This window comes from Eriocheir sinensis, chromosome 48 (genome assembly GCF_024679095.1).
Source record: "Eriocheir sinensis breed Jianghai 21 chromosome 48, ASM2467909v1, whole genome shotgun sequence".
In the NCBI taxonomy this organism is placed as follows: domain Eukaryota; kingdom Metazoa; phylum Arthropoda; class Malacostraca; order Decapoda; family Varunidae; genus Eriocheir; species Eriocheir sinensis.
In genome coordinates, this window is record NC_066556.1 from 222,720 (window position 1) to 294,808 (window position 72,089).

At 44.1% G+C, this 72,089-nt stretch overlaps 1 protein-coding gene across 1 annotated transcript; it reads left to right on the forward strand.

The window, feature by feature from the left end:
• Positions 1 to 17,333: 17,333 nt before the first annotated feature.
• Positions 17,334 to 55,472, forward strand: LOC126981422 (microtubule-associated protein futsch-like). The gene is given in 13 exon segments (XM_050832430.1): positions 17,334 to 17,489; positions 18,544 to 18,716; positions 18,946 to 19,100; positions 19,517 to 27,752; positions 28,155 to 28,319; positions 28,362 to 28,718; positions 28,758 to 29,670; positions 29,707 to 30,215; positions 30,276 to 31,069; positions 31,071 to 37,623; positions 37,660 to 40,123; positions 40,126 to 49,773; positions 50,062 to 55,472. Coding segments are annotated over 12 exon segments (29,973 nt in total). The 5' UTR covers positions 17,334 to 17,489; positions 18,544 to 18,707; the 3' UTR covers positions 50,232 to 55,472.
• The last annotated feature ends 16,617 nt before the right edge of the window (positions 55,473 to 72,089 follow it).

Consider the following 72,089-nt stretch of genomic DNA (forward strand, 5'->3'; position numbering starts at 1 on the left):
AGAGAGAGAGAGAGAGAGAGAGAGAGAGAGAGAGAGAGAGAGAGAGAGAGAGAGAGAGAGAGAGAGAGAGAGAGAGAGAGAGAGAGAGAGAGAGAAACTATTCCCAGCCGCGGCGTCGCTTTTCAGCCGTCAGGGAAACATGCAAATGACTAACAAAAAAAAAAAAATGTGCGGAATATTCTGTTCGTGTGTGACCACCTATGACGTGTGTGTGTGTGTGTGTGTGTGTGTGTGTGTGTGTGTGTGTGTGTGTGTGTGTGTGTGTGTGTGTGTGTGTGTGTGTGTGTGTGTTTCTTTGAACGGAGGGAAGTGATCGCGACAGCCCTTTCGGTTTTATATTTTTTTCGACCCCTCCCCCGCTTTTCTCTCTCTCTCTCTCTCTCTCTCTCTCTCTCTCTCTAAGTAATTCCCTACCTACATCTTTTTCTTTGTACGAATTTATTACTATTTTGAACATGCTTATATGCAGGATAAACAAACAAACCGCTACATGAGACAAGCTTTCAACTCAACAAACTATACTTGCCAATTCCATTCATATTGCTAAAACATTTATAGAGACAAAGCAAACAGTTAATATTCATCATCCCTTCCTACTATTTGTACTTCATCCTCAAGGGAAGAAACGGGAGGGAGCAAGTGAATGGCAAAGGGCAGAAGATGAGCTATAGTGGACTACAAAATAATGATGGTATGAATAGAAGGAAGCATTCATGTTGAGGGTTAGCACAAAAAATATATATAAGTAAGAAAACCGTAGAAAAAACGAAAGTGGTAAAAAGGAGTTTGAAAGCGTCGGAACCATACCAGCTAAAAAGGAAAAATAAGGGATGAACAAACATAAAAAAAAAAATAACATACATAAAATGATTGAAGAGGGGAGAAAATCATAGCGCGAGGAAGCCAAAAATATCCTTGTCAGAGAAGATAAAGGAGAAAGGGGATGAGAGAGAGAGAGAGAGAGAGAGAGAGAGAGAGAGAGAGAGAGAGAGAGAGAGAGAGAGAGAGAGAGAGAGAGAGAGAGAGAGAGAGAGAGAGAGAGAGAGAGAGAGAGAAGGGGAGGAAGCAGAGGGAAAAACAATAAAAAGACGACGGTAAGTAAAGCGAGGAAAACTTGAAGCGAGAGATCAAAAATACATTTGGTTTCCACTTGAACCATAAATTCGTCCCTTCCCGCCACACATATGCAATTAAGAGAGAGAGAGAGAGAGAGAGAGAGAGAGAGAGAGAGAGAGAGAGAGAGAGAGAGAGAGAGAGAGAGAGAGAGAGAGAGAGAGAGAGAGAGAGAGAGATGAGAGAAAAACATACGGCAAAGAAGAAAAAAAAAACGTGTATGGCGTGTTGTGGATTGGAAGAAATGTGTGGTGTCAAAAGTCATTCCGGGAGGTTATGGCGAGGGTAATGGTGTGTGTGTGTGTGTGTGTGTGTGTGTGTGTGTGTGTGTGTGTGTGTGTGTGTGTGTGTGTGAGGAAAGAAGTGATAGAGGTCAGGTCAAACGGTCTCTCTCTCTCTCTCTCTCTCTTCGTAATATCCAGCCACCAACGAAGACCCAAAGGCGTTTGGGACTCATATCAAGACAAATTTGGGCATTAATATCCTGCTTCTCTCTCTCTCTCTCTCTCTCTCTCTCTCTCTCTCTCTGTGTGTGTGTGTGTGTGTGTTTGTGTGTTTGTGTGTGTGTGTGTGTGTGTGTGTGTGTGTGTGTGTGTGTGTGTGTGTGTGTGTGTCAGATTCCAGATAACAGAAAACGGGGTGAAACAAGTATGTAAATCACGTCCACACAGATTATCCATTTCCACCCACAAAACACACACACACACACACACACACACACACACACACACACACGCATATGCAGTTTATCATCATGGCAGCCTCAGGTTAGCTACTCCGAAACCAAAAAAATATTCCGATAAAAAGAGTGGCTATAGTCTCCCCTCGTATAATGTTGATGAAGGGTTTGGTGTGTGACGTCCCAGCTGTGCCCATAGAGTGACTAACGAGCTCCAAATCTTTCCCCCGGAGGATACATAGTTCTGGCTATCACGAGCCTATCATATATTTTCAGTCAAGGGTATAGTAAGCAGAGGGAGTGGGTTAGTGGTGAAGGTGCAGGGGAGAAGGAACAAGAAGAGGAAGTGGGTTAGTGGTGAAGGTACAGGTTGGGGTAGAAAAAAAGACAGAAGGAGTGTATAGATTGTACGGTGTAGGATCGCTAATTATTCATACGTAGTTTTTGTTTATCCGACACATTTTTGTATATCCCCGGCATTCATTTGATCAGATTTCCCCCCCCCCTCCCCCATTTCCTATTTCCCCTCGCCCCCCTCCACACACAGGCACACTTTTTAGATGCACACACGAATAAAAAGAGAATGTATGAAAAAGGACGATTAAAAAATGAGAAGGTTCTTAATGAATCAATTATCGCCATCCTCATTAGAGCTCGTTAGGCGGGGGTATTTAGCATCTAAGGTCTCTCTCTCTCTCGTAGAAATAATGCAATAGACTGCCCCCAAAATAGCATCAGTGAAATCACACACAGTTCGTTATATAATTTTTTGCCGAGGGTGTTAAGAATGGGGAAGTTTTTGAGAAAGGGAGAAAGCGATGAGTGTGTGAAAAAGCGGAGATGGGAGAGGGGAGAACAGTAAAAAAGGCCGATAAGAGGAAGGGTCGAGGTAGGTGCCGATGCCGGAGGGGAAGGGAAGGAAGGAAGCATTAAAAATTTACCTTCAGACCACCATCAATTCCCTACCTGGTTTTAATGTTGAGGATACTCTCTCTCTCTCTCTCTCTCTCTCTCTCTCTCTCTCTCTCTCTCTCTCTCTTTCTCTCTCAGCAATAATAGTAGTAGTAGTAGTAGTAGTAGTAGAAGTGGAAGCAGTTTCAGTAGCAGGAGCATCATCATTATAAGTAGCAGTAATAATGATAATAGTAATGGTAACAGTAGTAGTAATAGTAGCCGTGATATCAAAACTCAAGCACCAGTGTGAATAACCCCAGTATCAATAGTATCAGTGCTAGGAACTGTAATAAAAATATAAGTGGTCATAACCGTAATGGTCTCCGTGATAGCAGGAGAAATAGCAGTAAAAGAAGTAATAACAGCGCCAGTAGCAGGGAGGAAGACATAAACATACAGGGAATAAAAGAAGCAAGGAACTACCCGCCAGGAAGGCCGAGGTTTTAAGAAAAGATCGGTATTAATGCTTCCCAGAGCGCTCCATCTTGTGGCGGTCACGAAAAGGAGGCCAGAATAGTGCCGGGCTGGGTCACGCGAGTCTTGGTGAGGTCAGGTCAGGAAAATATCCCTTAAACGCCTTCTTTTACCCTCCCAAATTCTTCATTATCTCACTTAAAGATTATAAGTTTTAATCACAGTCTCAGGCAGGCGTTATTATTAAAGACTTCATAAACTTCAAAGTATATTAATAAACATGTCTTGAAGCTTATCTTGAGAGCATAGTCGTCGAGAGTGACATGCGGCGGCGGCGGAGACGAAGCCGAGTCCGGAGTCAGGGCGAGGGAATCGGGGGAATTCTTGATCGATGCGAGCCCCGCCCAGTTACTCCGCAAGACGTAGGGCTCCTGATACCAGCCTCATTATTCCTCATCCCCTTTTACGACCCCATACACTCACTGCCACTGCCCCATCAAACTCCCTTAACCTAAACCATACAGCTGCCCCCCAAACGTACTGACATTATGATCAGTAGAAAAGGAAATGGGTGAAAACTTGAGGGAGTAGACGCTATTAACTACAAATTTTCTGTGATTTAGACCATTATTAAATTACTTCATGCCTTGGGTAGGAGTTACTCTTTCGGCTAACAGCACACACTAACTCAACACCAAGTAATGTCCAGTCAGAAACGTCCATCCATCACTCCCTATGGCAGTTCATTCCTCCCACGTCTACAAACAAGCACTCATTCGTTATCTAAAGAAATAGGTATTCAGTCAGATTTGATACTAAACCCCAAACTAAAATTTCCGCCACTTCTTTCACCAACCATGACATGCTTTTCCCCCATGCAATATACACTGCATAACATTGTCGAATGAAATAATATACTGCCAGTAACCTTTCATCCCTAAGCCATTCCACCTCAGTCCCCATCCCTCATGTCAACTAGATGCTCCAAATCCCACAGACAATCCCTCACGGAATGTCTGATAAATCTGTCTATGCCCAGCCAGACGAGCGCAATACTACAACAATACTACAGAAAAACAAACGATTCAACCTCATCTTCTATGTATGTGACAGTTCAGTCCTCCGCGCCTCAGACAATGCATCAAACAATTTGCAATGAATAAACTCACGCAGGGTCCCAGTTCGCTAACCCATGAATTCTTAATATTCAACAAGCATAAATTTCTCTTTAATAGACCAAGATAAAAATAGACCGCATATGGTAATACATACTGTGTGGATTCCTCTCCTATTATACAACTCTCCTAATGGGAATTCCGCTTTAATTCATTCCCTCAAAAAAATCTGGGTAAGTTTTCCATTGCTCTTCCTGCACTAATCCAGCCGCCGCCCCACAACTTTGTTTTCATCAGCGCGGTTCTCTTTTGTTCTTAATTATGTGAATATTTTTAATTATATTTATCTATTGATCTTGTCCGCATTATATCATACCATTATTTTCATTTTTATGCTGTCACCATGGACTTTTCTACTCCCTGTCTGTCTGTCTGTCTGTCTGTCTGTCTGTCTCTCTCTCTCTCTCTCTCTCTCTCTCTCTCGTTCATTCTAGTCGCCAAATCTCCCCTAAGACCCTCTCTCCTGTTCCATCATCATCACCAAAACCAGCAAATCCAGCTTCTCCGTCACACCACATCTCTTCCACTCCCTCTTCCCTCGCCGCCCATTACACCAACACCAAGATAGCCCACACGCTTTCCTCCCTTCCCTACCATCCTCCCCCTTCCAGCTTCTCCATCACACTATATCCCTTCCACTCCCTTCTCCCTCGCCTCCTATTCCCCTAACATCAAAATAACCCCACACGCCACCCTCCCTAACCAACCTCCCCCTAACGTTCCTTTCCCTTCCCCACAACTGGCATGGAAAGAAATGAACTGTCTTGACCCATAAAGGAATCAACATGAAAGGAATCCACGCGGGGACACCAAGTATCAGATCCTATTCTCTCTTAGGAAAAAAAATAAGAGGAGGAGGACTCTCAGATTCCTTGCAACTCTCGCCTCAGAGGAAAAGAGACGAGGGAAATGAAGTCTTCGACAGATGAAAGACTGGATGCGGAACGAGGATAAAACTCAAACATTTTTTTGACGGAAGAAAACCATGAGAGAGAGAGAGAGAGAGAGAGAGAGAGAGAGAGAGAGAGAGAGAGAGAGAGAGAGAGAGAGAGAGAGAGAGAGAGAGAGAGAGAGAGATATCGGAAGACAAAATGCACACACACAAAAAATATAAACAGTATACTTGTCGTGATATATTTCTCTCTCTCTCTCTCTCTCTCTCTCTCTCTCTTCTTGCACAGGTAAAAAATCCTTAATGAGTTAGACTGTGAGAATATTGCGCTCGTTCTTTCCACCTCCTCCTCCGTCCCAGGTGGAGGAGAAAGAAGAGAGGAGAGGAGAGCCAAGATGAAGTGCATGGAGGGTTACGAGGGAAAAAAGTGACAATGAGAAGGTGTGTGTTTGTGTGTGTGTGTGTGTGTGTGTGTGTGTGTGTGTGTGTGTGTGTGTGTGTGTGTGTGTGTGTGTGTGTGTGTTATATTGATATACATAACATATCTACCTCAACACTCATGCAGATAAACACCAACACATGCCCTACACACACACACACACACACAAACACATACCCTCCCTCCCCCCCCCCTACACACCGTCCCTTAATTTCTCTTCCATTTACATGTAATTAACTTATTTGCATATCAACAGGATGTTCCGCCGTGTCCAAGGCAATGTAATGACTCTTTCTTGTTTACAGGTGCGTGTGTGTGCATAATGCTGCGTGTGTCCGCGGGGGGTGAGTGTGGCCTGCAGAACGTAAGTGTGCACATCGACTTTATGCATGTGGTCCCGGGGCACAGGACGAAATATACCAAAACGACGGTTTATATAAGTGTATCGGTTTTATCGGTATACATCAGTGAACAGTAAGACGCCATTTTTAATTCATTCTTTACATAACAATAGAAAATATGTAAGAACTAAATTATACAAAAACTTGCCCTATTTGAAGAAGTTAGAACGAAATCCAGTTAGCACACAAAGGGAATAAAGGAGATGGCATGTTACGTACCCGACCGGTACTCCGGAATGGATCAGAAAAGTAAAGATGAGAGGGAATTTTTAAACAAAGGGACAACGAGGCGTGTCTCGCTCGTCGACACGGCTGGGCAGGTGCTCCCTTTAGGGGCCTTCTGGCTGCGGGCAAAGTGCACTGTGAAAGGAGTCAGAGCCATTACTCGGCCTTAGGGAGGCTGCATCTTTCATTATAAACTTAAAAGACAAATATTCAAAGATGAGCCTTTTGAAGGGCCCTTATATCAAACAGCCTCAAAAGACTAATGAATTCACGACGTTACTTTTCTACCTGAAGCTTTAGAGGTAAACAGTGGACTGACGGCTTTACTATTCCAGTTGCACAAGTTTTAAACAAGCTTGAGTGTGGCGTAAACTAACAAAGTGACTAAGAAGCACACGTTAGCCATGAGCCTCCCAGAACGGACTAGAGACTGTTCAGAGCAGCAACATAGAAGGAACTGATGTTTCCAGGACAGGTCTTTGAGACATCAAAAGACACCAACGCTACGCTACGGCATGAGGACAGAAAGCCACATTCGTTCACTGAACACCAGTCCGCCGCCTCATAAATGATCTTCATTTCATTATACCACGTAACTAATTATTCTCAAGGTTAATGACCATTCCATTATCAACATACGCCTCTACTCTACGGCCCCTAGTCCCAAGTACCAATGGAGTCACTGGCCATGGCGGCGGCCAGACCTACCTGTGTGTGTGTGTGTGTGTGTGTGTGTGTGTGTGTGTGTGTGTGTGTGTGTGTGCCAGTGAAGTTTGGACGGGTGAGGGACTCTAAGTAATGACTGGTGGACATATCTTTTTTACTACAATTGTCATGTAAGTAGGGAATAGCGTGAAGTTTGTTTGTCAATGGCAATGTCACGAATAGTATATCTGGCACGGAAAATTCTACACTTAACTGTACAGTGATCAGGATGGGAGGGGGATGGCGGAGAGGAGAATGATTCGCTTAGCTTAAAAGTCCTCTTTGTTAACGTTGATGAAGTAAAGAAAAGTTAGATAAGGATGATGGAAGGGTGGGGAGCAGATGGTCTAAATATAGACACATCAAAGATTCATGATAAGGAATATTTCATACCACCAAGACATTATTGTTGAGTGGTAGCAAGCTGGGGAAGACAGGAAGAGACAGGCAAATAGATAGGCAAACAGACCGACAGATACAGACAAACAGACAGACAGGCAGACAAACAGGCAGACAGACAAAAATATAAATACACACAGACATAAACACACACAAAAAAACGAGACATACACAGACAGACAAACCGACAAAGCCACACACGGACAGCTCAGCAAACACATATTAGTCAGACCAAGACCTGACAAGAGCAAATGAAAAATATAAAATATAGAACCGCGGTGGTCAGACTGCAGAACGTATAGATGAAATAAACCTTGATGAAAAAAGAATGACGGAGAGATAAGGGATAAAAGGGAGAGGGAGTGTACGGGAACCCGAGATTAAAGGGGATGAAAACAGCGAAGGAAGGAAGACGGAATAACCAGGAGCTGAAGTATAGTAAAAGAAGCGGGGAAGTTGAGAGGATTTAGTAGAGGAGGGATGTGGGCGAGGAAGAAAGATGAGAGAGAAAAAAAGGATATAAAAGAGACGAAGGGAGAGAGAGGAGACATAAAGCAGAGAGAGAGAGAGAGAGAGAGAGAGAGAGAGAGAGAGAGAGAGAGAGAGAGAGAGAGAGAGAGAGAGAGAGAGAGAGAGAGAGAGAGAGAGAGAGAGAGAGAGAGAGAGAGAGAGAGAGAGAGAGAGAGAGAGAGAAAACCGAAACCCTTTTGGGAAAGAGGCGAGGAGTAGGTAGGGGAGTAGGAGGAAGAGGAAGAAGAGGAAGAAGAGGAGGAGAGAGCAAATCGATACGAGCGTCGGGTCTCCAGGTCATACGGTCGGGGGTGTTTGTTTGTATGTTTGTTCACCTCACATGATTGCTCGCTTTTTCCCGTCCCCGGTTATTTTTACGCGGCGTACAATTGTGTCCTCTGGCGTCACGTTACAGCAAATATACCAACCTTTTTTGTCGAGTTGTCAATTGCCATGTTTGTGTCCCTATTTTTATACCTTCCAACTGTTCTGTTTGCTCTTGTTGATGTTTCTGATGATTTTGGTGTCTCTGTAAAGTGTATGTGTGTGTATAACGGAACTTGCCCATCAGTTTTCTTTAAGTGTTTGCGTTTAAATATTGTAAACGGAGCAACCACTTCTAATTTACGTGGGATCTTGTTTCCGATGCTCTTGGTGTCTCTGTAAAGTGTATGTATGTGTATAACGTAACTTGCCCATCAGGTTTCTTTAAGTGTTTACGTTTAAATATCGTAGAGGAGGCAAAACCGTTTCTACTTTACGTAGGTTCTAGTTTTTAATGCTCTTGGTGTCTGTAAAGTGTACGTATATGTGTATAACGTAACTTAACTTTATTTTTTCCATAAGTGTTAACGTTTAAATATTGTAGGGAGGGGCATCCGCTGTTAGTTCACGTGTGCTAGGGGAAGGAAGAGGAGGAGAAGGAGGAGGAGGAGAAGGAGGAGGAGGAGGAGGAGGAGGTGCGCGTGAGATCGATAGGTTACGTAAATTTAAAATGAATGATGAAAGGCTTGAATGTCCCCCCCCTCCCCGTTCTCCTTGTACTCCTTCACCCCTATACCTTCGCGTTCCCAATAGCTAAATGGAAATTCCTCTCTCTCTCTCTCTCTCTCTCTCTCTCTCTCTCTCTCTCTCTCTCTCTCTCTCTCTCTCTCTCTCTCTCTCTCTCTCTCTCTCTCTCTCTCTCTGAAGTTCAATATCTCTCCCTTGAAATGCAAATATATCACCTGTTTGTTTTCCACGAGACTAAGTCCTTTGTCCCTCCCAGCCTGTCGGTCGGGGCCTCAAAGTTGTGTTGCGGGTGTTGACTCGTCTGCCCTTATCCCCGACTTTGTTTGTGTTGCGAGATAGTGCGTGACTGTTGCTCTGTGTGTGTGTGTGTGGGGGGGGGGGGTTATGTGTATGTGTGTGTGTGTGTGGGGGGAGATATGTGTGTGTGTGTGCGTGTGTGTGTGTTTGTTGTGAAGGTTGGATTTTATTTCCTTCGTCTATCTCTCCCCTTTTTTTCTCTTACATCTCTCTCTGTGCGGTATTTCCAGGCATTTTGCGAGGAAAGGTTAATGGTGTGTGTGTGTGTGTGTGTGTGTGTGTGTGTGTGTGTGTGTGTGTGTGTGTGTGTGTGTGTGTGTGTGTGTGTGTGTGTGTTTCATATATTTATCTTGGGCTTTAGACTTCAAAACCTGCAATAAAAGTTCTAACTATTTCATACCTTTTTTTCACAAGGTTTGAACTAGAGAACCGTCGAGTTTTATACGGGGAAAAAGTAGGTTAAATATTCGTGCATTTTGTATTGTATTTTATCTGTATAATAATTAACATATAGAGAAACATTTTTGAATAAGAAGTATTGTAAAGAAAGGCAGAATAAAAGCCAGTAGATGGTAAGGAATGGAACCAATAACAATGTCAATGAGTTAATTTTGCTTGGGAGTTTTCTGTTACTCCTCTCTCTGATTTCATTAATACACCGTTCCCCTTCCTTTCTCTCTCCCTCCTCCAGGAACACTCTTTTTATTCTTTGACTAGTTCACTTTTGTAAACATTAGGTCGCTTACTCGTCTGCCATCCAATCTTTTGCCTTAATTTTCGATGTTCTTCGCTTACACCCGCCAAAATTTGGTCATCAGTGCCTCACTTATTCCATTATTTCATATTAAAGAACAACGGAAAAACATACTGAAGTAGAGCTTTACGAAACACTATAAAGGGAGTGATAGATTAAATAATTGACATTCTCCTGAAGATTAGATTTCTACACATTTCTCAGACTCTCTTCTAGTCTTTGCGCTTTCCTTCCACCAGCCAGTGACTCACATAATTCTTTAAAATCCTCACATTACTGTCGTTTTTCTCACTTATACTGCAACAACTTGACAGTCCTGCAGATCCGCTTCATTACCGTTCTCATATTCAGCTTTGCACAAAGAATACTGATCAGACCAACTATCTCTTTTTCTTGTTCCGGAGCACACTTTTCGCACTCTTTTGCATTCTTTTAAGTGGACGGTTGATTATGATGAACATGTGTGTGTGTGTGTGTGTGTGTGTGTGTGTGTGTGTGTGTGTGTGTGTGTGTGTGTGTGTGTGTGTAGTACATGTGTTCATGAGCCCCGTGACTGAGGGCTTGCATACTTGATAATAATAATAATAATAATAATAATAATAATAATAATAATAATAATAACGGTGATAAGGGCAAGAAAAAATGAAAGAAAATAACAAAATTTACATTCGCGGTGTGGCTGGAATAACTCGGCGGACACACTTCCGTTGACAATACTTAGTCGTCCGTCTGTAGGAAAGACGCTCGTGGCGTAGAGAGCTACATGAATGTGTTCGTGTCCTCCCACTTGTCATCTTCATGTAAAAAAAATCTCCTACCTCATAAGTTGTAAACTGCCTTAAGCATGTCATAACCTGACGGAAAATCTACTTTTTATTTGTTTGTCAACCTTATACTCGGTTACGATGAAGCAAAACTTTAAAAACACAACCCGAGTCAACACACACACACACACACACCCAGCGGAAGGGAGGTACCGTTAGTTTCCGTATTACAAACGTGGTTTTCAGATGCACCGATAACGCCTGACTGAAGTTATTCATGACTCGGCCGCTCGTGGCAGGCAAGCAGGCAAGTCTCGGCCTACGTGCCAGCCTCACTAGGGCCTAATTTCTCTCTCCGCTCATCACACACAGAAGTCAGTTAATTACGACAAGCATGTTTATCTCTCAAGGCCAGCAATTAAGCCTGTTGTGTGTGCGTGCGTTCGTGTGTGTGTGTGTGTGTGTGTGTGTGTGTGTGTGTGTGTGTGTGTGTGTGTGTGTGTGTGTACAAAAACACACACAATGGATGTTGCTTGCCGGGAAAGCACACAAAGCACATATCCACATAAAAGCCGCTGGAGAGGAAACACTTGACCGCGAGAATCAACAGCCTTGCGTAAGAAGAAACCTAATTTTGGCATCCTTCGCCGCGGCTGGGGAGAGGCGGAATCCCCGTGGGTGATGCTCGAGGGCCTTGGCAGTCTCTTTCTCCTCAGTAACGACCACCCAAGGACTCTCGCGTCCATAAAGAACACAATTCCAGCTCATCGAAGGTGCTGGACGGCGGCCAGGGCGGAGGCCGGCCAAGGGAGGGAGGGGCCGCCGCGAGAATTTGTGGTGACGCTGTCCGCTTGTAAATCAAATGGAGGTGTTTCAAGATCACATTCGTATTTTTTCAAGCGAAACGACAAGACTTATTTACGTTATATCGACTTGTTGCCTTTACGTATTGAATTTATGCTTTGGTCTTTCCCTTCCGCTTCCTTGCTTCCTAATCCTCCTTGTTTCCTCCTCCCTCTCCTCCTCCTCCTCCTCCAACTCCTTTTCCTCCTGTCCCCCTCCTCTTCCTCCTGTCCTTCTCCTTTTCCTCTTGCCCTCCTCCTCTTCCTCCTGTCCTCCTATTTTTCCTCCTCCTCCTCCTCCTCCTCCTCCTCCTCCTCCTCCTCCTCCTACTACTACTACTACTACTACTACTACTACTACTACCACCGCCACTACTACCACTATTACTACTACTCGGTATCCTCTTCTTCAACTTTAAATCCTCATTCATTTACTCTTCCTCGTATTCCACTTGTCCTAATCTACCTCCGCTCCTTCATCAGCGTCCTTTACCCCCTCATTCTCTTTGTCGGGCGTCACGCCAGTTTTGTACACTGTAGAGCAGCAGCCGGGTCTTAAGAGGCTCTGTGTTGCAGCCTGCAGCCTCCGTGTTGCGCTGTTCCTCTTTAACCACAGCGACCGACCTCTCTCACGACCTCTTACTCCTCTTTTTTCCCTCTTTGCTGTTTGTATTTTCCTCTTCTTTGACCTTTTCCTCCTCCTTCTCTAACTACTACTACTACTACTACTACTACTACTACTATTATTATATACTTACTTCCATGCATCCTTAAGGCAGCGCTGATAAAATCAATCTTTTCTCTCTCTCTCTCTCATTCCCCCCACCCCTCCCCCACTACACACACACACACACACACACACACACACACACACACACACACCTCCCCGCCCCCCTCCACACATCCACACACACATACTCACACACGGGGGTAATGAATGAAGAGGAGCCGGGTAAAAGTGCGGAAAACAAAGAGAGGAGGGAATGGTGACCTTGGGGGTTGCGGGACCATTTTCCTCACACGGGCAGACATTAGTGGGCGGCGAGATGGTGAGTCACGGTTATGGCAGGCGTCAGGGGGGCTCTGGGTGCGTGGCGAGGGATACTCCTGCTCTGCTTTAAGGGCGCAGGGATGGGAATGGATTTTGTCACAATGAAGGAGGATAAAAACTACCTTCTCCTCGTCGTTCTCAGCTTCTCCTCTTTCTCTCTCTCGGCGTCTTCTTCTCCATTTGTGTTTTTTCTTCGTCTCGTCTTTACTCCAACCGCCAGATCCTCCTCCTAAAACCATTACCTTTTTTTATTTTTAGTTTTCCTCCTCCTCCTCCTTCAACTTCTCCTCTTCTGATCCTCCTCCTCCTCCTCCTCCTCCTTCTCTTCCTCCTCCTCCTGCTCTTCAGCGTGCACCCCCTTCACCTCCTTCCTTTATAATCCCCCTCGTCTTCCTCCTTCTTCGTCCTCCTCCTCCTCTTCCTTCTTCGTCCTCCTCCTCCTCCTTCTCATTTACTTCTTCTTCCTCGTCCACCTCCTCCTCCCCCTCCTACTTCTCCTCCTTCTTCTCCTCCTCCTCCTCCTCCTCGTCCACCTCCTCCTCCTCCTCCTCCTCCTCCACGTCCCCATCCTCCTGCCTCCCTCCCTCCTTGAGCTGGTGCCCGCCCTCGATGACAATACAGGGATGAGGTCAAAAGGGTGTTTCGTCCCGAGGAACAAAACATTTCACTCTTCAAGAGTTTTCTTTTTCTCTTTTCTTTTCTCTCGATAAGTAAGGACATACGAGGCGAAGTTATTGTTAGTAGTATCCTGTAACCCTTCTGGTGACGTAACTATGAATTTTTTTCTAGTGGCCTATAGAGTAGACGTGTATTTTTTCGTTCAGGTGTTTTTGTGTCTGCATGAGTGTCACTCATTCACCAGCGTCTGATTAGGCTCTGGACTCGCGATCGTCATGTGTTCACCTCTTGGTCTGCTGCGGGACTCTCTCGAGACATCCAGCCGTTCCCCTACGGAAGAGCACAGAGCTCGTAGTACCGATCTTTTGGGTAGGGCTGAGACCACTCACACACAACACACCGCGACAACGAGGTCACAACTCCTTGCCTGACGTGTGTGTGTGTGTGTGTGTGTGTGTGTGTGTGTGTGTGTGTGTGTGTGTGTGTGTGTAAGGGGGGACAAGTATTTTTTTTCAATTAATGAAAAGACAAATTTTCATTGCCTAACAAAATAGAATCACATCCTGACATGACTTTCCCTAGATAAAATTAAGTTTCAGACACTGTAAGATATACAGAGTTCCTTTTTTGTTCCAAAAATAGAGTTTATTATTTTTACTTTCAGCTTAAAATATACAGGACAACAATTCCTGTGTTTGAAAAGTTGTGAAAATAACTGAAGTGGCTCCTGACTTTATCCTGTTTGTTTCTCTCTCTCTCTCACACACACGCATATATACCTATACACACACACACACACACACATATATATATATATATATATATATATATATATATATATATATATATATATATATATATATATATATATATATATATAAATATATAAAACCCCGCCAGGCTGGGCAATCACTGTCGGTTTGGTGAAAAGATTCCTCTCCCTGAGAGGTTCCGTCGCTCCTCTCTCCTCCACTTCTGCCGCGCCTCCCACAATGGGTGGGCACATGAACGTCTCACCAGACTTATCAAAAAAACATTGGGCACCAGTCTCGTCGTTGCACACAGCGCACCACACGTGGGTCGAGTGGGGCTAGGCCACGGCGGGGCCACGGGAGTCACGGCGGCCGGCACTCCCGTCACGTCTTGTGGTCCCTACCGCGGCCGTGTCGTGGTGGCCGGCCGCGGCAAGGCGTCGTGTATTGATCGTGCTTGAGTGGAGAGACGAGGCGGCCGACTCTTCCTGGGATGGTTGCCTGATCCTATCTCTCTCTCTCTCTCTCTCTCTATATATATATATATATATATATATATATATATATATATATATATATATATATATATATATATATATATATATATATATACACACACACACACACACACACACACACACACCATACCCTCCCTCCTCCGTGTCTCTGAGTGCCAGAGCAGCCGCTGCCGCCTGAATATTTGAATAGCATCTCCTTGACGTTGTCCCAAATATACCTCTGCTCCCCTCTAGTAAAGTTCACATGAGTTATTTTTTCTCACTATTTACAACACGACTACAATTCGGGCTGTAAGTAGTCTTCCTTCCGCTTCTCTCTGGCTGCCTGTTTTAAGAGGCACTGTTCAGACTGTTCCTAAGTTTTGCCAACATTTGGTTCGATGTTCGATCTTTGTCCTCCAGATATACTAAAGACTAGATATCTGTCTCTGAGGTAGACTAAAACTACACTCATAATCATCTGATTCATGTCAGGTTCATGGAGTCTGGTACAGCTATATCAGGGACATACGCAATACACTAACATTCCAAACAGCCTCAGTTATATAACTATCTATAAAGTGGAAAATTAAAATACTCAAGCAATGATTTATTTTTATTATGAATAACGTTCAGTATAAAAGAGACAAAATTCAAATGTTTGGCGTATATAACTTATCAGCAATCAGTGAGTTGTTGATGTGTTATGCAACAGTGGGCAGCCTGTTCCTCTTTGTTGTATACATAATGCTATATTCTCATGCCTGTAGATGGAGTTGAGGGTTCTCCTAGACTAACTAATATACACTACTACATGTATCTTCCATAAATAATCACACAACATTTGAAATTAACTTCAGTCAAGTCATGTTACATTTATCTCCAATTATAATTCACAGTACTTCTAGAGTTTCCTTCTTTCGCCCTTGACTCCAGTGGCCCATCCCTCTCCGCCTCCACCAACCGAGACAAGCAGCGAATATACTAATGAAAAGCCACTCTCGGGTGTCTGGCAGGGTGCTTAAGCTGACTTCATTAATTCAAACTGTCATTTATTTACCTCATAAACCTGCCCGTTATGCTGAAGGTTTTAGTCATCATGCAGGCGAAAGAAGACAAAAAGAAAATAAGTACAGTAGGAAGTGGAAACAAGTAGTGGCTGCCGTAAGAGCTACAGAAGGAAAGGAATACAGCAGAAAAATGTAGGAAGCTGCGGCTGAAGCAAGGAATGGAAAAAGTGTCGGCGTCTGTGCCAAGAAAAAGAAGTGAACGTCTCTGCCTTGATGCCCCGCCTCGGAGGAGTGGCGGGCAGGCGAGGCACACGCGAGGCTCGGCAAGACGGAGCACTCACTCACAGGCAAACCGGAAAAGTCGAGAAAATCTTGTTGTTTGCTCTCCTTAGGTTTACTGACCTTGTGCTTCCGTCTGCCTGTCTTTTCGGTTAGCCTCTCCCTGCCTGTCTTTCCATAGGTCTCTCTCTCTCTCTCTCTCTCTCTCCGACAAGCATGGTGTCAACACAAGGCGCCATTGGAATAGTCGAGGCAGACACAAACAACTGGAATCCTAGCTAGCCTGTTCCTCTTTCTTTCTTCTTTAAAGCAACTCGAGGGAGAAAATATAATGGAAAAAAAAAGATTGATGTAGATGATGGGAATGAGGCAAGGCACTGCACGGGTAAAAATGAGTTGACTAAACACCGAGTGGAGTAAAAAGAAAAGAAGACCACGAAAATTAATGTGTCAGGCGAAATAGTTAACACATGACTAACGAGACTCTCCTTAATGGAGACGCTGCGCATGGAAGGTATAGGCGTCCATTGAAAAAACACGAACAACAGGAGACTCCCGTTTTCCTATATATATTCCAGAAGGACGTGTGAAGTATTTCAGAAAGCATCAATAAGTCTTACGGGCTCAAAGGATATCAAGAGAAAAGTAGGTGTCGTGGGTGTCGTGGGGGTGGTAGGAGGGGGCAAGGAAGGAATCTGGGTCGCCCGTGACCAAGAGTCTTGAGGTCCTTCGTGACGTAATCTCCTCAGGCCCGTCTCAAGACGCTACGAGGAGGTCGCAAGAAAATGGCTGTTATTGTTAGGAGCTTTCTCAAGTCTCAGCGCCACAGCTCTCCCGGGCCTCAGGTTTTCGATCTAGACGCCGGGAAAGAATGAAAGGAGAAGTGGGGGAAGGAGGAAGGAGAGGACCGGGTGCACAATGGACACAAACGGTGATAAATACCATGGACAAGAAGAACGTGTGGACTCACCACTTAATGACTCATGTAGTAAAGGAGAAAAAATAATGAAAATAAATAAGAGGAAGAGGAAAAGGAAGGAGGAGAAAGAGGAAGAAGAGGAGGAAGGGAAAGAGAAAAAGAGACAGAGACGGAGACAGAGGAGAAGGAGGTGGAGGAGCGGATCAGCTTATGATTTTTTAAGAGGTGGAAATAATTGATTTTCAATCCGTTTATCTCTTCAAGAGGATAGCTATAAATGCGGCATCGTTCGGTTAGGCGACGAGGAACAGGAAAACGTCACAGAAAAACTCACTAGTTTTATAATTCGCTGTTTTTCTTTCATGTTACAATACCTTTCATAGACGAGAGAGAGAGAGAGAGAGAGAGAGAGAGAGAGAGAGAGAGAGAGAGAGAGAGAGAGAGAGAGAGAGAGAGAGAGAGAGAGAGAGAGAGAGAGAGAGAGAGAGAGAGAGAGAGAGAGAGATTTATCAGAAGTAGTTATTTGTCTTACATTTCAAACACACACACACACACACACACACACACACACACACACACACACACAAACACACACACACACAAAAAAAAAATCACACATACAAATAAACATCAAGCAAGAAAAAAAAATATCCACTACAAACTCTTGCTAACATGTGCTGTTGTCCACAGGGTTCCTCTCCTGGGATGAGGAGAAGGCGCACGTGGACATACACAAGGAGCTCACCACCATCGCCGAGCTGAACTTGGAAGGCGAGGAACAGAAAGGAGGTGAGTTACTATGGCGGAGGTGCCGCGGACAACCAAGCATGGATGAATCGCCCCTCCCGCTCGCCCCGTCATTTACGTGCACTTGGGGCTGAAGAAGAGAGAAGGCACACAAACACAGCCGGGGACCCTCACGCATATTCCCAATCTCTCTACGGGCATGTGGTCCCCGAGTAAAGACGCCCGGCTATAGCTCTGAAACTAACCGTGTGTTGCTCCGGAAAATACTCTCATTGTGATTCCCTCTCAAAATTACCATATATAACTCTTACCAATTTTTACCTCACCTCACCTAACGTAACCTGCCCTATTCAAGAGTAGGCACCACATACCAGTAGAGAGATCGAGAGGAAGACAGAGATTTAGGTAGAGGGACGGAATTGAGAAAGATATGAGGCAGCTGGGTCTGGACGAGGTGGATGCAGACTCAGTTACTGCAGAGGACAGAAGATACTGGCGACAACATAAAGAGTGGCCGACCCCAGTAGGGATTAAGGCAGAAAAGAAGACTAGTAGAGAGATCGGGAATACGCCGCCCACCAAACCCTGACACATCCTAACCCCACCTGCCAGCCGACCCGATAGGCCACACCCCATCGAGTCGAGGCTGTAATTCCTCGTATTGGAGAGCTGTAGTTTTCTATTGAATTCAGATCCATTTTAAGCGGAAGAATTATTTGCTCTTAGTTACTTAGTACTCTTTGTAAGGACAACTACTCCAGGCCTAAACTACCCTAAAAATTTAAGTCTCAAGTTGCAGTTGGTTACGATTTTTCTGAATTAATTTAGTTACTTCTTTCAGGGTTATTCTCACTCTGCAATTAAATTTAGTGGATGTAGTGCTAACATATTTTCAATGATGCTTAAGGTATGTAGAAAGTAAAACCTATATATGCACCGTATAATATTAAATGAATTATGGCTTATAAATCACACACACACACACACACACACACACACACACACACACACACACACACACACAGACTTGATACTTGCACTAATAACCGTTTCCTTCTCCACCCTCACCTCCTCCTTCCCTTGGTGGCGTCGACAGGCGAGAGACTCATCCAGTATGCTACCGAGAATCTGGTTGCAGAGGTGTTGATCCACCCCCAGGTCAACACTCTGCAACAGTGCCTCAAGAACTTGCTCTCGTCCTTCACCAAACACAGACACATCATCCACGCCGGATACGCCTTCGCTGGGACCGGCTCATGGATGCTCCAGGTGGGGGATGAGAGAGAGAGAGAGAGAGAGAGAGAGAGAGAGAGAGAGAGAGAGAGAGAGAGAGAGAGAGAGAGAGAGAGAGAGAGAGAGAGAGAGAGAGAGAGAGAGAGAGAGAGAGAGAGAGAGAAATGGGGGGCGAGTGTGTGTATGTGTTTGTGGTGTGTGTGTGTGTGTGTGTGTGTGTGTGTGTGTAATACAAGTTCCTGTTGTGACGCCCGCGCCTCCCCAGGATGGAACCTTCTCTGTGTCGGACCTGGTGGCCGCCTTCACAGAGTACGAGGTCCAGCGCGTCCTTCACGCCTACGAGAACTGCATTACTATCGACATCCACTGTGCCCCCGAAGGCCACTGGTCCACACACCACATGGCCAGGGAGTCCTTCAGGTGGGTATGGCCCGCGGCGGAGTGGAATGGGAAAGAACATGACACGTACACGTTATTGATGTTTTTTATTGCGAAAAGCATGCAACTGAAAATTTCCTTAATTTATTTTTTCTCTTTCCAATACTGACCATGATATGTATCCTTCTTGATTCCCTGATAGTTAGTAATCTATTTTTTTTGCATACTAACCACAAGAGAGAGTCATTAAGTGTATGGACTCTTTATAAGCTTAAGATTATTTTCAAATGATTTAGCATATCAATAACGAGATATATTTTTTTTTAATATATATTTTTTTATGATCTTTGTGACGCTTTTCATCTACTGATGTTTTTTCTTCACTTCTGAGGTTCTATACGAACAATGACTTTTATCCGCTCCTGCTGCCTGATCTAACGATATCCGCTTCCTTCCAGCAAACTGTGCCGAGTGACAGTAAACCCGGACGACAAGATTGAGATCACCCCCGGAATCTCAACTTTCGTGCGGTATCTGTCTCAGTTCCTCAGCAGCACACCCATCGAGGAGCTGCTTGAGCCTTCAGACATCGTGGGCAACATCCGGTTCTCCAGACCCACCCTCTATGTGTTCCCCGGCGGTCAAGGGGACTCAGCTCTCTTCGGCGTCAACGGATTCAACATGCTCGTTGATGGAGGGTACAACTACAAAGCATGCTTTTGGGATTTCACAAGGCATTTAGACCGACTCGACGCTGTCCTCATTACTAGACTAAACAGTTCAAATCTTATGGGAATCACTAACGTGGTCCGTAGGAAAGCACTAAGTTCTGTTTACCCACAAATTGGTCACACCTTCTGCAACGTGGCAGGAACACTGAAGTCTCCTGACGGTGATAAAGACAAAGACCCACTTCTCATTAACCTCTGGGACGAGGGTCACCTTATGAGGGAAAACCTGCGACACATCGGCCTGAAGCCTCACCTGTGCTTCCGCGACAACGCCATGGAGCCAATCAACTTATACCACAAGGTCGGCCACGGCAAACTAGACATGTACGTGATCAACCCATCCCGAGACAGCAAGGAGGTGCGAGAGTTCATGCAGCGATGGAACAATGAGATCATCGCCTCCGACGTTAGCCACACCACTCACAAGGTTGGGGACCGCTCATTCCCCTGCCCACTCACGAATCTGACCTCCATTTGCGCCTTATTAATATGGCAGCCAAACGACCCCTGCGACACAATTACTCGCATTCTCTTCCCCGGCAGCACCCCGCAGCACAAGATCTTCGAGGGTCTTGAGCGGTTACGCAATCTAGAATACCTTAAATACCCAACGTGCTCCGCGAAGTCCATAAAATCAGCAGCAGAGGAGAAGAAGAGCCTCAAGACTGTAGAAAAGGTCCTCGGAGAGCCTGCACGACAGCCCAAGCGCCTGAGTCCCTCTCCACCAACACACCGCATCAAGAGGGAGAGACACGAGCGGTCCATTAGCCGCGAGGAGAGAAGAAGAATCAGGGTGGAGCGCTCCGAACAGAAGATCATCCAAGAGACAAAGAAGGAGAAAAAGATTGAACGCAAAGTGGAAAAGAAAGCAATTAAACGGGAGAAGGAAAAGAAGGAGAAAGAAAAGGAGAAGGAGGAGAAGATAGAAGACAAGAAGGAGGAGAAGGTAACCACTGAACTTGAAGAAACCAAGGATAAAGTCAATGGACTTGATGTCACTATTGAGCAAATAGAAGCCAAAGTGGAGGCCGAAGTTATTCCAGAACCTCCGATCACCAAACCCGAAGAAAAGAAAGAGGATGATATCTCGAAGGATGTCACCGACGCGAAGGTAACCGAAGAAATCGTCAGTCAACCGGATGTTGCCGTTGAAGTCACAGAGGTCAGTCGCGTCGCCGTGGAGGCTACACAACTCATCCAAGAGGAATCTAAAACAAGAATAGAAACAGTAGAAGTAACAGAATCCAGAGAAGTACAAGAGGTTGAGTCCATCGAGGTTAAAGACGCTTCTCTAGTTTCCGTGGAATCCGGAGTCGTCATGGGTGAAGAAAGAGAATCTTCTCTGGAGATTGAACAGCCCAAAGAACCCAAAGAGAAAGAGGAGAAAGAGGTGGGGAAGAAGAAGCCAAAAGAGAAGAAACCAAAAGAAACCTCGACCCCAGAAAGACCTCGAAAGTACAGAAAACCACAAGTTGAGTCTCGTATTGACACCGGCGACAGGAGGGTGAGGATGGAGGAGAGGACGCTAAAAACCGAGAGGAAAATCAAAGAAAGAAAGAGCCTTGAAAGAAAAGAAAGAAGAGAACGAAAACCAGAAGTAGAGGAGAAGAAGGAAGGCGAACCCTTAGATAAAAAGGCAGAACCCAAAGTGAGAAAAGTGAAAAAGATAAAGAAGGTTGAGGCCAAGCCTGAAGCCAAACTAGAAGCCAAACCCGAAGAGACTCCTTCGCCTAAAAAGACGCCAGAGAAGAAGAGACGAGTGAAAAAGATCGCACCGCCAGAGAAGAAGGACGAGAAGGTCAATGGTGAAGTGAGACCACCAAAACCACCCGTTCCTAAGGCACCAAGGAGAACCAAGGTCACCACTACCACAACCACCACGAGGGAGATCACACACAAAAAAATAGTCGACGACAAAAACAGGGCGGCTAAGGCGGCTGAGGCTGCGAAAAAGGAACCCAAGCCCAAACCCTCTCCTCCAAGGGCCAAGCCTCCCGCAGCAGCAAGACCAATCAGGGCAAAGAAGATCGAAAAACCACCAATTCCCAAACCTGCCGAACCCATGAAGAAGATTATCACTGGTGCTGCCGTGAAGGCCGGGGTACTGGCCGCCGCTGTCTCCGGTGTAGCTGTCGTGGAAGCTGCAGCTGACCGAGAAGATGTCGAGGAAATCGTGGCGCCCATGAAGGAGGCAGAAGATCTTATGTTGGTGGCGGAGCAAGAAGAGGAGGACCGCATCTCCGACATCGCCAACATCCCAGGCGTGCAAGAGATCAAGCTGGACGAAGACACGCTCCAGATCATTGACAAACAGGTGGAGGAGGAAGAGAAGGACTCGCTCATCTTACACGAGGAAGGCGTGGTGGAGCATGTGGAGAAGGAGGACGTGATTGAGGAAGTCGAGGAACACCTAGAAGAGGCCGAGAAGGAGAGTGAAGAAGAGGAAGAGGAGGAGGAGGAGGAAGAAGAAGAGGTAGAAGTAGAAGAAGCAGCAGTTGAAAAGAAAGTAGAAATCGAGAAAGAAGAGAAGAAAGAAAAGGTAGAAAAGGAAGAGGAGGAAGAAGAGGAGGAGGAGGAGGAAGAGGAAGAAGAGGAGGAGGAGGAGGAAGAAGAGGAGGAAGAAGAGGTAGAAGAAAAAGTAAGCATTGAGGAAAAAGAAGATGAATCCGAAAAGAAGAAGATCGAGGAGCGCAAGGTGTCTCCAGCTGCCCCAGAGAAGGAGGCTGATGTCGCTAAGGTAGACGAGAAGCCAGAACCTGAGGATATTTACGAGAAAATCGAAACTGAGGACCGGGATGTGTACGCTACGCTGCCCAGCTCGGCCAAACTCACCGAATACAAAGAAAAATACGAAGAGAAACCGATTCGTGGTCTCTTCACTGGATTTGCCATTCTAGCGGGTGAAAAACCTGAAGAACCTGCTGCTTACAAAGAACCAAGTCCGCCAAGATTGAAAGAAGTTCCACAAGTCCCCACATCTTTGCCTGCACCCATTTTCAAACCCTCGGCTCCACCCGTCCACCCGCGGGAGATCATCAAGACTCCTGACGAAGTTGACGACCTTCCCATCCACGAGGAGGTGGAGTCCATAGAAAGAGACATATACGAAAAGGAGATCGAAGTGATGGAGGGCAAGATGCCGGACGAGGAACTCGACGTACGCTCACCCTTACTCGAGGTTAGGGGCGAACTCCAAATCAGGGAGGAGGTAGCCATGGAGAAACACGAAAAAGAGACGGTGAAGGAGGTCGTCACCAAGGAAGTAAAGGTGACAGAAATGAAGGAGGAGGAGGAAAAGAAGGAAGTACTCAAACTCAAAGTAGAAGAGGAAGAAGAAGAGGAGGAGGAGGAGGAGGAGGAAATAGAGGAAGAAATCGAGGAGGAGGAGGAGGAGGAGGAAGAAGAAATTTCCAAAGAAGAAAAACCCTCAAAGTCCCTAGACGAGTTCGAAGCCAAGTACGCTGAATTCAAGACCACCGCCGTCACCGAAGTCCTCGAGAAGGGCGAGAAGGTCACAGAGGTCACCGAGGTCATCACAAAGAAGGTGGACAAGGCGGAGATTCTCAAGGACATCGGCGAAACACTAAAGGAAAAGGAGGCTCGTAAACTGAAGGAGGCGCCCACCCCCGTAACAAAGAAGGAGGAGGTGAAGGAGGAGGAGGAGGCGGTGGTGAAGGAAACGCCAATCCTAAGAGACGAAAGGCCCATCAGGGTTCTCGCCGCATATGAAGACCTCAAAGTCGACGAAAAAGTCCCCGAGAAAGAAAAACGCTACATGGAGGAGAAGGAGGTGGACGAATATGAAGGCAAAGAGAAGGTGGAAGTTAAGGAGAAGGAGATAACCGAGATGATGGAGAAAGACCAAGCCTACAAAGAGATTACCGAAAAGGAGATGAAGGAGGAGGTGGTAACGAAAGAAGAAGAGGTTGAGGAGAAAGTCGTAACAGAAGTGAAGGTGGAGAAGGAAGTAAAAGAAGTAGAGGAGATTAAAGAAATAAAGGAAGAAAAGGTGGTGGAAGAAGTGAAGGTCGAAGAGAAGAAGGAAATAAAGGAAGAAGTAACGGAGGTAGTAGAAAAGGAAGAGAAGGTAGAAATTGAAAAAGAAATACCCAAGGAAAAGGAGTTCAAAGAAGAAGTAAAGGAGGAATTAAAGAAAGAGGTGAAGGAGGAGATAACAGAAGTCGAAATAAGAGAAGACATAACCGTGACAAAAGAGGAGAAGGAGATAAAAGAAGTCAAGGAAGAAAAGGAAGAAATAACAAAAGTAGTAACCGAAGAGGAGGAGAAGGTCGAAGTAAAGGAAGAGAAGAAAGTCGTAACAGAAGAAAAAGCAGAGAAGGAAGAAATAAAAGAAATCAAGGAGGAAAAGGAGATCAAAAAGGAAGAAGAAAAGGAAGAACCAAAGAAGGAAGAAGACAAAGCAGTAGTAGAAGAAGAGACCAAAGAGGAAGTGAAGGAAGAGAAAGTAGAAGTGAAGGAGGAGATAAAGAAGGAAGAAATCAAGGAAGTGGAAGAGATCGTAGAGGTGATTGAGAAGGAGGAAATTGAGGAGGTCAAAGAAATTAAGAAAGAGGAAGTGGAGGAGAAGGAAGAAATAAAGGAGAAGGTGGAGATTAAAGAAGTGAAGGAGGTTACAGAGAAGGTGGAAGTGAAGGAGGAGGAAAAAGAAGAAGTAGTAAAAGAAATAAAGGAAGAAGTAAAGAAAGAAGAAGTAAAGGAAGAAGTAAAGGAAGAGAAGGTGGTGAAAGAAGAAATAAAGGAAGAAGTAAAGGAAGAAATAAAGGAAGAGGTAAAGGAAGAAGTAAAGGAAGAAATAAAAGAAGTAAAGGAAGAAGTAAAGGAAGAAGAAGTAAAGGAGATCAAGGAGGAAATAAAGGAAGTAGAAAAAGAAGTAAAGGAAGAAATCATTGAAGTAAAAGAGAAGAAAGAAGTAAAAGAAGAACTGAAGGAGGAAGTAAAAGAAGAAATAAAGGAGGAAGTAAAGGAGGTGAAAGAACTCAAAGAAGAAAAGGAAGAACCAAAGAAGGAGGAAGTAAAGGAAGAACCAAAGAAGGAGGAAGTAAAGGAGGAACCAAAGAAGGAGGAAGTAAAGGAAGAAGTAAAGGAGGAGGAATTAATCGAAGAGAAGGAGGTGAAAGAACTGAAAGAAGAAAAGGAGGAAGTAAAGGAAGAAGTAAAGAAGGAGGAAGTAAAGGAAGTCAAGGAGGAAGTAAAGGAAGAAATCATTGAAGTAAAGGAGAAGAAAGAGGTAAAAGAAGAGCTGAAGGAGGAAGTAAAAGAAGAAATAAAGGAGGAAGTAAAGGAGAAGGAGGTCAAAGAACTGAAAGAAGAAAAGGAAGAACCAAAGAAGGAGGAAGTAAAGGAAGAACCAAAGAAGGAGGAAGTAAAGGAAGAACCAAAGAAGGAGGAAGTAAAGGAGGAAGTAAAAGAAGATATAACAAAACTTGAAATAACGAAAGTAACAGAAGTAGTAACGGAGATCAAGAAGGAGGAAAAGGAAGAAGTAAAGGAAGAACCAAAGAAGGAGGAAGTAAAGGAAGAACCAAAGAAGGAGGAAGTAAAGGAAGAAGTAAAGGAGGAAATAAAGGAAGATATAACGAAAGTAGATATAACAAAAGTAACAGAAGTCGTAACGGAGATCAAGAAGGAGGAAAAGGAAGAAGTAAAGGAAGAACCAAAGAAGGAGGAAGTAAAGGAAGAAGTAAAGAAGGAGGAAGTAAAGGAAGAAGTAAAGGAGGAAATAAAAGAAGATATAACAAAACTTGAAATTACGAAAGTAACAGAAGTAGTAACGGAGATCAAGAAGGAGGAAAAGGAAGAAGTAAAGGAAGAACCAAAGAAGGAGGAAGTAAAGGAAGAAGTAAAGGAGGAAATAAAGGAAGATATAACGAAAGTAGATATAACAAAAGTAACAGAAGTAGTGACGGAGATCAAGAAGGAGGAAAAGGAAGAAGTAAAAGAAGAACCAAAGAAGGAGGAAGTAAAGGAAGAAGTAAAGAAGGAGGAAGTAAAGGAAGAAGTAAAGGAGGAAATAAAGGAAGATATAACGAAAGTAGAAATAACGAGAGTAACAGAAGTAGTAACGGAGATCAAGAAGGAGGAAAAGGAAGAAGTAAAGGAAGAGAAGGAGGAAGTAAAGGAAGAACCAAAGAAGGAGGAAGTAAAGGAAGAAGTAAAGAAGGAGGAAGTAAAAGAAGTCAAGGAGGAAGTAAAGGAAGAAATCATTGAAGTAAAGGAGAAGAAAGAGGTAAAAGAAGAGCTGAAGGAGGAAGTAAAAGAAGAAATAAAGGAGGAAGTAAAGGAGGAGAAGGTGGTCAAAGAACTGAAAGAAGAAAAGGAAGAACCAAAGAAGGAGGAAGTAAAGGAGGAACCAAAGAAGGAGGAAGTAAAGGAAGAACCAAAGAAGGAGGAAGTGAAGGAGGAAGTAAAAGAAGATATAACAAAACTTGAAATAACGAAAGTAACAGAAGTAGTAACGGAGATCAAGAAGGAGGAAAAGGAAGAAGTAAAGGAAGAACCAAAGAAGGAGGAAGTGAAGGAGGAAGTAAAAGAAGATATAACAAAACTTGAAATAACGAAAGTAACAGAAGTAGTAACGGAGATCAAGAAGGAGGAAAAGGAAGAAGTAAAGGAAGAGAAGGAGGAAGTAAAGGAAGAAGTAAAGGAAGAACCAAAGAAGGAGGAAGTAAAGGAAGAAGTAAAGAAGGAAGAAATAAAGGAAGTTAAGGAAGAAGTAAAGGAAGTAAAGGAGGAAGTAAAGGAAGAAATAACAGAAGTAAAGGAAGAAGTAAAGAAGGAAGAATTAAAGGAAGTAAAGGAAGAGAAGGAGGTGAAGGAAGAAATAACAGAAGTAAAGGAAGAAGTAAAGAAGGAAGAATTAAAGGAAGTGAAGGAAGAGAAGGAGGTGAAGGAAGAAATAACAGAAGTAAAGGAAGAAGTAAAGAAGGAAGAATTAAAGGAAGAATTAAAGGAAGAGAAGGAGGTGAAGGAAGAAATAAAGGAAGTAAAGGAAGAAGTAAAGAAGGAGGAAGTAGAGGAGATCAAGAAGGAGGAAAAGGAGGAAATAAAGGAAGTAGAAAAAGAAGTAAAGGAAGAAATCACTGAAGTAAAGGAGAAGAAAGAAGAACTGAAGGAGGAAGTAAAAGAAGAAATAAAGGAGGAAGTAAAGGAGGTGAAAGAACTGAAAGAAGAAAAGGAAGAACCAAAGAAGGAGGAAGTAAAGGAAGAACCAAAGAAGGAGGAAGTAAAGGAAGAAGTAAAGAAGGAAGAAATAAAGGAAGTTAAGGAAGAAGTGAAGGAAGTAAAGGAGGAAGTGGAAAAGGAAGAAATAAAGGAAGAAGTGAAGAAGGAGGAACCAAAGAAGGAGGAAGTGAAGGAGGAAATAAAGGAGGAGGAAGTAAAGGAAGAAATAAAGGAAGATATAACGAAAGTAGAAATAACGAAAGTAACAGAAGTAGTAACGGAGATCAAGAAGGAGGAAAAGGAAGAAATAAAGGAAGAACCAAAGAAGGAGGAAGTAAAGGAAGAAGTAAAGAAGGAGGAAGTAAAGGAAGAAGTAAAGGAAGTTAAGGAAGAAGTAAAGGAAGAACCAAAGAAGGAGGAAGTAAAGGAAGAAGTAAAGAAGGAGGAAGTAAAGGAAGAAGTAAAGGAAGTTAAGGAAGAAGTAAAGGAAGAACCAAAGAAGGAGGAAGTAAAGGAAGAAGTAAAGAAGGAGGAAGTAAAGGAAGAAGTAAAGGAAGTTAAGGAAGAAGTAAAGGAAGAACCAAAGAAGGAGGAAATAAAGGAAGAAGTAAAGAAGGAGGAAGTAAAGGAAGAAGTAAAGGAGGAAATAAAGGAAGATATAACGAAAGTAGAAATAACGAAAGTAACAGAAGTAGTAACGGAGATCAAGAAGGAGGAAAAGGAAGAAGTAAAGGAAGAACCAAAGAAGGAGGAAGTAAAGGAAGAAGTAAAGAAGGAGGAAGTAAAGGAAGAAGTAAAGGAAGTTATAGAAGAAGTAAAGGAAGAACCAAAGAAGGAGGAAGTAAAGGAAGAAGTAAAGGAGGAGGAAGTAAAGGAGGAAATAAAGGAAGATATAACGAAAGTAGAAATAACGAAAGTAACAGAAGTAGTAACGGAGATCAAGAAGGAGGAAAAGGAAGAAGTAAAGGAAGAACCAAAGAAGGAGGAAGTAAAGGAAGAAGTAAAGAAGGAGGAAGTAAAGGAAGAAGTAAAGGAAGTTATAGAAGAAGTAAAGGAAGAACCAAAGAAGGAGGAAGTAAAAGAAGAAATAAAGGAGGAGGAAGTAAAGGAGGAAATAAAGGAAGATATAACGAAAGTAGAAATAACGAAAGTAACAGAAGTAGTAACGGAGATCAAGAAGGAGGAAAAGGAAGAAGTAAAGGAAGAACCAAAGAAGGAGGAAGTAAAGGAAGAAGTAAAGAAGGAGGAAGTAAAGGAAGAAGTAAAGGAAGTTATAGAAGAAGTAAAGGAAGAACCAAAGAAGGAGGAAGTAAAGGAAGAAGTAAAGGAAGAACCAAAGAAGGAGGAAGTAAAGGAAGAAGTAAAGGAAGAAGTAAAGGAAGAACCAAAGAAGGAGGAAGTAAAGAAGGAAGAAGTAAAGGAAGTTAAGGAAGAAGTAAAGGAAGAACCAAAGAAGGAGGAAGTAAAGGAAGAAGAAAAGAAGGAGGAAGTAAAGGAAGAAGTAAAGGAGGAAATAAAGGAAGATATAACAAAAGTAGAAATAACGAAAGTAACAGAAGTAGTAACGGAGATCAAGAAGGAGGAAAAGGAAGAAGTAAAGGAAGAACCAAAGAAGGAGGAAGTAAAGGAAGAACCAAAGAAGGAGGAAGTAAAGGAAGAAGTAAAGGAAGAACCAAAGAAGGAGGAAGTAAAGGAAGAAGTAAAAGAAGTACCAAAGAAGGAGGAAGTAAAGGAAGAAGTAAAGGAAGTACCAAAGAAGGAGGAAGTAAAGGAAGAAATAAAGAAGGAGGAAGTAAAGGAAGAAGTAAAGGAAGTTAAGGAAGAACCAAAGAAAGAGGAAATAAAGGAAGAAGTAAAGAAGGAGGAAGTAAAGGAAGAAGTAAAGGAAGTTAAGGAAGAAGTAAAGGAAGAACCAAAGAAGGAGGAAGTAAAGGAAGAACCAAAGAAGGAGGAAGTAAAGGAAGAAGTAAAGAAGGAGGAAAAGGAAGAAGTAAAGGAAGAACCAAAGAAGGAAGAAGTAAAGGAAGAACCAAAGAAGGAGGAAGTAAAGGAAGAACCAAAGAAGGAGGAAGTAAAGGAAGAAGTAAAGGAAGTTAAGGAAGAAGTAAAGGAAGAACCAAAGAAGGAGGAATTAAAGGAAGAAGTAAAGAAGGAGGAAGTAAAGGAAGAAGTAAAGGAAGTTAAGGAAGAAGTAAAGAAGGAAGAAATAAAGGAAGTTAAGGAAGTAAAGGAAGAACCAAAGAAGGAGGAAGTGAAGGAGGAAATAAAGGAGGAAATAAAGGAAGATATAACGAAAGTAGAAATAACGAAAGTAACAGAAGTAGTAACGGAGATCAAGAAGGAGGAAAAGGAAGAAGTAAAGGAAGAACCAAAGAAGGAGGAAGTAAAGGAAGAAGTAAAGGAGGAAATAAAGGAAGATATAACAAAACTTGAAATAACGAAAGTAACAGAAGTAGTAACGGAGATCAAGAAGGAGGAAAAGGAAGAAGTAAAGGAAGAACCAAAGAAGGAGGAAGTAAAGGAAGAAGTAAAGGAGGAAGTAAAGGAAGAAGTAAAGGAAGTTAAGGAAGAAGTAAAGGAAGAACCAAAGAAGGAGGAAGTAAAGGAAGAAGTAAAGGAAGTTAAGGAAGAAGTAAAGGAAGAACCAAAGAAGGAGGAATTAAAGGAAGAAGTAAAGAAGGAGGAAGTAAAGGAAGAAGTAAAGGAAGTTAAGGAAGAAGTAAAGAAGGAAGAAATAAAGGAAGTTAAGGAAGAAGTAAAGAAGGAAGAAATAAAGGAAGTTAAGGAAGTAAAGGAAGAACCAAAGAAGGAGGAAGTGAAGGAGGAAATAAAGGAGGAGGAAGTAAAGGAGGAAATAAAGGAAGATATAACGAAAGTAGAAATAACGAAAGTAACAGAAGTAGTAACGGAGATCAAGAAGGAGGAAAAGGAAGAAGTAAAGGAAGAACCAAAGAAGGAGGAAGTAAAGGAAGAAGTAAAGAAGGAGGAAGTAAAGGAAGAAGTAAAGGAAGTTAAGGAAGAAGTAAAGGAAGAACCAAAGAAGGAGGAAGTAAAGGAAGAAGTAAAGAAGGAGGAAGTAAAGGAAGAAGTAAAGGAGGAAATAAAGGAAGATATAACGAAAGTAGAAATAACGAAAGTAACAGAAGTAGTAACGGAGATTAAGAAGGAAGAAAAGGAAGAAGTAAAGGAAGAACCAAAGAAGGAGGAAGTAAAGGAAGAAGTAAAGAAGGAGGAAGTAAAGGAAGTTAAGGAAGAAGTAAAGGAAGAACCAAAGAAGGAGGAAGTAAAGGAAGAAGTAAAGGAGGAAGTAAAGGAAGTTAAGGAAGAAGTAAAGAAGGAAGAAATAAAGGAAGTGAAAGAAGAAGTAAAGGAAGAACCAAAGAAGGAGGAAGTGAAGGAGGAAATAAAGGAGGAGGAAGTAAAGGAAGAAGTAAAGGAGGAAATAAAGGAAGATATAACGAAAGTAGAAATAACGAAAGTAACAGAAGTAGTAACGGAGATCAAGAAGGAGGAAAAGGAAGAAGTAAAGGAAGAGAAAGTAAAGGAAGAAGTAAAGGAGGAAATAAAGGAAGATATAACGAAAGTAACAGAAGTAGTAACGGAGATCAAGAAGGAGGCAAAGGAAGAAGTAAAAGAAGAACCAAAGAAGGAGGAAGTAAAGGAAGAAGTAAAGAAGGAGGAAGTAAAGGAAGAAGTAAAGGAAGTTAAGGAAGAAGTAAAGGAAGAACCAAAGAAGGAGGAAGTAAAGGAAGAAGTAAAGAAGGAGGAAGTAAAGGAAGAAGTAAAGGAAGTTAAGGAAGAAGTAAAGAAGGAAGAAATAAAGGAAGTTAAGGAAATAAAGGAAGAACCAATGAAGGAAGAAGTAAAGGAGGTAAAGGAAGAAGTAAAGGAAGAACCAAAGAAAGAGGAAATAAAGGAAGAACCAAAGAAGGAGGAAGTAAAGGAAGAACCAAAGAAGGAAGAAGTAAAGGAAGAACCAAAGAAGGAAGAAGTAAAGGAGGAAATAAAGGAAGTTAAGGAAGAAGTGAAGAAAGAAGAAGTAAAGGAAGTTAAGGAAGAATTAAAGGAAGAACCAAAGAAGGAAGAAGTAAAGGAAGAAAGAAGAAGTAAAGGAAGTTAAGGAAGAATTAAAGGAAGAACCAAAGAAGGAGGAAGTAAAGGAAGAACCAAAGGAGGAGGAAGTAAAGGAAGAACCAAAGAAGGAGGAAGTAAAGGAGGAAGTAAAGAAGGAAGAAATAAAGGAAGTTATGGAAGAAATAAAGGAAGAACCAAAGAAGGAGGAAGTAAAAGAAGAAATAAAGGAGGAGGAAGTAAAGGAGGAAGTAAAGGAAGATATAACGAAAGTAGAAATAACGAAAGTAACTGAAGTAGTAACGGAGATCAAGAAGGAGGAAAAGGAAGAAGTAAAGGAAGAACCAAAGAAGGAGGAAGTAAAGGAAGAAGTAAAGGAAGAACCAAAGAAGGAGGAAGTAAAGGAAGAAGTAAAGGAAGAACCAAAGAAGGAGGAAGTAAAGGAAGAAGTAAAGAAGGAGGAAGTAAAGGAAGAAGTAAAGGAAGTTAAGGAAGAAGTAAAGGAAGAACCAAAGAAGGAGGAAGTAAAGGAAGAACCAAAGAAGGAGGAAGTAAAGGAAGAAGTAAAGAAGGAGGAAGTAAAGGAAGAAGTAAAGGAAGTTAAGGAAGAAGTAAAGGACGAACCAAAGAAAGAGGAAGTAAAGGAAGAAGTAAAGGAGGAAATAAAGGAAGATATAACGAAAGTAGAAATAACTAAAGTAACGGAAGTAGTTACGGAGATCAAGAAGGAGGAAAAGGAAGAAGTAAAGGAAGAACCAAAGAAGGAGGAAGTAAAGGAAGAAGTAAAGAAGGAGGAAGTAAAGGAAGAAGTAAAGGAGGAAATAAAGGAAGATATAACGAAAGTAGAAATAACGAAAGTAACAGAAGTAGTAACGGAGATCAAGAAGGAGGAAAAGGAAGAAGTAAAGGAAGAACCAAAGAAGGAGGAAGTAAAGGAAGAACCAAAGAAGGAGGAAGTAAAGGAAGAACCAAAGAAGGAAGAAGTAAAGGAGGTAAAGGAAGAAGTAAAGGAAGTTGAGGAAGAGGTGAAGAAAGAAGAGATAAAGGAAGAATTAAAGAAGGAAGAAGTAAAGGAAGTTAAGGAAGAAGTAAAGGAAGAACCAAAGAAGGAGGAAGTAAAGGAAGAACCAAAGAAGGAAGAAATAAAGGAAGTTAAGGAAGAAATAAAGGAAGTTAAGAAAGAAGTAAAGGAAGTAAAGGAAGAACCAAAGAAGGAGGAAGTAAAGGAAGTAGTAAAGAAGGAAGAAGCAAAGGAAGTTAAGGAAGAAGTAAAGGAAGTAAAGGAGGAAGTGGAGAAGGAAGAAGTAAAGGAAGAAGTTAAGAAGGAGGAACCAAAGAAGGAGGAAGTAAAGGAAGAACCAAAGAAGGAGGAAGTGAAGGAGGAAGTAAAGGAAGAAGTAAAGGAAGAACCAAAGAAGGAGGAAATAAAGGAAGAACCAAAGAAGGAGGAAGTGAAGGAAGAAGTAAAGGAAGAAGTAAAGGAAGAACCAAAGAAGGAGGAAGTAAAGGAAGAACCAAAGGAGGAAGTAAAGGAAGAAATAAAGAAGGAGGAAGTAAAGGAGGAAGTAAAGGAAGAAATAAAGAAGGAGGAAGTAAAGGAGGAAGTAAAGGAAGAAATAAAGAAGGTGGAAGTAAAGGAGGAAGTAAAGGAAGATATAACGAAAGTAGAAATATCAAAAGTAACAGAAATAGTAACGGAGATCAAGAAGGAGGAAAAGGAAGAAGTAAAGGAAGAACCAAAGAAGGAGGAAGTAAAGGAAGAAGTGAAGGAAGAGGAGGTCAAGGAAGAAATCAAGGAGAAGGAAGAGGTTAAGGAAGTAAAGGAAGAAGTGAAGAAGGAGGATGTAAAAGAAGAAGTGAAGGAAGAGCCAAAGAAGGAGGAAGTAAAGGAGGAAGAAGTGAAGGAGGAGAAGGAAGAAGTGAAGGAAGTGAAGGAGGATCACGTGACCCTCGAGTTCAAAGAAATCATGGAGACAGCAAAGAAGATGGAGGAGGTGTTGAAGGGGGAAGTTAAAGAAATAAAGGTGACAAAAGAAGAAGTAAAGGAAGAAGTTATAGAAAAGAAAGTAAAGGAGGAAGTATATGAAGAAGTAAAAGAAGTAAAAGAGGAGGTGAAGAAGGAGGAAGTAACGGAGATCAAGGAAGAAAAGGAAGAAGTAAAGGAAGTTGAAAAAGAAAAGGAGCCAAAAGATATCAAGAAAGAAGAAGAAATAAAGGAGATCAAGAAGGAGGAAAAAGAAGAAGTAAAGGAAGAGGTTACAGAAGAAGAAATCACAGAAGTAAAGGAGGAGAAGGTTGTTGTGGAGGAGAAACCAACTCCGAAAGACCTCAAGGAAGAAGAAAAACCCAAAGAAGAAAAATTAGAAGAAAAAGTAACAGAAGTAAAGAAGGTGGAGGAGGTTACAGAAGAAGTCACGGAAAAGATCGAAGTAACAGAAAAGAAAGATGTTGAGAAAGAAGAAGAAAAGGTGAAAGAAGCCGAGAAGCCGAAAGAAGTCGAGAAAGAAGAAAAAGTAACAGTTGTCAAGGAAGAAATCACTGTAAAGGAAGCAAAGGAGGTTGAAGAAGTAGTCGAGAAAGAAGAAAAAGTAACAGAAGTCAAGGAAGAGATCATTGTAAAGGAAGCAAAGGAGATTGAAGAAGTAGTCGAGAAAGAAGAAAAAGTAACAGTTGTCAAGGAAGAAATCACTGTAAAGGAAGCAAAGGAGGTTGAAGAAGTAGTCGAGAAAGAAGAAGAAAAGGTTAAGGACGTAGAGGAGAAGGAAGTAAAGAAAGTCGAGGAGGTGAAGGAGGTAGACGAGGTAGACGTGACAAAGAAACCCGAAAAGGAGGAACCCAAACTAGACACCAAACCACTCGACAAGACCGAGACCGAGACTATCACCACCGAGACCGAGACGGTGACCAGACTAGGAGACGTGACTGCCGTGACGGAGGAGGTCGTGATGGTGGGGAGGAGGAAGCAGGAAATTACGGAGTTCACGGAAACACACATTACCTTACTGAAGGGGGAGGGAGTAGAGGTAAGGGAGGATGTCAGGGAGGGAGTGAAGGAAAAGGAGGTAAGGGAAGTAGAAGAAATTGAGGAAGTTAGGGATGTAGAGGTGAAAGACGTAGTGTATGAGACAAAAATAGATGAAAAACTAACTATTGATGTTACAGCCAAGCCCACAGATGAAACCGTCTCTCTGTCGCCCAAGAGTGACATTTCCGTGAGTGCACAAAGCGACGTGAGTGGCAGAGCTGCGCCAGACGAAGATGTCACTCTTGAAATGGACAAGAAGATGAAAGACTTGCCAGAGTCTACGAAGAGTGACCTCTCCCTTAGCGAGAAAAGTGACGTGAGTTCCAAGGAAGTCGCCGAGATTAAGGAAGAGGTTACGGAGGACTTCAAGGAAACTAAGGAAGAAACACATGTGGTGGAGGAAACAATAACAGTGGAGGAAAGACGAAGAAGGGAGCTGTTGACCGAGACAACTGAAGTGATTGAAATCACTACCAAAGAGGCAAAGGGCGCCCAGCCTTCCGAAAAAGTTCCTTTATCTCCTTTAAGTGACTTACCCGTTAGTGATATTAGTGATAGAGACAAAGTAAGTGATAAGGAAGTTTCGTTGTCCCCGAAGAGTGAAGTCTCGGAGGCAGAAAAGAGTGATATCAGTGATAGGAAGCCCGATGAAAAACCTTCGGACGCCAAAGAAACACAACCTGAGCCTACCAAGCTCCCCACGACTGTGCCGCAGGAAGCAGCGCCCGAGGCTCCTGTTTCTCCGAAAAGTGACATTTCGGTCAGTATTAAAAGCGACGTTTCACTAAAAGATGTCACAAAAGACATCGAAGCCGAAGAACCTGTGCCTGAAAAACCAGCTGAAGGTGTCCCACTATCTCCAACAAGTGACGTATCAGTTGATGTTAAGAGTGACATCAGTATTAAAAGTGATGCCACAGCAAAAGACATCAAGGAAGATGTATTCACTACAGAGGTAAGGGACAAGCAGGAGGAAGCGCCAGTTTCTCCAGTCAGTGCTAAAAGCGATATCAGTGCAGCCAGTGTAACGAAATCTGAGGACAAAGCTCCACTCTCTCCTGTGAGTGATGTTTCCAAAAGTTCAAAAACTGAGATCAGTACAAAGAGCGACACTGCAAAACAAGAACTTGTGGAAGAGATTGAAAAGGATGTTACTGATTCTAAGGAACCATCAGAAGCTCCAAAGTCTCCCGGAAGTGACATTTCCGTGAGTGCTAGGAGTGACATCAGTGCAATAAGCGAAACCACAAAGCAGATTACACTAAAAGAAGTCAAAGATGAACCAACACAAGAGGAGCCGATATCACCCAAGAGTGACATTTCGGTAAGTGTAAAGAGTGACGTCAGTGCAAAGAGCGATGTCACGAAAGAAGTAGTGACGAAAGAAATTACGGAAGAGACCCTCACCATTGACGTGTCCAAGAAACCAGCAGAGGAGGCCCCGATCTCACCAAAGAGTGACATCTCGGTGAGTGCAAAGAGTGACGTCAGTGCAAAGAGCGATGTCACGAAAGAAGTAGTGACGAAAGAAATTACGGAAGAGACCCTCACCATTGACGTGTCCAAGAAACCAGCAGAGGAGGCCCCGATCTCTCCAAAGAGTGACATATCCGTCAGTGCCAAGAGTGATGTCAGTGCAAAGAGCGACGTCACAAAGGAAGTAGTAACAACAGAAATAAAGGAGGAAGTCCTCACCATTGACGTGTCCAAGAAACCAGCAGAAGAGGCCCCGATCTCACCAAAGAGTGACATTTCTGTGAGTGCAAAGAGTGATGTCAGCGCAAAGAGTGATGTCAGCGCAAAGAGCGATGTCACGAAAGAAGTAGTGACGAAAGAAATTACGGAAGAAACCCTCACCATTGACGTGTCCAAGAAACCAGCAGAAGAGGCTCCGATCTCTCCAAAGAGTGACATATCCGTCAGTGCCAAGAGTGATGTCAGTGCAAAGAGCGACGTCACAAAAGAAGTAGTAACAAAAGAAATAAAGGAGGAAATTCTCACCATTGACGTGTCTAAGAAACCAGCAGAAGAGGCCCCGATCTCACCAAAGAGTGACATCTCGGTGAGTGCAAAGAGTGACGTCAGTGCAAAGAGCGAAGTCAGTGCAAAGAGCGAAGTCAGTGCAAAGAGCGACGTCACAAAAGAAGTAGTGACAAAAGAAATTAAGGAAGAAATCCTCACCATTGACGTGTCCAAGAAACCAGCAGAAGAGGCCCCGATCTCTCCAAAGAGCGACATTTCAGTGAGTGCAAAGAGTGACATCAGTGCAAAGAGTGATGTCAGTGCAAAGAGCGATGTCACGAAAGAAGTAGTGACGAAAGAAATTACGGAAGAAACCCTCACCATTGACGTGTCCAAGAAACCAGCAGAAGAGGCCCCGATCTCTCCAAAGAGTGACATCTCTGTGAGTGCAAAGAGTGACGTCAGTGCAAAGAGCGAAGTCAGTGCAAAGAGCGATGTCACAAAAGAAGTAGTGACGAAAGAAATTAAGGAAGAAATCCTCACCATTGACGTGTCCAAGAAACCAGCAGAAGAGGCCCCGATCTCACCAAAGAGTGACATCTCGGTGAGTGTCAAGAGTGATGTCAGTGCAAAGAGCGACGTCAGTGCAAAGAGCGATGTCACAAAAGAAGTAGTGACGAAAGAAATTAAGGAAGAAATCCTCACCATTGACGTGTCCAAGAAACCAGAAGAAGAAGCCCCGATCTCACCGAAGAGTGACATCTCGGTGAGTGTCAAGAGTGATGTCAGTGCAAAGAGCGACGTCAGTGCAAAGAGCGATGTCACAAAAGAAGTAGTGACGAAAGAAATTAAGGAAGAAATCCTCACCATTGACGTGTCCAAGAAACCAGAAGAAGAAGCCCCGATCTCACCGAAGAGTGACATCTCGGTGAGTGTCAAGAGTGATGTCAGTGCAAAGAGCGACGTCAGTGCAAAGAGCGACGTCACAAAAGAAGTAGTGACGAAAGAAATTAAGGAAGAAATCCTCACCATTGACGTCTCCAAGAAACCAGCAGAAGAGGCCCCGATCTCACCGAAGAGTGACATCTCGGTGAGTGTCAAGAGTGATGTCAGTGCAAAGAGCGACGTCAGTGCAAAGAGCGATGTCACAAAAGAAGTAGTGACGAAAGAAATTAAGGAAGAAATCCTCACCATTGACGTCTCCAAGAAACCAGCAGAAGAGGCCCCGATCTCTCCAAAGAGCGACATCTCCGTGAGTGCAAAGAGCGATGTCAGCGCAAAGAGCGATGTCACGAAAGAGGTAGTGACGAAAGATATTACGGAAGAGACCCTCACCATTGACGTGTCCAAGATACCAGCTGAAGAGGCCCCGATCTCTCCAAAGAGTGACATCTCGGTGAGTGCAAAGAGTGACGTCAGTGCAAAGAGCGAAGTCAGTGCAAAGAGCGAAGTCAGCGCAAAGAGCGATGTCACGAAAGAGGTAGTGACGAAAGATATTACGGAAGAAACCCTCACCATTGACGTGTCTAAGAAACCAGCAGAAGAGGCCCCGATCTCACCAAAGAGTGACATCTCGGTGAGTGCAAAGAGTGACGTCAGTGCAAAGAGCGAAGTCAGTGCAAAGAGCGAGGTCAGTGCAAAGAGCGAAGTCAGTGCAAAGAGCGACGTCACAAAAGAAGTAGTGACAAAAGAAATTAAGGAAGAAATCCTCACCATTGACGTGTCCAAGAAACCAGCAGAAGAGGCCCCGATCTCTCCAAAGAGCGACATTTCAGTGAGTGCAAAGAGTGACATCAGTGCAAAGAGTGATGTCAGTGCAAAGAGCGATGTCACGAAAGAAGTAGTGACGAAAGAAATTACGGAAGAAACCCTCACCATTGACGTGTCCAAGAAACCAGCAGAAGAGGCCCCGATCTCTCCAAAGAGTGACATCTCTGTGAGTGCAAAGAGTGACGTCAGTGCAAAGAGCGAAGTCAGTGCAAAGAGCGATGTCACAAAAGAAGTAGTGACGAAAGAAATAAAGGAAGAAATCCTCACCATTGACGTGTCCAAGAAACCAGCAGAAGAGGCCCCGATCTCACCAAAGAGTGACATCTCGGTGAGTGCAAAGAGCGATGTCAGTGCAAAGAGCGATGTCAGTGCAAAGAGCGACGTCACAAAAGAAGTAGTGACGAAAGAAATTAAGGAAGAAATCCTCACCATTGACGTGTCCAAGAAACCAGCAGACGAGGCCCCGATCTCTCCAAAGAGCGATATTTCCGTTAGTGCTAAAAGTGACGTTTCTATTAGCGCCAAGAGTGACGTCAGTGCAAAGAGTGATGTCACAAAAGAAGTCATAACAAAAGACATTAAGGAGGAAGCCCTCACCATTGACGTCTCCAAGAAACCAGCAGAAGAGGCCCCGATCTCTCCAAAGAGCGACATTTCTGTGAGTGCAAAGAGTGATGTCAGTGCAAAGAGCGATGTCAGTGCAAAGAGCGATGTCACAAAAGAAGTAGTGACGAAGGATATTACGGAAGAAACCCTCACCATTGACGTGTCCAAGAAACCAGCAGAAGAGGCCCCGATCTCACCGAAGAGTGACATCTCGGTGAGTGTAAAGAGTGATGTAAGTGTAAAGAGTGACGTCAGTGCAAAGAGCGATGTCACAAAAGAAGTAGTGACGAAAGATATTACGGAAGAAACCCTCACCATTGACGTGTCCAAGAAACCAGCAGAAGAGGCCCCGATCTCACCGAAGAGTGACATCTCGGTGAGTGTAAAGAGTGATGTCAGTGCAAAGAGTGACGTCAGTGCAAAGAGCGATGTCACAAAAGAAGTAGTGACGAAAGATATTACGGAAGAGACCCTCACCATTGACGTGTCCAAGAAACCAGCTGAAGAGGCCCCGATCTCTCCAAAGAGCGACATCTCCGTGAGTGTAAAGAGTGACGTCAGTGCAAAGAGCGATGTCAGTGCAAAGAGCGATGTCACAAAAGAAGTAGTGACGAAAGATATTACGGAAGAGACCCTCACCATTGACGTGTCCAAGAAACCAGCTGAAGAGGCCCCGATCTCTCCAAAGAGCGACATCTCCGTGAGTGTAAAGAGTGACGTCAGTGCAAAGAGCGATGTCACGAAAGAAGTAGTGACGAAGGAAATCAAGGAAGAGACCCTCACCATTGACGTGTCCAAGAAACCAGCAGAAGAAGCCCCGATCTCACCGAAGAGTGACATCTCGGTGAGTGCAAAGAGTGATGTCAGTGCCAAGAGTGACATAGCTAAAGAAGAACAGGTCACGAAGGAAGTTAAGGAGGATGTACTTACAGTTGACGTATCAAAGAAACCAGTAGACGAAACACTTATTTCTCCCAAGAGCGACGTATCTGTTAGCGCAAAGAGTGACGTCAGTGCTAGGAGCGACATCGTTACAGAAGAACAGGTAACAAAAGAGATCAAAGAAGAAATCTTAACACTTGATACATCAAAAGAACCGACAGAAGAAGCACCAATCTCTCCAAAGAGTGATGTCTCTGTTAGTGCTAAGAGTGACGTTAGTGCAAGAAGTGACATCACTAAAGACGAGAAGGCGACAGATAAGAAAGAGGATATTCTACCTGTCGATGTTTCAAAGAAACCGACAGAAGAAGCACCACTCTCTCCAAAGAGTGACATATCTGTTAGTGCCAAGAGTGACATCAGTGCCAAGAGTGATGTCAGTGCAAAGAGTGATGTCACAAAAGAATTGGTCAAAGAGGAGATAAAGGAGGAAATTTTAACGCTTGACGTGTCCAAGAAACCAGCAGAAGAGGCCCCGATCTCTCCAAAGAGCGACATCTCCGTGAGTGCAAAGAGCGATGTCAGCGCAAAGAGCGATGTCAGTGCCAAGAGCGATGTCATAAAAGAAGTAGTGGCAAAGGAAATTAAGGAAGAAATTCTCACCATTGACGTCTCCAAGAAACCAGCAGAAGAGGCTCCGATCTCTCCAAAGAGCGACATCTCCGTGAGTGCAAAGAGCGATGTCAGCGCAAAGAGCGATGTCAGTGCAAAGAGCGATGTCACAAAAAAGGAAGAAATTCTCACCATTGATTCGTCCAAGAAAAACCAGCAGAGGGCCTGATCTCTCCAAAGAGCGACATCTCCGTGAGTGCAAAGAGCGATGTCAGCGCAAAGAGCGATGTCAGTGCAAAGAGCGATGTCACAAAAGAAGTAGTGACAAAAGAAATTAAGGAAGAAACTCTCACCATTGACGTCTCCAAGAAACCAGCAGAAGAGGCCCCGATCTCTCCAAAGAGCGACATCTCCGTGAGTGCAAAGAGCGATGTCAGCGCAAAGAGCGATGTCAGTGCCAAGAGCGATGTCACAAAAGAAGTAGTGACAAAAGAAATTAAGGAAGAAACTCTCACCATTGACGTCTCCAAGAAACCAGCCGAAGAGGCCCCGATCTCTCCAAAGAGCGACATTTCCGTGAGTGCAAAGAGCGATGTCAGCGCAAAGAGCGATGTCAGTGCAAAGAGCGATGTCAGCGCAAAGAGCGATGTCACAAAAGAAGTAGTGACAAAAGAAATTAAGGAAGAAACTCTCACCATTGACGTCTCCAAGAAACCAGCAGAAGAGGCCCCGATCTCTCCAAAGAGCGACATCTCTGTGAGTGTAAAGAGTGATGTCAGCGCAAAGAGCGATGTCAGTGCAAAGAGCGATGTCACAAAAGAAGTAGTGACGAAAGAAATAAAGGAAGAAACCCTCACCATTGACGTGTCCAAGAAACCAGCAGAAGAGGCCCCGATCTCACCAAAGAGTGACATCTCCGTGAGCGCCAAGAGCGATGTCAGTGCAAAGAGTGACGTCAGTGCAAAGAGTGACGTCAGTGCAAAGGAAGACATCGTTGTAAAGACAGCCATCACTAAAGAGGAACTGGTCACAAAGGAAGTGAAAGAGGAATTACTAACCATTGATGTGTCAAAGAAATCGACAGAGGAACCACCAGTGTCTCCAAAAAGTGACATTTCCATAAGCGCCAAGAGTGACGTCAGTGCTAAGAGTGAAGTCAGCGCTAAGAGCGACGTCAGCGCTAAGAGTGAAGTCAGCGCTAAGAGTGACGTCAGCGCTAAGAGCGACGTCAGCGCTAAGAGTGACATTACTAAAGAGACGAAAGAGGAAGTCTTATCTGTCGATACATCTAAGAAACCGAAGGACGAAAAACTTGTATCTCCAAAAAGTGACGTCTCCGTTAGCGCTAAGAGTGATGTCAGCGCAAAGAGCGTTACTGAGGAAAAAACTGAAGACGAAAGATTAAGTGAAGCAGAGTCCAAACAATCAGATGTTATTGTCTCACCAAGAAGTGAACTCGGCGAAGAAGGTGAAGCAAAGGAGTCCTTCGGCGTCACTACTCCAGCGAGCTTCTCTGTAACCATGAGGAGCCACGTGGTGGAGACAGTAATGCTAAAGCCACTCACAATCGATGTCACCTCCAAACCAGAAGAACCCATTTCGCCCAAGGGTGATATTTCAAGTGCAGAAGTTAGTTCAAAGGAAGTTTCTGAGGGAATTTTGAAAATTGACACATCGAGGCCATCAGAGGTCCCTGTTTCCCCAAAGAGTGATGTTTCAGTGAGCGGCAGGAGTGATATAAGCACGAGAAGTGAATTAAGCTCACATGAGATTAGGGATGAAATTGCGACTACTGAAATTGCGAAAAAGATATCAGAAGTTACAATTTCTACCAGCATCGAGACAGTATCAAAGGATGTTAAAGAGGACAAGACTACACCTGACGTCACGACGAAAGACAAAGAAGCACCTCTGGAATCTTCACCTAGTGAGGCTTCCGTGAGTATTAAGTCAGACTTAAGTTCTAAAGAAAAATCGGAGAAATCTACAGAAAAAACGCCTACGTCACCTAAAAGCGACGTCTCTACAAGCATAAAAAGTGAAGTCAGCCTCAAAGATGACGTAACGAAAACTAAGACCGAGCCAAAAGTTTCTCCGCCAGCCATCGAAAGCAAGGCCGAAGCAGTTAGCCCAAAGGTTGACATTACCAAGGCCCCCGCAGAGGAGTCACGGCCGTACCTGGAAGGTGGAGTGGTGGAAGAGCCTGTGTATGGCGTTCTGAAGGCAGAACGTGCCGAAATAGTGACCGTCTCCCCAGACACCACTCCAGGTTCTCCACCTCCTACACTCCGGGAAATTGGAATGGCAGGCATTGCGCTGGTGTCTCTGGAGACATCAGAACACATGGAAGAAAAGGATATCATGACTACGTCTGTTTACGAAGAAACTACCACGGTGTTCAAGTCCACGGCCAGCGACCGCAGCACAGCTGACGTGATGACAACGTCCATGCATCCTGATTTTGATGCCATGACCACCTCAATTTATGAGCCAAGTCATGATATTATGACTTCGTCCATGTACGGAGATGACTTTGGGCTGCAAGAGTCACCCGCTGATGCCTTAACTAGGGTTAAGAAAACAGAGGATATAATGTCAACCTCCATGTACGGTACTCTTGATGAGAGCGTGTTGGAGGATAGCCAAGAGAAGGTCACTGACGACTTAACCTCCCCGCGTAGTGTTACATTCGGAAAGACGCAAGAAGTGGAAGATGTAAAGGAGGTGTCACCAAGAACAGCTGAAGACGACGGTGATAAATACCAGCTAGTGTCTCCGAGGAGCGATCTCTCATCTGATGTGTATCAAATGCCGTCCATCTCCCCCCGCAGCGACGGGTACGAGGCAGAGCTAAGCGGCCAGTACGAGGAGAGGGACGACCAAGCTCCTTCGTCACCTCGTTCAGATATCTCATCGATATCCGACGTGATGAGGAGGGAGCAGAGGAAGCAATTTGACACAGAAACGAAATCAATTGACACCACCATCACGACCACTACTTTTGTTCAACGTGAGGTAGTGGACAGCGGGCGATCCATGTCTCCCAAGAGCGACACCACAATCAGTGATGTCGTTGCAAAGGATGGCTTGGATTCTCTGGAATCCTTCAGACTACAACCTGTGTTGGGAGGTGATAAAGAACCTGATGAGGGAAAACCTGTCTCTCCACGTAGTGACATTTCCGGCAAGGATTCGGCCTTTGAAGACAGGGATAAAATGTCCAGTCTAGAGAGTCACACAATGTCATCTCTTCCAACAGACACCAAAGTTTCTGTGACTATGACTGTTGCTGAGAAAGAGAAGGAACAAATTCCATCGAAAGACCTGGAAAGCACAAAGAGCGAAAGTACTACTGTATCCTCAGTAGTGACAACAAGTATAGTTAGCAGCACTATTGATAGCACAAAAGCACTTATAGAAGAAACAAGAGAGCTACTAAGAAGCACAAAGGCGTCAGAAACCAAAGAAGAAAGTATTACTCAAGAAACCAAGACTGAACCCTCACCAGAAGATGACAGCTCCGCTAGCTACAAGCAGGAGCCTGCTACTCCTTCGTTGACTCAGGAAGCCATTATGGTATCTCCAAAAAGCGACATTTCTGTAAGCTCAAAGAGCGACGTTACTTCAATGGACGCCAAGGACCTTCCTAAAGATCCTTCACTCAGGGACAGTGAGTCTAAGCCGCCGACCATCTCACCGGGCAGCGATGCTTCGGAAGAAATCTTTAAAGATGAGGTTGTTATTAAGTCAGCGGCAGAGGTCACTGATGTTAAAGGTGTCGTGCAAGACATCACAACAGCCTTCGAAGAAACTGTTACCAAAACTTTATTCATGGACTTCAAGGAACCTGCTTCTCCTCCTCCTTCACCGGAAAAGTCAATTGGGAAAGGTGACACCTCGATCTCTTCTACTGCTTCCTCCCTCCAAGAGAGTGAGCCCCTGTCATCCGTGCAGGTGAAACCAGAGACATCAAAGACTGCTGAAGTTTTGGACGGAATAGCATCACTCGTCTCATCTTTATCAACTGTCACCACAACAAAAACCACAACCGCCATAACAGCTGCGGAGACCCCTACCCCAACAACAAAACCCTCAGACCTTTCCCAACCTGACGTTACCGAGAGTGAAAAAGAACCTTCATCCTCCACGACCTCCTCCCTTCTCTCTGGCGATGAGGGTGCAGCGACAGAACCTAAGGAGCACCCTTCAGCCGAGGCCATCAAAAGGCCGTCTAGTGAGGTTACTGAAATTACTACGAGTAAGACACAAACCGAGCAAGTGTCCACCGCAGAGTACAAGTCCATCACTGCCATTACTGATAAGTCTGTTTCTTCAACAGAAACCACTGCCACTTATGAGTCCACAAAGGAGTCACAAATAGAAACCACTGACGAAGCAAAACCAGACATTAAAGACGAAGTAACAGAAAAAGTTCAGACAGAAAAGCCGAAAGAAAAACCTGCAGAAGAAAAGCCTACAGAAAAGGAAATATCAGAGGAGACAAGTAAACCAATTGAGAAAGAGAAGCCAACAGAGAAGGAAAGGCTGACGGAAGAGGAAGATAGAGAAAAAGCTCCAGGGAAAGAAGAGCCTGAAAAAGAAAGCAAGGCAGCAGTATTGGAGGCTAAGAAATATGACATGAGGGAAGTCACTGGAGAGTCGGATGAAACAGAAACAGTCACTAAAACTATCGTAACGAAAACAACCGAAGGCAAGCCTCAGGAGATTATAGAGACCGTTGAAGAGCCATCAGCCACAAAGACTGTAACACGCACCATTATCAGGAGAACAATTGTTAATGGAGTTCCAGTAGAAACTGTAGAAACCTTAGAAGGGGAACCAGAAGAAGGGGAAGGATTAGATAAGGATTCCACGTCTGAAACTGTGACAACAACTGTTACGAAGACCACATTAGTCGACGGCAAGCCAGTTGAAACAACGGAAGAAAGAAAGGAGCCAAAAGAAGTAGGGGAAGTAACAACTACTCAAACTGTAACGAGAACAATAATCAGAAGAACTATTATCGACGGTGTCCCCGTGGAGACGGAAGAAACTATTGAAGGAGAACCCGATGATACTGAGGAGAGTCCTGATGATCAGTCTCCCCCGGGAACTATAACAAGAACCATCACTAGAAGAAGAACCATTGTGGACGGTGAAATCAAGGAGACAATCGAAACATTGCAGGAGCCGTCCACTGACACCGTAACAAGGACCGTTATAAAGAGAACCATGGTTGACGGCGAGCCGAAGGATACAATCGACACTATTGAAAAATTATCAAAGAGTGAAACAGACGAGTCTGATCAAGAACAAGAAGACGGCAAAACAGTGGCCACGGCAGTCGTAAAAACAGTTCTGATCGAAGGAGAGCCAACAGAGGTTACCGAGAAAGTAGGTGAGCCATCAACAACTGAAACTGTAACAAGAACAATAATTAGAAGAGTCATAGTTGACGGAAAACCAATAGAAACCGTAGAGACTATTGAGGGAGAGCCTGGAGAAACGGAAAAGCCAACTCCAGAGTCTGCCACCACAACAACAGTTACTAGGAAAGTGATCAGGAGAACCATTGTAGATGGAAAGCCTGTGGAAACCGTAGAGTCTGTTGAGGGAGAACCTGAAGAAACGGAAGAAGCCACTCGAGAGTCTTTCACCACCGCAACAGTTACTAGGAAAGTGATCAGGAGAACCATTGTAGATGGAAAGCCTGTGGAAACCGTAGAGACTGTTGAGGGAGAACCTGAAGAAACGGAAGAAACCACTTCAGAGCCTTTCACCACCGCAACTGTTACTAGGAAAGTGATCAGGAGAACCATTGTAGATGGAAAGCCTGTGGAAACCGTAGAGACTGTTGAGGGAGAACCCGAAGGATTGGAAAAAACCACTCCAGAGCCTTCCACCACAACAACAGTTACTAGGAAAGTGATCAGGAGAACCATTGTAGATGGAAAGCCTGTGGAAACCGAAGAAACTATTGAGGGAGAACCTGAAGAAACCACTCCAGAGCCTTCCACCACAACAACAGTTACTAGGAAAGTGATCAGGAGAACCATTGTAGATGGAAAGCCTGTGGAAACCGTAGAGACTGTTGAGGGAGAACCTGAAGAAACGGAAGAAGCCACTCGAGAGTCTTTCACCACCGCAACAGTTACTAGGAAAGTGATCAGGAGAACCATTGTAGATGGAAAGCCTGTGGAAACCGAAGAAACAGTTGAGGGAGAACCTGAAGAAACGGAAGAAACCACTCGAGAGTCCTTCACCACCGCAACAGTTACTAGGAAAGTGATCAGGAGAACCATTGTAGATGGAGAGCCTGTGGAAACCGTAGAGACTGTTGAAGGAGAACCTGAAGGATTGGAAAAAACCACTCCAGAGCCTTCCACCACAACAACTGTTACTAGGAAAGTGATCAGGAGAACCATTGTAGATGGAAAGCCTGTGGAAACCGAAGAAACAGTTGAGGGAGAACCTGAAGGAACGGAAGAAACCACTCCAGAGCCTTCCACCACCGCAACTGTTACTAGGAAAGTGATCAAGAGAACCATTGTAGATGGAAAACCTGTGGAAACCGAAGAAATTATTGAGGGAGAACCTGAAGAAACCACTCCAGAGTCTGCCACCACAACAACAGTTACTAGGAAAGTGATCAGGAGAACCATTGTAGATGGAAAGCCTGTGGAAACCGTAGAGACTGTTGAGGGAGAACCCGAAGGATTGGAAAAAACCACTCCAGAGCCTTCCACCACAACAACAGTTACTAGGAAAGTGATCAGGAGAACCATTGTAGATGGAAAGCCTGTGGAAACCGAAGAAACTATTGAGGGAGAACCTGAAGAAACCACTCCAGAGCCTTCCACCACAACAACAGTTACTAGGAAAGTGATCAGGAGAATCATAGTGGATGGAAAACCTGTGGAAACCGTAGAGACTGTTGAGGGAGAACCTGAAGGGACGGAAGAAACCACTTCAGAGTCTTCCACCACAACAACAGTTACTAGGAAAGTGATCAGGACAACTATGGTGGATGGAAAACCCGTGGAAACCGTAGAGACTGTTGAGGGAGAACCTGAAGAAGCAATAAAAGAAACAGAGGATGACAAATCTCAAGAAAAGTCGAAAGAAATAGTAGTTGAAGGAGAACGAGATGACGTGACCACAACTAAAACGGTAACAAGAACTATTATAAGGAGGATAATAGTTGATGGTGTTCCGGTTGAAACTGTGCAAACCATTGAGGGAGAACCAGAAGAAAGCGAAGAGCCAACCGAAGCACCAACCTCTGATACGGCAACAAAGACAACTAAGACGCCTCTCTTTGATGAACCTCAAAAGATTACGGAGGCTGTCTCTGAACCTTCCTCTTCGGGGACTGTAACAACAACTATCACAAAAAGAACGATTGTTGATGGCAAGCCAGTAGAGTCTGTCGAAACTGTTGTAGGCAAACCTGATGAGGCGGAAGACACTACCGAGACGTCAACTACAACGGTCACCAGAACAATAGTAAAGAGGACTTTAATAGATGGTAAGCCAGTTGAAACTGTAGAAACCGTAGAAGGAAAACCTGAAGAAAAAGAAGAACCATCTGTTACTACGACTGTGACTAGGAAAGTAATCAGAAGGACTATTGTGGATGGTGTCCCGGTGGAGACGGTGGAAACCATGGAAGGTGAGCCAGGATCTGAGCCTGATGAAGAGGAGTCTACAACCAGCACAGTGACTACAACCACAGTCAAGAGAACTACTGTAGAAGGAGAGGCTAAAGACACGATTATAACTTCCAGACCTGAGACTGTTGAAGCAACTACAACCATCAAGAAAACTACAACTGAGAAGCCAGGTGATGAAACAGCTGCAAAAACTGAAACAACAACTGTTACTGAGGAAGAACCAGTGACGCAAAGGACTGTCACTAGAACCGTTATCAGGAGAACAATAATTGACGGTGTTCCTGTGGAAACGATAGAAACCGTAGAAGGCGAGCCAGACGAGTACGATGAAACCTTTGAGGAACCTTTCTACACAGGAACGGTGACTGTAACAAGGAAAACCATAACAGGGGACAGTGAAACCGAAGAAGTTGTTGAGTCATCTGAGGAGCCGTTCACATCGACCATCGAGAAGTCACGCCTTGACAGTAGCAGCAGCGAGCCCCCCGACATTGAGAGTGTCCCTCGACTGACGATCACAAGATCCAGCATCGAAGGTGGAGTCAAAATACCATTGTATGAACCAGAAACAACATATAAATCCGTCAAGAAAACAGTCATTAGCAGCGAGCAACAAAAGGAAACAGTTGAAACAAGTGACGAGAAACTTGTTCATACCACTGTGATAAAAGACGTTAAAAGAGACGCAGCAGAGAAAGTGTCTGAACTGAAAGAGATCAAGGAGCACGTTTCTGAAGGCGACACCATGAGGACTACCACCACCGTGAAGCGCAGCTTGGTGAGTGAGGCCGAAAAGACAGAACTCAAAGCATCGGATGTATCCACGACTACAAAGACTGCGTCGCACGAGGCGGATATAGTAGTAACTAGCAAGCATGCCTTCAGTGAGGTCTCCCGATCAGCTGAAACTTTCCAGGAAGATGTCAGAGGCTCAAGGGAATCCATATCGGCGGCTGAAGAGTCTGTACATGAACGTGTGAGCGCCGTGAGGAAATCGTCGACAAGCAGCACAGAAGGAACGCCTGGAAGCCCCAGGACAGGCCGTGTGGTGGTGAGGAAAGTTACCACAGTTATCACCAAGTACTATGACGACGGCGAGGAGGTGGAAATGGAAGAACTCCCGGGTGAAGAAGTGGTCGAGGTGCTTGGTGATCAACAGGTCTCCGAGGATATTTTACGCAAGATAGGCTCTGCCACACAGTCTCCAATCACAGGGAGGAAATATTCGTCCCAAGCAGTCGCTGGAGCACCCAAAGGCTTTACAACCTGGACGAGCGAAGAGTCACTGAGCGGGGACCCGACGGTGATCACTCGCACCACGCGCACCACCATCAGCGACAGCGACACAGATGCCTCTGAGGGCGTGGTCACCAGCACGGTCACCAGTGTCACGAGGCGGCTCATGAGCGATGACGCCTCCGACAAGGAAGAACGTCCAAAGTCAGCAAGCAGTGATGCCAGCGGGTACGATCCATTCCCCACGCCTCAGAAGGGCAAGTCGGAAGGGAAAGAGCCTCAAGCGTCTGCCAGCGAACCCTCGACATTCGCCCACTACGGAGCCACCGGTGTCCAGTACCAGGAAGAGTACGATGATGAGCCTGTTTACGAGTTCCGTCCACCTCCAGGAGGCCCACTTGAACAGTTTATGTACACACAACACGGAGATTTCGACAACGGGAACTTGCCGTCACGTGCAAGAGTTCCTTCAGTTACTGAAGCCGAGGACAAAATCAACATGAACCAAGCATGGACAACCTCCTCTGTAATGACCTCTGTACTGCGGCAAGAAGTGGCCTCGACGACGAGTACGTCGGCAACCACGTCCGTAGCTACGACTTCTTCCACTGCAACGTCCACCACCTCATCCGCATCAAAGGAAGCTAAGGAAACGCTACAAAAGTGGGGCAAGCCTCTTGGCCTGCCGTCACCTGTGCCTTTGCCTACGCCTCACCCTCCCTCCGACAGTCCTAAACCGCAGAGTCCTCAGAAGGAAAGAAAAACGAGAAGGATCAAGCGATCGGGGCCCCCCGTTTACCTGGACTTGGCGTACGTGCCTCATGCCGCCAACCCTAACTATTGCAATGGGGAGTTCTTCAGGAGAGTGCGGGCCCGGTACTACGTCTTCTCCGGCATCGACCCAGGGCGAGAGGTGTTGGACGCCTTGCTAGAGGCCAAGATGGAGTGGGAAGATAAAGAAATGGGTAAGTAAATAAATGATCTACTTCATTTCAACTTTCAGCGCGAAATATTACAGTAATGTTAAATATATCTTGAAAGTTGTTTTTATGTCTTTCAAATATTTATTTTCCATATCACGCCTTATAATCAGAGCATTAACACGTTTACATTCTACCAAGCTAAAATTCACGCTTCAAAGAAGCATTTAGTAAATAAACTTTCAATCGGGCTAAAAAAAAAAATTGATGGCAATATAATCATCCTATTTATATGACTTAACTTGGCTGACAGTGGTTTCCTCTCCTTTGCAGAAGTAACGATCATTCCCACCTACGACACTGACGCCCTTGGCTACTGGGTCGCTGCCAACGAAGACGCGCTCATTGCCAACAAGATCGACCTCGCCCCGTCTGCCTCCCGCTGCACTATTAACCTGCAAGACCACGAGACCAGCTGCAACGCTTATCGCCTCGAGTTCTAAACGCCTTCATTTTCCAAACTTCAACACAGCTATCGCCGCCCAACTTAACGTACTTACCAGTAGTACCATACCTTTCAAAACCCACGAAAAATAACCCTTACTATCCCAAAACTCGCCAGAACTACACAATAGAGCCATCTCCGGGGACACCTCACAGGTTGTCCCTCTTCCCTGCTGCCTTCCATGACAACTTAGAGCTCCGAACATGCCGTCTTTGTTCTCACTTTTACGGTAGTTGCTCCTAGACCTCCAGCGAGCCACTCTACTGCCCCTGTGCGCTCCTGAAGGGGTTTAAGTATTTTGCTGTAGATTCTTCCCTTCCATCATGTAGCCACTTCATAACGGAAGGAAGAACACTGCTAGACTGATGGTGGATTGTTGTATTAACCTCGAAATGGACAGAACACGATGATGGGGATAACTAAGATGATGAAAACAGAAGATAACATTTTTAGCTGTTATTACCGAGAGCTGTGTCACTGTCAGTAGTTAAACGTACGGTAGAATTAACTTAGATCGACTTATTTGTCAAACTATACTGTGTGTGTGCGAGTGTGTGCAGTACTCCTGGGGAACAGTCGGCCTTGTGGCACAGTTGGGTGAGGCCACTTCTTCCCCCCCCCTCCACATATGACGCTTGACGCAGCCCACATGACTGTCCTACGACGCGACGCACAGACTTTCCTCCCGAGCTGAACCGAACGCACTCACCTTCGACAAGGAGAAGCAATACATGAACTCTTCGATACGTCCTTGACTACAATGGGTCTCGAGATTACGTACTTCGTCAGCCACTTCGTCAGTGATAAGTATTGATCACCCCTGTGGGGACTTGAGCAATGGCTGACTTAATGAATTAAGTGAAATAATAGAAAAGTATGGGGTATTTGCTCATTTTGTAAAATAGAAAGCACTATGAAGCCAAGAGTGGCAGTTATCTGATATATAGATGATAAGACATATTTATTGGAGAGAAAGAGAGAGCGAGAGAGCGAGAGCGAGAGCGAAAGAACATTTAGGAAATTCTTTGTTATCTGTATACTAGTAGTTTATATATTTCGCTGAGCAGAGATCGGGAAATATTTTTATCGGGTGAGACTGAGTCGCAGACCTTCAATTATAATCTTCCACGAGAGAGAGAGAGAGAGAGAGAGAGAGAGAGAGAGAGAGAGAGAGAGAGAGAGAGAGAGAGAGAGAGAGAGAGAGAGAGAGAGAGAGAGAGCGACGCATCAGGAGCGTGAGTGAGTGAGTGAGGGCGTCTAGTGAGTGAGTGAGTGACCCTCCTGCACCACCACCACCGCCACCACCATACCCGTAACCACCACACCATAGTTCTAAATAATTATTTATATCATGATGATAAACATGACCCCGCTGTGATGGTAGTGACACACCGAGCTTGCTTTCCTCTGTCGGTCGTGAGCTCAGAGACTGTTCTTGTGTCGGCCTTGGAAGCTTACTGACTGTACGGCTGTGTGCACATTGTTTGCGTGCTCGTGTGTGTGTGTGTGTGTGTGTGTGTGTGTGTGTGTGTGTGCGCTCGTCAGTACTGTTTTTCTTCAGTAGTACCTCCTCCTCCGCTTCGTCCCTCATCTCCCGCCTTTACTGTCGCGTTCTGACGCCGGCCGTTCCTTCCACTCCACCGGAGGGGCTGAGTGGCGGTGAGAGGCCATCGTGGCCCCGCGGGAGAGCCACGCTGAACGCTCCTTCCCGGAGACACACTGGTGCTTGTAGTGGGTCCCGCGGCGCCTAAAGAACCATGCATAGGCCGCGACGAGGCGGAGACGACCATGGGGGTGGTCCCTTTGCCCAGGTCTGTGCATGGGGCTTGCCGCGGGTTGATGGAAATTGATCGAAAAAATAGGGACGATGGACGTTCACAGCTCCCGCGGGGGCCTCCTAAACCTCCGGGAGACACTATCAGCGGCACATGAGACGATATTTATAAATACACATACATATATTTTGTTGTTTAGTGAATCTCACTATCTGACCTGTTAGTTGAGGTCAACTGCCAGTAGAGCGAAAGAATGAGTGAATGAAAGAAAATATAATGCTAGGCAGGGAGTGGTACCCTAGAATACTACATGATAATAGCTAGCGGGAAGTATTCGCCGTGCCCGGACCCAACAAGACCTCACCCTCCGCTCGCCACCTGGTCGTGTCTCTTGCAGTTAGAGGAGTCATTCCCCTGTCCTGCCCACCGACCTAGGGAGGCCATGGCAGACGGAAAGGAGTGGAAGAAAACGGACATTGCTGACGGTGACGACAAGCATGGCGCCTCCCTTCGCAACGCCGCAGAGGATCGTAACACTCCAGAAACTCATGACTAGGTGTCGCTCCCTGGCGGTCGTCTGCGTCCCTGGGGTGATCCACGTGCGCCGAAGAGAACCTATACCATCATTAACACACCCCGGGGGCTTGGTCCGCCGCGGGGGGGCGGCGTCGCCTCGACCCTCGACCCTCTGCCTGGTGTGTGGGCGGCAGGAGGGAGGGGAATGACGCCGCCACAGCACCGCCGCCGCCCCGCCACCCTCCCAAAAACATAAAAAAAAGTTTCAGGTGTTATTATATGTGATCTGATCGCTTTAGGTGCTTCTTATCGGCAATCGAATGGCCTTCTTGCCCCTGAGCTTAGGGTGGACTGGAGAGCTGACGCTAGAGCCTCTTGGCAATAATTTAACAAGGGCGCTTCAATGAAAGAAAAAAAAAAGTATTTAAAGTTGATAAAGGATAAATAAATTAAATAACTGCTTTTTCCCAATGTCACAGAATAGGGAGCCAAGAAAGACTTTAGGACTGCAGTACTACGATAATCTATTCTTCAAACTGTTAACCCAATATTAAGTCACAAGGAGCGATTGTATTATTTTTCATTGTACACGTTTCTGTGTTATCTCAGTGTGAGTGTGCTGCATTTGGTTCGTGGTCTGACTGAGAGAGAAAAAGACGACGTTGCAATTCTCATTTGATTATTATTATTAGTATTATTGCCATTTTTATTGTTCATATTATGATTATTAATATTACTATTATTATTGTCATTACTGTAATCATCATCATTATTAGCATCATTATTATTGCCATTATTATTATCACTAAGACCATCCTAGGCTGTTCCCAGTGCTAGGAGCTGTTTGCCTCAAATTTATCTGTATTAGGAATAAATTCAACATGTGATATGATAATCATCTACGTTTAAGCTGTTACATTGCGTGATGTGGTGCCGCGAGAAGTGGAAACAATAATATAGCATTTGTGATCAATTGGAAGTAAACAAAACACTCTATGAAGGATTGTACGGTGCAGCGGCTTCTTAGGCGTAACTGTCAGCCATCGTTGTTCCAGTGCGATCGAAACTTATGTTCACAAAAAATCAATTTTGGGAAAAGAACGTTCTGAAGACCCTCGAACGGCAGCATTCCGACCATGATGTCTCCTTTTCGTCAATAGCGTGTTGAGTTTCGCGTCACCGTACCAGGGCCGCCAACCTCTTCGATTAACCCATCGTTTCAGGGTCTTCAGAAAGAAGTTCTTGTAATTCCTTATTTCCAGGCATTATTATATCATACCTAGCCTGTGCACTTTGTCGTGTGTTAAAAAGAAAAAAAAATCCATAAATATATATAAATATCTATATCTATATATATTGACGATATTGTTCGGTCACCTCGGGGGACGCTTGGCAAAGGTTGCCTCCCCGCGCGGGGAGTCCGGGGAAACGCTCTGCGATAATACTTCTTGTCGACACGGACGCCGTCTGCTTAATTAACTTCTCAAGAAAATTATTTGCTGAAGTCCGAGGCTACAACCTGACCCTGGGTGGGAAAGGCTGTGTGTATTAAGTCACGAGACAGCATTCATAACAATCACCTGGCCCTCCCCTCGTCATGGTAGCGGGATTACTGACTTGGGTCACACCCTGTAAGGCGTCCGTTGTTTGTTTGTGTGCCTGTGTGTGTGTGTGTGTGTGTGTGTGTGTGTGTGTGTGTGTGTGTGTCGCAGAGCCGCTCCCTGGCCCATGCTGGGTATGCCCCTGGGGTGGGCCTGAATCGCGTCGTCAGGGCTGTGTTTTGGTGGACAGGGGCGAGTGGGGCTCCTACTTCGACTGCTCCCGTGCCCTCCCCTGCCCCCTCCCTAACTATAACGTAACCCCTCTTTGGTCTTTTTCTCTTCAGACAAGTTTCGCATCTCTTTTTCGGCTAAGGATTTACCTATTGTCTCCATTCATCTCCAAACACATGCTTTCGCCTCCTCCCCTCACTCCTACGTTCTCTGGTGTTCCTTGAAGGCTTCTGGGTGGCATGTCCCATTTCATTATGTCGCAGTTTTCGGAGACTCATGTAAGCTTATCTTTCTTTAAGCTCTTTGGAGTGTAACATGGGAGTTTGTCTTCAACTTTCGTCAGCAAAGGCACATCTAAACGCAGGAACGCACTTCCCTCGCTACCTAACGCTTCTTGCTGCGTATGAGCGTCAAATGCATCACCAATCAGAGCTTCATTACATTTGTTACGCGTTTCCCAACCACCGCGAGCAACGGCAACTTAAGGTCTCTTGAAACATCAGGAAACTGAGGAAACAGGAAGTTAAAAAAAGTCAAATCATAAAAAAAAAAATGTAGAACACCTAAGCTTCGACGGCCTCAATATAGCTGATCCATTAGAATTCACTCGATGCTAAAAGGCTGATTCCAGAATGCCCCTCGAGATCCTTTCAGCTGTTCGGAAAGTGTAGCTCGGTGGCTTTGTTTCCTCTGTGGAGAGACAAAGATGTAGTTTACATCTGAACATGTTCATGTGAAGGGGACGAGTGGCATTCTAGGCTTCACACACACGCCGCCGAAGCTTAGTCTGTCTTTGAGCACGGAGGCGGGCGGAGGCCAGCCCCACCGCCCTTTTAGAAACAAAAACACAGCGCCTTATGTAGCCGCCTGCTTAACGCTTCTCGCTCCACGTCCTATTCCCCCTCTAGTCAAACTAAATAAATAAAGAGAGAGTAAAAATGAATAAAGTCAATTAGAAGTCTAGAGATACAACTATTTCTGCTGACACCTTACCAATGTGACTTGTTTGGCTATTTTGGCTCTTACATACAAGTTCATTACGGTTCATTTTCACTACTTTTTGAATGGGAAAATAAACCCTATTGAACCTTCATTTTGGGTTCATAATCGCTGGCCTTGTCACTAATATTACGCATATGTATGGGAAATCATGTGACATTAAAAAGTAGATGAAAGTTTCTGAGTTTCATTTTTTTTTAAATATCCCCAAACATTTTCCTTACATGTCCTTCCTACTTTTTTTTAAATCTTCCACTGATCGCTAATTGCTTTCCTCCTCTTTTCCTCACTCAGTTTTTGTCACCTCCTTCACATCAGCAAGTGTAATATTAGGAACACAATGAATAAGATGCTGAAAAAGTGAAGAAGGCAATGGGAAACAAATCTCAGACTCAAGCCTTTAGACTTAATCAGTGAGCAGAAAATATTAACAGAAGATGAGTTGAAAAAAAAAAAAAAAAAAAAAAAACTCGTGCATCATGGAAATAATGCTGCAATGCCCAAGGGGAACAACACAAAGCTGGTGAATGGAAGAGCAAACAAAGGCACTTAACATCTAATTAATGGACAAAGAAAATAAGAAAGAGAGGTGGAAAAGAAATACTAAACCGCACACTTCATAACAGTAATACTACCACACCCAAGGCAAACAACAGCAGCAACAAACGATGAGGAAAGATGAACAAACAAAATCTCTAACATCTTATCCATGAACAAGGAGAGTAAGGAGGAAAGCTAACTACTACTATTACTACTACTACTACTATTACTACTGCTACTGCCACTACTCCTATAGATAAACCACAAAGAACTGATATTATCCCCCCCAATGAGACAACAGAAAGCAGCTGAGAAGGATAAACAAACAGGAACTCTTCACACGGACCCGTTAGGAGGCGGAGTTGAAGGACGAAGGAGAATTGGAGCGCCGCGACAGGTAAGGCGAGATGATTGATGAGAGGCCTCGGCGCCCATCAGTACACACTCCGAAGGATAAGGGTGAGGCAGATGATGGCTCAGCAAACATTAAAGATACTAACAATGTCTTTCCATTACGCTTCTGCTGCCGAACCAAGGGAAGGGATTTGGAGGAAGGGAGAGAGAGAGAGAGACAGAGAGAGAGAGAGAGAGAGAGAGAGAGAGAGAGAGAGAGAGAGAGAGAGAGAGAGAGAGAGAGAGAGAGAGAGAGAGAGAGAGAGAGAGAGAATCTTTGTCCGCCCCCACCCCACCCCCGTTCTATTTATTCTCCGTCTGACATTACTGTCGTTGTCTTATTTTTCATACCCATGTCTGCTCATCGAGGGGACTTCTGTTTCCCTTGTGCCCTTTCATGGACCTTAATAATAATAATAATAATAATAATAATAATAATAATAATAATAATAATAATAATAATAATAATAATAATAATAATAATAATAATCGTAATAATAATAATGATAACAATAATAACATTAATACTACTACTAATCATATTCATACTACTACTACTACTACTACTACTACTACTACTACTACTACTACTACTTATTGTTGAGACACTTGTTCCCAGACCATTCTTTACTTGGGTTGCGCGTCACTTTGTGTCCGTGCAACACAATTCATTCGATAAGTACAGACTGGCTCGAGCGATACCTGTTACATCTTTCACCGTCTATTCTCCTGTCATCATCTCGGCACCGGCATCACAATCCTTACAACGGCAGACGGGTCATCAATAAGGCTAGACAGTGGCGCAGCATGACAGCTTCCCGTTCATACAGGCATCTAGAGGCCAACATATAAATAGGATAGAAAATTAATAATGCTTGCTCTTTTTCCTTCTCAGTACAAATGATAAGGACTTCACAAGGGGATGCCCGCCTACCTATAGGTTACTGGTGTACTGGAGTCACACCTTGGAGTCCACACCTGCGAGCTCAAGTCTGAACCATACAAATAACTGAAACTGGCTTTCTTATGCTAGTATCCCACCTGTTTCTTATTTTCTATAAATTCACAAAGCATTGGCTGTAAGGTGAACTTATGAGATCACACACGAGCACAGTCCTCGCAGACAACGTTTGAAGTTCTGGATATAGTTTGGATAACCTGAGCGGTATGTTCCAAAGACTCGGACAATTAATTTCTGGGCAAAAAATGTTGGTTTATCTTCACATGATGATAGTGGTTCTAACTGAGAATGTAACGAAAGTAGCAAAGTGAATTTACCGCAGTACTGTGTCAGAGTATAACTTTTTGGGGAGAAACAGTCAGTTCAATATATCATCCGGCGGCGACAGGTTGTTATGTCAGCGGGGAAAGGTTACTGTTTCTGTGGCTGCGTTAACGGCAGCGCTGCAGCCAGACTACATGAAAAGCATCTGCCTTACGTAATGTTTCTTCAATAATTTACTATCCGGGGATCGAGACGGCCGCCCCGGAGACTGAAAGGCCGAACGATGAACACATCATGAACACGCACAGCGCATCGCAAGTCTCTACAGGATTTACGTTTTTTCATTTAATTTCATTTACCGAATACACGAGCCATTCATTGAATTTTTCACGGATATAACCATTTTTTCGGGAAGGTATTTAATTATAACGAAATGGCTACATTATGATTACGCTCTATCGTTTTCCAAGCTGATTTTTAAAGAAAACGAAAACCCTAGGTGAATAAAATATATATGTATGTATGTATACAGACGTAGAGGAGACCTAATTACGCTATCATAAGCTAATAATTAATTTGGAACAAAGTAGACAGAATATACCTGATTACGTAGTTAGAGGGAGCACCACGAATTTGAGAGGACACAAGAACGAACTGAGAAATACTAGATGCATAAGCAATGACACACAGCTCTAAAGGCTTAGAATGGATGAAAGGAAGACGTGGTTGCAGCGAAGTGCACACAAATTAAAGGAAAGGCCGGGCAAATGTACATACTGAGAATTGAAACTACAAGAATATCTCATTTAGGTAAGTACAACTAGGTAAATACACACACACACACACACACACACACACACACACACACGAGTATATCTAAGAAAAATCTAGTCATTTATCAGTCATTTTTTTCCTTATCAATCATTCCTTATCTCGAACATTAGTCACACTATTTTTTTTTTACCGCAGGGCTTCGATCTAAAACGTTTCATTCACCTCCTACATATACTATTCCTGCATTTCTCCTCACATTAATATTTTCAACACAATCACATGCAATGACTCGAAACATTTACTTATTTATTAAGAGCTATAAATACATTTCATATATGGGGAATCCTTCTGCTCGAATACAAACTACACCTAGGCCGATGCAGACCTTTCCAATTATTTACGGAAGAAATGAAGATGCTTTAGGTAACACTGTTTTGGAATGGATATGCTCCAACTTACTCACACCGTCTATGCTCGTCGACAGCGCATCACACTCTCTCTTATGACTTAACAGCCTCATTATACTCCTGTCGAGTATAGGATTCGTGTTTATATAATTATCGTGGATTTTTTTCTTCACTTATCCTGATCGTGGCGCTGTAGAAGGCAAATAACGCGAAGTAAAACAGCTGCGCTTCTCCTATCAGTAAAAAGAACATGGTAATCACGGTGAGCTACGCATTGTCCTTTCCTATTTATGGATATCTTCACTTAATTAAATTTGCAGCTTTGAAAAGAGTTAGGATTTATATAGTAATTGAGTGGACATGTAAACAAAGACAAATAAGAGAGAGCGAGAGAGAGAGAGAGAGAGAGAGAGAGAGAGAGAGAGAGAGAGAGAGAGAGAGAGAGAGAGAGAGAGAGAGAGAGAGAGAGAGAGAGAGAGAGAGAGAGAGAGAGAGAGAGAGAGAGAGAGAGAGAGAGAGAGAGAGAGAGAGGCGGACGGAGGCAGGATCAGTGTGTGAGCGAGTGTGGTCTTGGGCGGTTGTTGCATCCTCCCTCCCTCTCTCCCTCGCGCCAGCCTTACGCCGCCACGGTTCCCGCCAAGGTTCATGCCTCCACGCCCCGCCTCACGGTCAGCGGGCGGGCTTAAGGAGTAGACGCATCGGAAGGAACATATACCGGTCTGAATTTGCTCCTGATACCTCAGTGAAAAGTTTAATCTTATAGAGATTTTGGAATTCGGTATTACACATCAGGAAGAACAGTGTTTACGAGGTTGTGTATGGTAACAGAACATCAAGAGAGGGGGAGGGAGAGAGGAAAGAGAAAGTTCGTGCAGGCCTAAGTGAAATAGTGGCAAGAGAGGCCTCGATGCATGAATTGGCGGCAACACTTGTTTGTGCACGGCAGGCGAGTTGAAAGGTCACCGAATATTTTTGAAAACACTCCTTCACTGACTTGTAGCTGCGGCACCAGGAGGCGAGGCCTGACTGCAGGGCTAACCCGGACTAACTCCCTGCGGCGCCTCCAGCAGGGGATGCTGTGACGACGGGACGACCTGGGTAGGGAGCGTACCTGTGTGTGTGTGTGTGTGTGTGTGTGTGTGTGTGTGTGTGTGTGTGTGTGTATCTATCTGCCTTGTATATAGGGGCTGCCTTGTATACAGGAGGTGCCTTGAATAGGCCAACAGACCTCTTGCAGACTTCTTACTTTCTTATGTTCTTATGTTCTATCTATCTATACACACACACACACACACACACACATATATATATATATATATATATATATATATATATATATATATATATATATATATATATATATATATATATATATATATATATATATATATATATATATATATATATATATATATATATATATATATATATATATATATATATATATATATATATATATATATATATATATATATAATTACTAAACACTATAAGCTGGAGCAGTGCCTTCAAGCCTTTTTTTTCACCTGTGATTTGCGTCCTTTCCTGATCTATCTATCTATCTATTTATCTAAGTATATATAGAATGATATATTAACTTTTCTATTCGCTATTGGGAATAAGGTTGATGAAAATAATGACGACGAAGATACTTAACACACACACACACACACACACACACACACACACACACACACACACACACACACGTTATATTTTCTCTTTTGTTCTGTGTTTTTTCAGCGAAGTTCTTAAGCCTGTACTGCTATGAGCACAATTACATATTCAGCCGCCAACTCATGAATATGTTTGAGCCTAGTATAAACAGTATAATAAATTTTCTGCTGCAACTTTCGTCGTTGGGTACTGAAGGCGACATTTAAGTTAAGCTTCTGTGATCCCTAAGACTCCGCTTATGACACAAACACGTCTATGGTTCCCCGAGATTTGTGTTGCATCATTCGCTTTACATGATGCTTGATGTCTCCGGGAAGCGGACATGGGTGTGGAGAATGATCAAGTATGAGCAAACGTGGCACTCGGATCACAGGACGAAGTCAGAAAAATTAAAACGGAGGAGGAGGAGGAGGAGGTCAAAAAGGAGAAGAGGAGGACGAGTAGGACGAGGATATGGACAAGGACGAGGAAGAGGAGGGCGAGGGCAACAGGAGGAATATGACGTATCAACAGAAGTCACTAAACTAATAGGGGGCATACTCCCGGGGGCGCGTCGCTTCATTCACTCATCGCCTCCACTCCCGAAGGACCCCGCAAGCAAGCCCCCATGCCGCTACCTTGTCCATCTCAAGTCCCTCCTGGCAGTATCGGTCGACTTGGGCCCACTTATTTTGAGCCGAACGTTTAAGTTAAGCCACAGGTCTTATAAACACCGTCACGAGCTCTACCATAACCACAAACACCTGCACCAGACACACTCACAGGACCGGTTCAACCAACACAACAGCCAACCACTCTGTGCGTCTAAGTGGATCAGCTAACTTCCGACACAACCATTATAACTATCACCGTTTTAAATCACTGTTTCAAATCTAACAACCAGCGCTACTTTGCAATGATGTGGAGGGAAACAGTTGGTGCCATTATCAATACTGCATCATTTCCCTTCACACAGTCATCATCATCCTTAGATACCAACATAACGTCATTATCGTTTAGTGTTTCCGAGGAGGAATAGGGTGTATAAGATCACTCCCCATTACTCCTACACCCACCGCCTCCCTTACCAACCTATCGACCACCACTTCCTTGCATGCAATACTGTCATGCTGGAAATGCTTGGGGGCACCCGTCTGAGTATATTCCCTTGTTCGATGCACCCGGATGTCCATCTACCTGTCCGCGGCTGATGGGTTAGCTCACACCTGGATTAATACGACCGAGAAGGCACTGAGGCGACCTGCACGACAAACGCCTCTCAGTCCGGGGAGATGAATGGCCTAGGCAGCCGAGATTAGCAAAGAGGCACACCAACAACAACAAACAACATCCAATCGTTACTGTATAGAAAGTTACATGCAATAACATACAATCTAAGTGAAAAATAAAAACAATCACCACAACTATCATCAATTACAAAACTCATCACAAGAAGAGATGAGACCTGTAGCATAGTGCCATAAGTTGAAACAAACCTCTCAACTATCAAACACGGCAGATATTCTTAAGCACTTCCACGAGAAAGCAATCACGCCTCTCCTAATTACCCGTACGCAACAAAACTCATCCTATCTGAGCCATCGTCGCCACCATTTCTCATCGTATGATACGTGATACACTATATACATTAATAGAGACTTTTCATTGCATTATTAATAACTGCGACTTTGTGTAACTTGATAATTAAAAAGGTGCTATACTAAGAGGGGGGAGGAGAGAAGGCGGAGATTATTAAGAGAACGTATAAGTGTTTACGCGAAGAAAGAAACAAGATTGTGGTTGAACGATGTGGAACATATCCACTTACGACACACACACACACACACACACACACACACACACACACACACACGTACGCGCACGCACGCGTGCAGGAGAGAGAGAGAGAGAGAGAGAGAGAGAGAGAGAGAGAGAGAGAGAGAGAGAGAGAGAGAGAGAGAGAGAGAGAGAGAGAGAGAGAGAGAGAGAGAGAGAGAGAGAGAGAGAACTACAAACCCAAATAAACAAATATCAATCTCCTAAATACACACATGCACGCACTCACACACACGCACACCCATCCCCCACACCACACACACACACACACACACACACACACACACACACACACACACACACACACGCACACAATGTACGTGCCTGATGTGTACGCGGTGTCAGTAGTGCGTACATCATAATTCATGAGGAGAGTTTAAGGTTTCGTCCCTCTTGACTCTCCCCTCCCCTTCGCGCTTCATCTCCCTCTCCTCTTCCCTTCCTCTTCACCTCCCTCTCTCTAAGCAAACACATTATGGTATCGCCGGCCAATTAACTATTTTTTGTTGTTGTTGTCAGTCTCGTCGGTACGTGTCTTTTACAACTACTTCATTGAGGCGTCTCTTGACCTCTCTCCCCGTTTATCTGTTATTTTTTTTATTTAGATTCATCAGTTGTTATAAAAGACGGACACCTGAACACCGAGCGGCTTTTATTTTGTTTACCTTGATAATGAACACAGGAGAGCTCTTCCACAGGCGTTGAGTCACTTTACAACACTTTATTACAGGATTGTTTGCACCCGCGGCTAACGGGTTATTGATGCGGGTGAAGGGATGACGAAGCCTGATGACATGCTTAGAGGACAACTACGCTTTCAGGGCTTGGCCGAGGGAGCAACAAATGTCAGGGGTGATGAAGGTATAACCAGCGATATCAGCAAGTTACAAACATGAAAATGTTGACAACTAGGTGTGAACAAAAATGAGTGAAGAAGGAACGCTAAATGACAGTCTGTAAACACCAAGGTGTGAACCACAATTAATGAAGAATACGGCGTAAACAAGGACTGGAGAGCAGACTAAACAGCATGGTACAAAGAATATATGAACAAGGTATGAACATCTGGAGTAATATGAATATAATGATGAAGAGAGATGTTATGAAGCCACTCCTTCCCACTCTTCACCGCCGCTGTAATGGCGACAGTCACCTTCCCACCGTCCTTCCCGCCGCAGCTGTACGTTCTGTGCCACGTTATGCTCTGAACAACCGTGCGGCAAAGATTCATCCGCGTAAAACCGTGGAAAGGAGTGGCGGCATGAGGGCAAACAGCCGCCCCTCAAAGCAGGGTTCTCCACGCTACTGTACACTCGCTCCCAGCCGCCGAGTAAAGTGCACGGCGCGAGAAAGGAAACATGGAAAAATGAGTGGGCGCTCTTTTGTGTGGCTGAAGTTCATGTGGCTTTTATTTATTTCACGGGGAAGCCACGGACATAACTGTAAGAGAACAAAAGTGTGCCACTGAACGAAGAAAATGAAAACACGAGGAAAAAAGCAACGTCAAAAACTGTATTGTAATGACAGCCTTTGCAGCCAACCACAATGCCCGGTTGGCCGACGCACGCAAGAAGGACCTTTATGCCACATGAACCTTGGGACCATTTTTCATCTGCATGTGCATCATGAAATTCATACCTATGGTTCTCGACAACCTGATCAAAAGATTACAATAACATGATTTTTGTGACGATGAAATATTTATATATTTTTATTGGCAATACTGAGCGTATAATTTTCTCGTGAAACCCGGAGCTTGTAAAAGTGTTGCCATAGTGCATATTTTATCGGCTACAACTATATGGAAACACTGTTACCGATACTGCAATAAAGCAAGGCAGAAACCATTACTATTATCAGAGAGAAAAGAACAAAGAAGCCGTTAGATGATAAGGGTTTAGTGAAACGCGAAGGGAAAAAAAGGAAACGGAAGGGGAACATTAGAAAAAAATAAATAAATATTGAGGGGATACAAAGGGAAGGAGAATGCGAATGTGTAGTAAGAACTGAGTGGAGAGGGGAAAGGAAAAAAAATACGGGAATTTCACTGGCGAAAGATTTAAGTGCACTGAAAAAACGAATGAGCATGTCTGGCCCCACGAAGATGTAAAATATAAATAACTGAAGGAGTGAATGAAAGCAAAGTTGGTATTTTTTCCACGTCATCAACGATTTCTGCCTCTATTCCCAAGTCACTGCGTCCCGGTGCATTACATCCTCTCTAACGGTGCATCGACTTGCATGTGTGTGTGTGCGTGTCTTTTTGTCAACACTTGCATCGCTTTCGGATTAACTCATCTGAAAATGCTTGATAAATTAACTGACCTACATCGAACTGCCTCGAATTGCCGTTAGTCAATGTAGGTTCTGCATAATTCCGGGAGAGTCACGTCGTCGCTAATTTGATTGAATTATTTCATATAACTTGGTCTTTACATGCATACCTGTTCACAGTATATAGATAGAGCCATATTGAAAGTTATTCTTTTAATACAGACATTATATCCTCACCTGTCTTCCTCCAAAACACGGGTGACAATTGCTTCGATGCCTTCCTGCGTCCATCAGCCGCTGCAGGACAAGCCAAATTCCCTAAGATCTACGTCTTGAACGACTGTCGCTCGGCGAAATTGCAAATGCATATTCATGCCTTTCGTTATCTAGCCTTGGCTGTCTGTAAAGAAGGAAAACACTGATAGCGCGATCGCCAGTGTTTCCAGGGATATATTCCTGCTTTATATTTTATCAGTTCATGAAACTATATATGCTTTAGTTTGCAGCAGGAATATTAACTGTCCAGTTTAAGCTAAACCAATACACGGGAAAGCAACTTATATGATGAGGACACAGGTTTCTTCAGGAGAGACACGCATGTGGTTCTCCAACCTGTAACAGTGTTCTCCAGATCCTTTCAAACAATGGATGGCAGGTGATTGGATCAGCAGCAGGAGGGATGCAGATGAGGCCCGGACGGGGAAGGAATGGAAATGCGGGACGGATGAGGGGTAAGAAAAGGTGGGGAGCGGGAGGTGGATGGGGCGGGAGAAAGAATAAAACAAACGAATAAAACAAATGAATAAAACAAACGAATAAAACAAATGGATAAAACAAACGAAATAGTCATGTATACATTCCTTGCGTAGACGTTCACATGAGAAAGCAGACGTGTTGATCACATGCTTAGATCAATATTCTTTTTACTAGTTTTCCTTTCCTACCGTCTCACCCTCATAGCCTTTATCAGCCTTTTCCTTCCTAGCATCCACCGCAGCTCCCCCCCCCCCCCCCCATCAGATCTTTCTTCCTGACAACCACGATCAATCTGTCTTCTTTCTCTTTTTCTTTTTTTATCATTTCTTCCTCCTCCTCTCTCTCTTATTTTCATTTCTGCGTGGTGTGTTTCTTCATATCGTTTAATTAGTTTTAATCTTCTTTCTCACTTTATCTCCTTTCTTTCCTCCTCCCTCTTTTTTCTTCTTCTTTTCATTATTATTATTATTATTATTATTATTATTATTATTATTATTATTATTATTATTATTATTATTATTATTACTATTATTATCCTTCTTCCTCTTCTTTTCTTCTTTGTCTTCTTCTTTTCACTCCTCGTTTCTCTTCTTCCTCCTTCTCTTCAAATACCTAAATAATTTCAGTAACTACAATCAATCCAATTTTTTTTTTATAATTTCAAACTTATGCGAGAAATATAAATGCCAGTCAATCAATTCAAGCGAGGGGATGCAGTACAGACATCGACACTTTTATTTTCTAAGAGACATCCGTCACTGGAACAACCTTCCTGTAGAAGTATTTAATGCAAGAACGGTCAAATCCTATTAATCGCATTGACCGATACTTTGTTGCGTCAGAAGTGATTTAAACATGCCCGCAGATTCATATATACAGCCTTGCTAAGAGGAAACAGATTTTATGTTGCATGTTCTTCCATTTTCGGTGTTTCCATGTTTCGACCTCATCGTACTCTTACGCTACCACAAGATACAATAAATGATTCACTGTCAAGTCTTCTTCGAAACTACTTTACTTGTTCTGCCTCGGCTAAAGAGCGAACACTTCCACAAAACTACATCTGTAAGCAAAAAAAATATCGCTGGTTAGGGCATAAACTTTCAGGCGCCGACCCGTATTCCCTGCCGCTTCCTTTCCTCTCGTTCCTTTAACACACACTGCAGATTTCCTCGAACTGAAATTCCGGCTGTAGAGTCCAAAAAGTCAGTCGTTTTACAGCTGTCGTGCTCGTCCCAAACTTGGGTCACTCTGGTGGCTGAGTCTTCCACCAGGCTGGCTGCTACACGGCTTCCCCTCGCGTTCACGCCGGCTCACCTCGCCTCCCCTTCCTCCCATTGTTTCAGGGCACCTTCCCTCCCCTCCATCCTATTTCCTGGTTAACTTTTAACCGCGTCACTCGAGGCAGTTCTTTGTGTGTTTTGTTGGGCTGTGAATTTTTTTTTACCAATTTTTGTTTGGTACTATTGTTTAAAAAAAAAGACAATAATAATGATTACATTAATGATGACTGAAAATAATCATACATAATTATAAAAATAACAATGGTAGTAAGAATAAAAATGGCAATATCAATAATGGTAATTGCAAAAATATCTCTAGTGATGATGATGATAAATAATAATAATAATATTGATTATATTAATACTAATAATAACAACATACTAACAACAACAATAATCACGTATACCCATGTAGACATACTTTGTTCATTGTGTTGAGTAAGGTGGTGCAGTTGTGTACGGGCCCAGAGAGTTCATATCGGTGTGTTGAGATGTGATTGCCGTGGTGAGGAAGAGGAGAGGGGCGGCAGGGCTGGCGGATCACTTCAGCCTGATATCTATTGCTGGTTTGTGTTTAGAGTAAGTGAACCTCGCACTCCGATACACTTGGGGGATGATATGTGAGGAAACAAAACAGTGTGTGTGTGTGTGTGTGTGTGTGTGTGTGTGTGTGTGTGTGTGTGTGTGTGTGTGTGTGTGTGTGTGTGTGTGTCTGTGTGTGTGTGTGTGTGTGTGTGTGTGTGTGTGTGTAATAATAATAATAATAATAATAATAATAATAATAATAATAATATATAATATATAATATATAATAATAACAATGATACTACTACTACTACTACTACTACTACTACTAATAATAATAATAATAATAATAATAATAATAATAATGTTAGTGGAAACTTGTTCTTCATAATAATTAGGAATGTAATATTACCGGAACCATAAGCTGTCATCTGGCGATCAAAAATTACCCTAGACCGAGCAAGAATTTCCCCAAATCTAGGGAAATTGTTGCGTTTCTTGTTTCAGCGCGTCAGATTTTCAAGAATCCCCCCAAATTCTTGACAAGAGTCGGGGGTCCCGTGCAAGGCGCGGCGGAGCAGGGTACGGCCACTTTCTTGCTGGCCGCACCTCTTTAGGCCTGTGGCTATGACCATTTCCTGAGCTTCCTATGGGTAACCCTGCCAGGTGGGGTGGATATAGAGGTCACGAGGTTACTGTTGTGTTACTGCTGCACCACAGAACATTTTAAATAAGAACTTTCCGGTATGAAAACATCATCGTCATCATTAGAGACAAGAAAGTGAAACGATGCCATTTGTCAATATTTTGTCGAGAAAAGGACGTTTTAAGAAATTCCGTCGCATACAGTGACGCGAAGCAGCAAGGGAGATGTTCCTAATAAACTGTAGACCTCGTAATAGTGACTAAATCAAAGCGTTTTGTCATTTATGAGTGACAATATTAAAATAGTGTTGATTCATCTAGCCAAATGAGCAAGAAAGAGGGCTCTGGCAGATAACGGGTGGGAGGTGGAAAACAGTCTCAAGAATCGAGGGAGTTCCAAGTATTTCAGATATCGCCGGATGGAGCCTATAAACAGTAGCAGCCAGAACAAGAACAACAAAAACTACCCCTCCTACGCTGTCTAGAATCTCGCCTTGGGCCGAGTGCTTACTTCCAGCACGGATTAAAGGTTCATTGAGGCTCGTTCGTGGCTCCTGATTGTCTTCCTCCCACGTATGATGGGAGGCTCAGCACTGATTGCCTGGATTGCCCTGCTGGCCCAAGAGATTACATCCGACTCACTATAACCCGGAATTAACCCACCCCCACGACCACCACCACCACCACCGCCGCCCCCGCCACCACAACCACCACCACCACGACCACCATTACTACCACCTTGAGCTGCTTCACGTGTTAAGCACTGACTAGTGTGGCGCAGAGTTATGATCCAGCTTGATGAGAGTGTGTGTGTGTGTGTGTGTGTGTGTGTGTGTGTGTGTGTGTGTGTGTGTGTGTGTGTGTGTGTGTGTGTGTGTGTGTGTGTAATTCAACATGGTTTGGCCACGCAATAGACCCCGGATCGCCAGCCAGTGCCCTCCCTGAATGATCGCACTCACAAGTGACAGATCTCTGGGTACGATTGAGACTCACCATCCCGGTAACACTTCACTGCTGTGCTGAGTTGATATCTATATGTACGAGCACGAATGGGTTCAAGGGTGTTGTGGCTCTGGGCAGCTCGACTTGGAGAAGGGAGGGAAGGAGGGAGGGAGGCAGCAAGGGTCGGTGTCACTGACTGTTGAGAAGTGAGGTCCAAAACTTCAAAATTTATCTGATAAAGGATAAACAGATTCAGCTGGGTGAGTGACCCCTTGTGGGTGGTGAGTGAAGCGCCCAGGATCACACACACACACACACACACACACACACACACACACACACACACACACACACTCACTTGAACCCTCCTAGATGAAGATGCCTCCGTACTCAGCCTCTCGATCCTACACGTCGGTGGATCCTCACGTACGAACACTGGGAAACATTACTTGAGAACACAGCGCGTCACTATGAAAGTGTTGTGTTAGTTAATAATCCAACCCGAAGAAGACACGGCACGTCCACACGTTCAACGAGGGAAAAAAAATATTCACACACACACACACACACACACACACACACACACACACACACACACACACACATCCTCTTTACGCGCTACATATCCAGCCAATAAGCTTTACAAACTCGCCTCCTGTTACCTTTATCTACGCCAGTCTCTTCCGGGAAGGATCATCACTCGGAACCGCACACTATTACGTGAAGTTCTGGTCCCCTCCCCACTCATCTGCCTCACTCTCGTCCACTCAATCCCTTTTTTTATCTCTCCTATTTCTCCTCTGCTCTCTTTCATTTACTTTAAAGAGTCACTCTCGTCCACTCAATCCCTTTTTTTATCTCTCCCATTTCTCCTCTGCTCTCTTTCATTTACTTCAAAGAGTCACTCTCGTCCACTCAATCCCTTTTTTTATCTCTCCCATTTCTCCTCTGCTCTCTTTCATTAACTTCAAAGAGTCACTCTCGTCCACTCAATCCCTTTTTTTATCTCTCCCATTTCTCCTCTGCTCTCTTTAATCATACGTCTTTCTCTTATATTCATCTCTATTATTTCTCCCTTCCTTTCCTTCTACTCCCTCCTTTATCCTACATCTTTCACTCCCCAATCCTTTCATCTACTGTTTACTTTTCCCATCGTTTTCTTTCTTCTGTACGCGTTTTCTTTTTCGCATCCATTTATTTTAGTTTATTCTTCCCTCTCGTCGTCTTTCTCCCCTTTTCAGCTTCTCTTCTTCTTTCCCTTCCTGTCTCCACTATATTCTTCCTCGCCTCGCCTTTTCATCCCCTCTTCTACCTCTCACCCTTTTTTGATCTTCACCCCTTTCTTTTTATCTCAACCCTAATTCTCCATTCTTTCCCTCTTTTACCTGACCTTTTTCTCCTCTTATCTCCTCTTAAGCACCTAACCCTTCTGCCACCACCCCATATTGTTATTGTTATTTATTTAATCAAGGGTAGAGGAAGAGGACGCGGGTTAATAAAGAAGATTCAGAAGGAGTGTTTTTTTTTATTTTTTATTTTTACGACAAAGGAGGCAGCTCAAGGGCACACACAAAAAGAAAACAATAATAAAAAAAAGCCCGCTACTCGCTGCTCCTAAAAAAGAAACAAAAGAGGTGGCCGAAAGGAAGATCAAATACGGGAGGAGAGGTGTCCTGATACCCTCCAATTGTATGTACAGTTGTATGGTGTCAGTTTTCCCTCTCTCACTTTTCACACTCCCCCAACACTCGCTCACCACAGTGGTTGCCTACTTCCCAACCGCACTCCTTATTTCCTCACATCTGTAGTGTTACCAGATACTTCTCGTCTGTATTTTCTTCTGCCTACGACTTGAACGCTTTCGAGAGGAGAGCATCGAGACACCTCTCCTTCCGAAATTGACCTCTCTCTTGGCCACTCTTCTAAACTCTTTTTTTTATAGGGGCAGTGATTAGCTGGCTTTTTTTTCTTTTTTTTTTTTTGCCCTTAAGCTACTTCCTTTACTATGAAAATAAACTTATCCTTCCCCAGTTTTAACCTTATTTCAGTTATATTTACAACCTTCACCCTACCTAACCGACGTAGTGTTGTCACGTACATAACACGTCCGACAAAACCTGATGGTATATGAATGGAGTGTGTTATTAAATATTACTTGTTTCAGCAAATATCACACAAGAATCAACGTTATTATCCGCTCAGCTTACATACTCAGTCCACTGTTTTACGACCATCACCCTCTCGTCTACTGGGAAAGACTGGGGGGTTAATACCAATTCCCGGTAATCCTAAACAACGTTGTAGCTTTCCTGACCCTTCCTTGTTACCAGTGTTGCAGCTCCCCTTCCATCTCCTCACTTCACGCGACTATTGTTATAAAACGTTGCCGCCTCCGTGCCTGCCTCTCTCTCTCTCTCTCTCTCTCTCTCTCTCTCTCTCTCTCTCTCTCTCTCTCTCTCTCTCTCTCTCTCTCTCTCTCTCTCTCTCTCTCTCTCAACGTAACGCGTGCTCCGACCTTTCTCCTATTGTTCTTTAGTGAAAGCAGTGCTGCAATATCCCCTCGCATCTCATACAGTAAAAGTATTTTGAGTTTTTTTTTCTTGATTTTTGTCTTTGTCATGGATGCTGCGTTGCTACACCTGGATACAGGACTATGATTTTACTCCTCTTCCCTCTCCTGATGCAACGATGACTAGCTGTCACACCTTTCCCCTCATGGATATAAAATTACCATCTGTCTCTCTTCTCCCCTCATGGATACAATATTACCACCTGTCTCCCACCTCACCTCATGGATACAGCGTTACTCTGTCTCCCCGTTCCCTTCATGCACGCCGCGTCACTGCTTGTCTCGCCTCATGGACGCCGCATTACCTGCAGCTCCTCTCGCCTCCTGACCTCTCCGCTGCGAGGCTGCTCCCCCTCCCCCAGGCATCACAGAAGCAGTGTTGCCATAGTGACGCTTTGCCATCTCTCTCGGGGAATCGCGTCGAGGCACCGTGAGCTGAAACGAGGCGGGATAACCTTTCCTTGAAGCCGTTGTCTCGGCCGCAGTACGGGGCCTCGATGCTGCTAGATACCGCTGATACTTCTGATAGGCAACGGTTGCTGTGTATGACAAATGGCACACCGATAAGCGACGTGAACAAAGCGTTAAATAATAATGAGCAAAGCAGTAAAATTATTGATTTTTTATGAAATTTATTTTAGATACGCAATCAACCAATCAAAAGACACTTCCCCTTGCACACACACACACACACACACACACACACACACACACACACACACACACACACACACACAAGTAAAGATGCAAAAGAAAAAAAACCTACGTGCACGTTTTACAACTTTGAACCCCTGTGTAAGGAACAGCCAGCCACACTTGGCACCGCGTCGCTAGCAGTGGCCTCTTTTTATTTACTGCCGCTTGTAAAGTGGCGGCCACTTGCAGAGGCGGAAGTGCAGCTGTGTGCGGGCGCTGCCTGTCTGAGGGAAAACTACGCAACACGGCGGCTCCTGCCACTCATCGCGGGGA